We start from the raw sequence: 64,894 nt of genomic DNA on the forward strand, positions 1-64,894 counted from the left end.
TCTGGGGACAGGAGATGACAGACGACAAAAGGGAAATTAGGGAAGAGAAGGGAGCAGCTGTCGGCCTTGGAGGGATATGTGTGTGTGTGTGTGTGTGAGAGAGAGAGAGAAAGAAAGAGAGATCATGTGCGCTGAATGCCAGTCTGGACAGGGTGGAACCACGGAAGTTTCTGAGCCAGGGAAGGAAGGAATGCAGAGAAGTCTGGGTTTGAGGCACGTTAATCTGGAGCCCATACAGAAAGGACTGGGAAGGGAGAGCTGAGTAAGGAAGTAACCACTCTGGGACAATTAAAAACGTGGACTGTGACCTTCTGTGGTTGTCTCCAGCCTGGGATGGGGGCCTTCATGCAGAGGTCCGCAGAGAGAAGTGGGCCAAAAGCTTTAAGACTCCCTCTGCGTGTGTCTGGGAGGTTGGGCAGCTCCCATATAGGGATCCCAGTGGCTTCTGGCACTGCAGCTGTGAATTAGGTGGGGTTTGCTTCACTCCCCTTCTCTACTGTGGATTCCAGGGTGTGAGGGCTGAGCTGCAACCCCTGGGCTCCTGCAAAGCCAACACATTCCCAGCCCACTGCGATCCAATGTGTGGCTTTTGTAAGAATTTTAACATGTTATCCCCTCTGGGCAGATGCAGCCCCTTGGCAGATGGTACCTTTGTGCCAAGCAAGAGGTGCCCAGTGTGGGCTGCACTTCAACCACCAACTCCTCCTTGGCCAAGCCCCGGCACATAAACCACATGACCATTCCCAGCGGTCCTGCATAATTCCCAGCATTAAGGGAAACTACAAAGGTGACAAGTCAATCTTGAAAACCACAAGCAGCCAGAGATGAGTCTCCCTCCTGCATCCCCCTCCTCTTCTGGATCAGGGGCCCAGAGCTACCAGGGACTGGATGGTGAGGGGGAAGCATGGGGCGGGGGCAAGCTTGCTGGGCCCAGGGAGTCAGAGCAGCTGGCTCACGGGCCCAGGCACAAAGCCTGCTACATCTCGTCTCCTTGGAAGCCAGGTGAAAGCAACCCTAGGAGGGAGGCACAACAGAGAGTAGAATTCGTTTTCAAAAAAACTGAGGCCAAAAGAGGTTAAGTGACCTGCTCAAGATGACACAGCTAATAAGAAAATGGTGGATAGTGAGAGGCAATGTCACAGGGCAGTGAAGGTTCCAGGCAGACCTAGGGCGCATCCTGGCCCTGACCTTGGGCATTCATTTCACCCTTCTATCAGTTTGTTCATCCATAAAATAAATAATAGCTAGTGCTCCTCCTAGGATTAAAGTCGGCAGCCCATGTAAAGTACTTAGTAACAGTTCTAGAAACTGGGACTAAAACCCCCATTTCTTGCTCAGGGAGAGATGTGGACACACTGTGGAGCTCCTCAATAGATGAAAAAGTTCAGGATGTTAGAAAGTTGTCCAAGTACTGGGCCCGCAGACCTTAGGAAGAAGGCTCAGAGAGGTGTGCCTTCCACAGCTGTAGGAGCCCTGCAGGACCAGGGTGAGTATGGCCTGCAGGGCTCACAGTCCCTCCCCATGAGCTGCTCTCAGCCAAGGCCACATCCCCTGCCCAGGGCAGCTCCATCCAAGAACTGCTCAGCACGAGTCATGGGCCAGCTCTCTGCCTCACCTGGGGTGGCTCTGCAGGGCCACATGGAATCATCTGTGACTCCACAGCGGTTCAGCTGCCTGGTCTGCCCACGTCTGCTGCCTTCACTCCCTACAGGTGAGGGGCACTCCCCACTCAAATCCCTACACGCAAACCTTTATTGCTAAGTCTGCTTCCCCGGTGTATTCATTTCCTCTGGCTGCTGTAACAAATCACCACGAACTTGGTGGCTTAAAACGACATCCATTTATTCTCTTACAGCTCAGGAGGCCAGAGGTCCAAAATCAAGTCTCACTGGGCTAAAGTCAAGGCGTCAGCAGTGTTGGTTCCTCTTGGAGACTCCAGGGGAGAATCTGTTTCCTTGTCTTTTCTAGCTTCTGGAGGCTGCCTGAATTCCTTGGCTGGTGGCCCCTTTCGCACATCACTCCAACCTCTGTGTCCATTGTCATGTTTCCTACTTCCTCCTTTGACCTTCTTACCTCCCTCTCATAAGGACCCTTGGGATTACATTTGGGATCCATTTGATAATCCAGGGTAATCTCTCCATCTCAAGAGCCCTAACTTAATCACAGCTGCAAAGTCCCTTTTTTTTTTTTTTGCAGCACGTGGGCCTCTCACTGTTGTGGCCTCTCCCGTTGCGGAGCACAGGCTCCGGACGTGCAGGCTCGGCGGCCATGGCTCACGGGCCCAGCCGCTCCGCGGCATGTGGGATCTTCCCGGACGGGGGCACGAACCCGTGTCCCCTGCATCGGCAGGCGGACTCTCAACCACTGCGCCACCAGGGAAGCCCTGCAAAGTCCCTTTTGCCATGTAAGGTAACATTCACAGGTTCTGGGGATTAGGACATGGATATCTTTTTTGGGCACGGGGTGGCGGGTGCTGCTATTCAGCCTACGACACCAAGGAACCGAACCTAAGAAAGCAGCCTCTTCCCTTAAGCTGGAGGCCCAGTGTGACACTCCTCCTCTCCTTCCAATCATCCTCTGTGACACTCCCCAACAAGGGCAGTCTGATCCACCAAAGGATGCTGGCAGGGGTCTGGCTATGAAAGGATTGCTTCTGGCAGCAGTGGATCCCTAGTCTTGAGGGCGTGTGATATCCAGTTACCAGGAAGGCGTAAGCAGGCTAGGAAGGCTTTGAAGTCCAGGAATGCCTGCCCCCTCTTTCCTCTACCTCTAAATACCCCTCATCGTTCCAGGCTTGGCTGCCTCAGCCCAGGCACAACATCTGTCTCCTCTCTGACTCTACCATGCTTCCTGATGCCTCCACTGGTGCATGCCCCCAGCCTGCTCCCTGCATCTGTCATTGCACGGCTGCAACTTCCCTAGACTATGCGGACAGGTCCTCCTTTTCTCACCCCCTTGATGCCTATCATGGGGTCTGTTCCCCTGGAGAGCAGAGCCCTGTCTGCTTCCAATCAATCAAATAAATGCTTGCAGAACTGGTCATGGCGAGCCAATCCGTGATGCCCAAGGAGAAATATGGAAGCGCAAGATGTCAGCTAGGGCTCGGGCTGTTCAGTCTGAGTCGGTGCAGGCTGGGCGGGATGCTGCTGCTCCTGTAGACCCACCTGCTTGCTCTCCTGGGCTCTGAGCAACTCCGCAGTCTGCATGCAGCTCACCTTTTCCCCAGCCCCAGGGGCCTTGCAACAGTTCCCCTGTTGTCCCCGTACTTTTTGGAATCATTTATATTCTCTGTATCATCTCTCATTCTTCCCATAAGTCAGTCCTCTCTGGCTTCTGCCCCTTTATTCCTGTGAAACTGCCCTCCCCAGAGTCACCAACGACCCCCGTGCTGCCCAATGCAAAGGCAGCCGTCAAAAGGCACTGGCCACATGGGCTTCTCTTCCACTTGCCAGCCTGGGACCCAGGTCCTAGGCATATTGGTCTCTCTTCATAAGGGCATTTTCTGACCCTGGACTGAACTTGGCACCCACGTGGGTCAGATTGGAATTCCAGGGGCATTGACACCCCAAGAGCAACCCTCCATCAACAAGGAATGAACTGTAGTGGATGAATAACCCTGCTTCCCACCCTTGATTTGACAGTTCTGAGGCATGTTCCATACGTCAGTGGGGCCCCACCGGGCCGGGGCTGCAAATGCCCACAGCAGTAGCCTGATCATTAACACACGCTTTCTCCACTGTTCTCCATCCTGTCTACTTCCCTACTCCCTCGCCTGCTTCCTGGAATCACCTGGCAAACAAATGTCTTCACCCAAATCCTTGTCAAGAGGCCTGTTTTCACAGAAACCGAACTAAGGCAACAGATCACATTACTCTCCTCACTGCCTTCCAGAAAAGACCGGGCTCCTTCAAAGCCCTCCAGGACCCGGGCTCGTGTCTGCCTGTTCTGCATGATTCCCACCTTCCCCACCCTCAAACTTCACCCTCTGGTAACACTGAACTGCTCGTGGTCACCAGCACCACCCACAGCAGCTATGTCCCCACCGACCCCATCCCCACACGTGGTCTGGCTCCTGCCCTCTGCTGGGAATGCCCTTCCGCCCTCTCTTGTACCTCTGCCTTCTGCTCCATGCAGGTATTTCATCTTGGAAGGCTTCCTTAGTGACTCTGGAAGTCAATCCTCTGGCTCCCTGCCCCACCCTAAGGTGAGCGTACTGTGAAGCCAGCTTCGAGGAGGTAGTAGCCAGGATGGAGTGAGGTGTTGGCCCAGAGCCGAGCCCCATCAGGCCCAGTGAGGCCTTGTCCTGGGGAGGCTGCAGTGGGCTGCTCTGTGGTCAGCCCTGTCAGCAGCCCCCTCCTAGGTCCTGAAGGCAGGAAGGAAGCCCCTTCCACCCCCTTCCCTGGAGGTGTGCTGAAATCAGCGGGCACTGACTCAGAAGAACCAAACTTGTGTATCTCTTCCCAATTCTGCATTCAGTGACATTGTGCTGGTAGCTTGGAATCAGCCATGGTGAGAGTATTAACACCATGGAAATTGGAAATGCTACAAGGCAAGGATTTCGTTTACTTCAGAGAGCCACCACTGCCTTTGCCCCATCCCCACCCCCTGCTACCGGTGGCTCCCAGGTGTAATGGAATCCTGACTGTGTTTGTAGGTTTGTAGCACAGGTTCTGACTCTGATTTCCCTCAAGAGGCAGGGCAGAGTCAGCTAGAGGGAGGGAGGTCAACTGGGCAGCATGGTGCCAAGGAGCCAGGGACCAGCATACAGCTGGGAAAGCAGAGCAGGGAGGAACTGGGGCTGGAAGACAAGGCCAGGTGTGTGTGTGTGTGTGTGTGTGTGTGTGAGAGAGAGAGAGAGAGAGAGAGAGACTCCAAGAGAAACAGAGAGACAGCAAAGGAGAGAGAAGGAGGGGAGAGACATGGAGAGATAAAGCAAACACAGACAAAGCAAACAAAAAACACAAAAGAAGGGAAGAAGACAGAGTGGGACAAGGCGAATGGAGGCAGAGGCAGAAAGGCGAGGAAGACAAACCAAAATGGAGAAAGCCAAGGGCTGAAATCGAAGAATCTAGGGACAGAGGTGAAAATTGGGAAGTGATGAGCAAAGACAGCAGCACGAGAGGACCCAGGAGGGCAAGCAGGCCCAGGCCTAGCTGACGATGAAAACTGCTCCCACCGTGCTGAGCTCCTGGTGCACAGGGGGCAGCTTGCTACCGAGGCCCGGAGAACCAGGTTCCCACGCCGCCCACCCCAGCCAGGTATGAATACCTCCTCCGGTGTCAATCAGCTCCTCGATTCAAAGATGCAAATGTTTGATTGCTTCTTCAATTTAGGCACTAAATCCCTCAGTAATTCAAAAATACATTGCCCAATTACTCACAGGACGGGACGAGTGCTTTTTAAATTAGGTAAAAAAATATGTAGGCAATTAAATTGCTAAGTGATCTGATTCTTGCTGAAAGAAATTCCCTCAGAAATGCACCCTTGAGTTTTTTATTCTCCCCTGTTAAATTGACCTGTGGAAGGGGCGCACAGATTTAGGAGTCTGCTTGCCGGCTCTTCCCAGCTGAAGCCAGCACATCCTTGAGGTTAGGGTCCCTGGATTCATGCCCTTCCCCTTGCTGGTGGTGTGCTGAAGTCAGCTGGTGCTGGCTCAAAAAAACATATTTGCACACCTCTTCCCAATTCTGCATTCTATGCAGCATGTTGGGAGGGTGAAATTGGTCATGGGGCTGGGGGGGCGGTTGTACCATGGAAGTTGGTAGCTGCTACAGGCCAGGGCTTCCTTTTCTCCTCAGAAAGCCACCATTGCCTTCACCCACCTGCTCCACGCCCAGCAATCTATGGCTCCCAGGTGAGCTGAACTTCGAGCACTCCTGTGGATTTACATTTGCCTGGGGCATTTGCCCCAGGTCCTGGCTGTGAGCCCCCTCGGGGGCAGAGCAGAAGCCCTGTGGAGGTGGTCAAGCGAGCAGCTTGGTGTCTATGTGGACCTGCTGGGGCCTGTCCCAGGGCAGGCCTGTCCCTGAGCCTCCCCTCAAGGCATTGCGGTCTAGAGGGAAGAGAACTCAGACAAGGAAATCCAGGCCCAGCAGGGGAAGTAACTGGCCATGTGTCGCCTGCAATGTGGCTGGGTGTGGGTGGGGCACAGGCAGGTCTCCTGTGCTCCAGCTTTGGGGCCTCTCTTGCAGCCTCAGCTGCTCAGACTCAGAGTCCCAGAAGGTTTGTGGTGCTACTTCTACATAGAAAAGTATTGTGGTTATTTATATCAGGAAGGTGTGCCCTGGTGCCTGGTGGCCCTTTGTGCTGCCCACCTTGAAGGATGTGGTGGGTAGGTGAATGGGGGGACCTAAGTGGGGAGAAGGGTGGAGAGAAATGTCAGAAAAGCATCTCAAGTGTTGCACTGGGGTGAGAGACCCTCCCTCTTCTAGGTCTTTCCACCCAAATTGTCAATAAACTCCAACTTGTTCTTTGAGTGAGTGAAACCTGAGGGGAAGGGGCAGTTTGAAGAGAAGGATGAGGGACCAGCCGCTTCGGTTACACAAGGAGGGGACAAAGTGGTTGAGGAGGAGGGCAGATGGGGATAGAACCACGGACATGTGAGGAGAAGGCAGGAACTTCTCTCTCTATTCCTCTGGAAAGCAGATTGCTTGGGAAAACCAAGCCCAAGGCACATCCAGAGCAAGTGCCTCAATCTTCCCTTGTGAGAAAGAAGAGGAATGTCCGGGCCCATGAGGAGGGGCAACTGAGGTCACGTAACTCGAAGGGGCCTGACCCCAGCCATCCAGGAGGTGGCTGCAGTGCTTTGGATCTGAGCTTTGCCAAACGTTGGTCTACAGATCCCCCTCACCCTGAAGCTGGAATGGCTCATAGGCCAATATCATGTATGTGGAGAAGACAATCGGAAAGGCCTGGAAGATTCTCCTCTGCAAGCCCTGTTCTCCGTCCCACCAGCCGTGATATAGTAGGGACTCCCTTCATAAAGAGACCCCCAACCAGTCATGGTTCCATGCAAAGCTGGCCACAGAGACCCAACTCTGAGGGCGAGAAGCCAGGCCAGTCAGCTGGGCACCTCATTCCCATTCATTCATATTCTCTCTCTCTCTCTCCCTCCTCCCAGCCAATCTGGGTCCTCACTCTCTATCAGCTAACTAGCCCACAGCAAACAGCTAAATATAGTCCCTTATTCCTTGAATCCCAGAAACTGCCACTGTCCATCAACATTCATTTCTCAGTCATTCCAGCCACGAGCCAGCTGCTGCTCCTGGAACCTCACTGGCTGCTCTCAAGCCCATTTTCTTGGGGTGGGGGGGGAGTGTCTGCATGTAATGAAAACACAAGTTTGAGAGGGCAGCTTTAGAAGGTGTGAAACCGGCATGGACTTTGGAATCAGAGAGACAAGGGCTCGAATCTTACCTTCACCACTTCCTAGCTGTGTGACCTCAGGCAAGTTACTTAACCTCCCTGAGCTGCCTCGTCCTCATCTGTATAATGGGACTAATACTGCCTGGCTCACATGACTGTTGGGATTGGCCAACCAAGATAATAGGTGTCAAGCTTCTAGTCAGGACCTGGCACAGACAGAGAGCTGGATCACTGTTCATTCCCCTCCCTTCATGCAGTCATCCTTGGCCTGTCCCACAGTAGGACAGAAACTAGAATTATAGTGCCTGCCCAGAAAATGGTGTTACTGAGGTCTGTAAAATCAGTGGCTTTGTTACGGACAGAGTATCTCTCCCTATGCCCTGACCCGGGACTTCCTCTTTGACACTGGGAGAACCAGACACACACACACACACACACACACACACACACACACACACACACACACGAAGGCATGTGCACATTTATCGGCTCCGAGTACAGGCGCACAGAGGACGGGCTGACTGAGGCAAGAGGAATGGTCAGGGAGCATGCGGTACCCACCACCCTGCCAACCTGCCTCTCTGCTCTCCCCTCCAGGGCCGGGCCTGGGCCCTGGATGTATGAAGAAGCTTTGGCGCCCTCTGCTGACGACGGTGCTACCTGCAGCCCACATCTGATCTAGCTAGAGCCTGTGTTAACAGGCCCTGGGTGCCTGGGGGAACTCCGCCCCCCCTCTAGTGCAGGAAGAGGGAAAACCAGAAGGGAGGAGAAAGAAAGGTGATGCGGGACAAAAGGAGAAGGGAAGAGTGGAGCCTGGGCCCCTTTTGTCCCCAGAGCCATCAGGATGGAGGATCAAGCTATGCGGCCGCTCCAACAACCACAGCAGTTGCTCATAGCAGAGTCATCTCTTCAGATACTCATCACGACCTTCTGGAGACCTCATGGTGACACAAGAAGTCCCCAGGGAGTTTCTCAGGCTCTGTCTGTGATGTCTGAAAGTCCATAACAGGCCAGGAAGACTTTTCTACCTTCTCTGGAAATGCCAAGGCCCAGACCTTCAGTCTTAGAGGCAGGAGAGCTGAATGGTAAAAACTTGTGGACTTGGGAGTCAGACAGACCTGGGCAGAGGGCCAGTACTGGCCCTCACTAGCCACATGCCCTTGGATTCCTAATCTTTCCAACTTAACCTCTGCATCCTCATCCTCGAAATGGATGGAAATAATACAGTTGCTGTGATGATTCAATGAAAACTCATATAGAGCACAGCCCACGGCCTGGCACATAGTAAGTGGGCAATAAATGCCAGCTATTATGATTTCTGTGATTGTTTCCCTTGCCATGGGCTTCATGAGGGGTAAAGGCCACAGTGTCATCAGAACTTCTGCAGCTTGTGTGGCACCCTGGCAAGTGGAGGGGTGGTGGGGTCGTCAGAGCCCCATCCTTACAGAAGACCACAGTGTCAAAAGGTCAGATGCCTGCCAGGAACACCAGTTGTGAATGCCTGATGGCACCAATCCTCTTTTTCCTGGGATGGGCCTTCCCTGCTCCTCTGCGGAGCTGCCCTCCCAACCAGGCTGACTGTCCAGGGTGTGCATCTGGCCTGACCCGACCAGTGAAGCCGTCCTCTGGGATTTTTAGACTTGGGACCACTGAGAGTCAGTTCTCTCTTGGGACAGAACCTCCACGTTACAACACCTGGAAGCCATCAGTGGCCATATTTTCTGTCTTCTGGACAAAACCTGCGTACAGTGAGAGGAAAGAACGAGGCTGACCTGCAGCAGGAAGGAAAAACGAGGGCTGGGAGGGGGCTGGTTCCAGATGTCACTCGTGCCCACCTGCATCACCACCACTCCCCTGACTCGACTACTGAACTCTTACTTAGATTCTGTGAGATGCTCCGGGATCCCTTCAATAAGTCCCCACTTCTACATAAGCTAACAAGAGTTGGGCTCCTGTCCCTTGCAAGCAAAAGGACAAGACATGCTCCTTGACCCCCTCGGTCCCCGGCCGATGGCCTCCCCTCTCTGTTTTCACTCACAGAAGCTCCCATCCCCTTTTATACATTCCTTACCCCACAAATGTTCCAAAGCTAGTTTTTTCCCCTTTTGCTTTTAAGAAAGAGTTTTTCAAGCGTAACACGTTCATTGCAGAGTCTCAATTTGTTGGGGTATAAACATGAAATTGTTTTCTAACAACTAACCGCCCCTCACCCAGCTGTGTCCTGCTGAAAGCTCCTTTCCCGCTGGGTGGCAGGGCTCTTAATGACATCTTGGTTGCATCACACAACTCCCCTACCATTTTCATCTATTGGAACAGTCTCGTTTCAGCAATCAACACTCAGTCCTGTTTGTCTCCCCCGGCAGAGCTGAGACCTCAGAGTGAGGGGGAATCTGGCTCTAGAGCCTTCTTCCTCCTCTCTCTTCTAGGGATCTCTGGGACTGGGGGGCCAGGAGAGGGGTGTGGAAGCAAATCTCACAAGCCTGTCCTCTCCTGGCTGCATTGCCACTGCTTCTCTGGCTACTCCGACCCATCCTTTGTTCAAAAGCTGACTCTCTAGGAGGGCCTGTGCATTTCTTGAAGCCTTAGAGCAAGGCCCTCCTGGGTGAGGCACCAGCATGTCAGCTTGAGCCCAGCTACCTCCCACAGTGCTCTTTCTCCCCGCCCTGCCATCTGTCTCCTATTTCCCTTTCCCCTCCCCACGCAGCCCAGAGGTATATCACAGAGTCCACAGATGAAGCAGACATCCACCTGGGGATGACAGGCTTGTCTCGCCTTACAAGAAATTCCCTGTGGCTTCAGGGAGGAAAAGCACCCCGCCATCACCCCCCAAGAGGGGAGAGAGTAGCCTTGGCCACATGCACTGCACTCCCCACGTGGCAAATGACTCTCTCCAACCTGGCTCCTCTTCCAGTCACTGTTGGCCGTCGTGGTGCCAGGAGAGAAGAGCCAGTCCAGCCCCCTTGCGAGCCCTGCAGAAGAGAGATGGTGTGAGCTCCCGGAGCTCACTGGTAACTCTCTAAATGTAGGGACACAGGGTCCCTGGTGTCTTTTGTTCTCAGTCTGGGGTCTTAGCTGCATCCGGAATAAGACAAGTCCCACACAGCAGCAGGTCATGCTGTTGCAGGGCTCTCCTCCCTCCCAGAGCCCAGCTGAACTGATCAAAAGAATATAAAAGAAGGGAAAGCCCAAATAAATAAATATATAAATACATTATTTTAAATTGAATTTAAAAACAGAAGGGCAAGCCTGAGTCGGCTTGGAAGCCAGGGGAAGCACATTCCCATGGCAGGAATGCTGAGGATCTGTGGAAAATATGCACGATCCGGATTGAAGGGAGACCCCGAGGGTTGCTTCACACCTCCAGTTTCTGAGAAATCTAAACTTCCTTCATGAGAAATAAGTAGATGAGATCCTGGCAGCATTTGCCAACTGCCTCTGAATTTGGAGGGCAGGTGGTGGGATGTGGGGCTTGCAGAGAATATGTCATTCGGAAGCCCTTTCAGTGCTGCGGATCAACAGCGTTTTGGAGGAGCTGATTGGGAGGCCTTGGGGTGCATGTGGTTGCTAGGCCAAGTGGATAACTGGGGGGAAGCTCTGAATCAGTGTCTCCCTGATACCACGTTTCTCCTTCCCTGACGGGGTGGGCACAAGTCTTATCATGGCTGCATCAATTACCTAGAGTAGCCTAGCGTATAGCAGGCCCCTGGTGCAGAAGCAAGATTCCCCACTGGGTCTGCCCCCAGCCAACTCCCATTCTTCCCCCCAGCTAGATCCCTGAGCTGGTAATGGCCTTTGGAAGGCTCTGCTTGAGTGGAGAAAGAACAGGGGACACACACACACACACACACACACACACACACTACAGCCAGCAAGACCCACAGGTCAACTCTGGAGATGAGTGGGGGGACATATGACATGGGCAATTTGTGTTCACAGCCAGTTGGTGACATGAGTTTGCATTTACCAGTCCTTCAGCCTAAAAGGTAACCAGACAGCTGGAAAAACATCCAGGTGGATGGTGAGCTAAAGAGAATCCATTTCTTTCCCTCTTGTTTTGGGGAAAATAATAAGATTTTACAAAACATTCATTTTTTAAGGAGGAGTAAAAGCAAACACCCACCCACATGCGCACACATACACTTGCAAACACACAGAATCTTTGAAAAGATTCTGTATCATGAAGGGAAAAGAACGAGTCCCTCAAAGGGCAGAGAAAAATAATTCCTTTGAAAAAGATTTATCACAGACACATAAATAACTTTCAGGCCACATCTGCTTTGAGTGCGCTTCATTTAATTAAAATGTGAACTCTAAGAAAGGAGAGTGGAAAAACAAGACGGGAAGAATGAAATGAGAAGGCTGCTGGCTGAGTGGTAGGTGGAAATCAGAAGCAAACCATATAGGAGAAAGAAAGAAAGGCTGTAAAGAGACTACAAAGGCAGCAGCAGGATTTAAAATTGCATTACGATGGTAAAGAACAGAACTGAAACTACAGAAGATTGAATCTGTAAACGTGGAGACAGATATAAGTCCTCTGAGAAGGCAGAGGAAAAGCCCAAAGGGATAAAAACAAAGGGAGAGACCACAATAGACATCGAGACCAAAAGAAGAAACCAAACAAATGAAACAAAAGCAAGAATCGAAAAAGAAGAGGATACTCCTGAGCTGATGGGAAGCCTGAGCCTATACATTTAAATGGTTCCTTTTTATCTAAGTCAAATTAATTTAAAAAAACAAAACAAAACTTAGAAATACCATGCAGGATTTTGTCCGTTTTAAGGGTGAAGAAATAATCCTATAAGCACCCATGCAGAGGGGAAAATGGGAGGAACATCTACAACATTCCTGAATAATGTTTAATCGGAAGAGAGTTTCCATTCCATGGAATGTTGGGAAGTACTTATGTTGGAGAAAAAAGCTTCTGTCATAAAACAAACTTGGGAGATGCAGAGTGAAGCAAAACAAGACAAGATTCTATACTGAAGCTTTCTCGGGGCTTTTAAAGCATTTGTGAAATTAGTGATATTAGCAAGCACAGTTTTCCAAGCTTATTTAACGATAAAACCCGTTTCCATTGCCTCTGTGGAAAGACAGGTGCTCTATGGAACACACTTTGGGAACCACGCTTCTACAGAATTTTGAGAGATCACAATTTTGTAACCTAAAATTCCAACAATCTGCCAGGTGCACTCATGCATGAAGACAACAGAAAAAGACTTTCCTGCACTGCAGAGCTTAGGATACATGCCACGTGTTGTTCTACCTTTCACGGGAGAGAATCCTCAGGGATGGACTCTTAGCAAGCAGGAAAGAATCAAAATAAGCAAAATCATAGTAAACAAACAAACAGAAAATCAGTATGGGGAAGCTGTTGTATAAAGATGTGGAAGTGAATATTAAAAACTTGTCAGACGTATGATTATGTATGTATCCATCAGAGTCCAGTCACGAGACAGAAACCACAGCAGAAACCACATCCTTCCCTGTCTAGTCCCAGGCCCCAGGGGGCTGACTCCACAAACCACATTCATCCCCCAGGCTTCCTGATCCTCCAGCTTCTGATTGGATTCTGACAACAGGGTGCAGGGCAGGAGCCTGGAGGGCGGAAGACGAGAAGCATTGCTATATTCTTCCTGCTCCCTCCCCACTTTAGTGCCCTCTCTCTGGCAGTAGCAGTGTCCCCAGCCTCAGCTCTTGCCTGGACCTATTCTCCAAGGTGCCAGCTCTCTCTGGGTTCCTCCCTCGTCCCCACAGCCCTGGGGATAGTGGTGTCTCCCCACTAGTGCCAATTTCTGGGTGCCTCACTGTCCCTGGTTTGTTCCCTTCACCTTATCCACACTTTTATAGGGAGTCCCTTCATTAAAGTCTCTCTATTTAAACAATTTGGGGGGAATGTTTCTTGCCAGGACCCTGACTCACACACTTCTCAACTCTTTTGTAAACCTGGAATAACCCTAATACTAAAACCTGACAAATGGCACAAAACAGAATGAATGAATGAGTCATACACTAGCCTCTTTTATATAGATATAAAGTCCTAATAAAAATTTAATCAAAGTCCAAAGCAGTCCAAGAATGTATCAAAAGAGTGTGTCCAGTGCTTTCGCCATAAGCATCCTTGCCACAGAAATCTTTGCCGAAAGCATTTTTGCTGTATAACTAATGGGCCGTAAGGCGATTTTGCTGAGAAAGATCAGATAACTGGTTGACAGTTTTTGGTTTGACAGTTTGCTTTCCACTGGTTGAAATGTGTTAGCATTTCTTCCAGTTAGCTACGTTATTGACGGCTTTATGGAGCTGACAGATGACGATGATTTGTACCAAGAGTTGGTTTCTTATTCTGAAACACACTACACTGGAGGAGAAAGAGGGCTCGAGGGACTTGAAGGTGCAGAGTTGAGCCCACTTTTCCCACACAAGCCTGGAAGGATGATCAATGGACAGGGGACATTATGGCAAGAACTAACGACAGTGTAGAGGCTTTCACGGCTCAATACAGGGCTCAGGTACAAATACGACTTGGAAACGGATACCTCTCCTAGTGAAGGAAGAAATTTTAGCCAGAAGGAAAAAGAGCGATGCCAAACGAGAAGTCAACAAGTGAAAGTATAAAATACTATGAATGAAAGACCTGGAAAAACAAGTGCAGATAGGGACAATCCACAAAATATAATCAGTTATTTGTAGAGTATTGCCATGAATCTATGCACATTTTAAATGTATTCAAATATTTTGTAATAAAGTCTTTTAAATTTCATTGCTCATTTTTTCATGTTTCTGTCCTTCTTAATGTCCCTCTTTAACTTTTATGGCAAAATTGCCTTACAGCCAGTTAGTTATGTGATATAAACATTTGTGGCAAAGATGTCTTGGCAAAGATGCTTACAGTGAAAGTACAGAACCATGAAAAGAATACACTGTGAGCGAACATTCCTGGAATGCACGAATGATGCTATATCAAAACTGCAGGAAACTGATTAACCACAGCAGTAGGTCGAAGGAGAAAAAAGATCATTTTACGTGCTGAGTAGATGTTTGGTAAATTTCAACATCCATTCCTGATTTTCTTTTAAAAAGCTCTAGTGAACTGGAGATTGAAGTATAATTATTTCACATGGTAAAAAATATTAGCTCTCAAATTCACAGCCAACACCAAAACAGTGAAATACAAGAAGCATTCTCGTCAAATATGGGAACAAGACAAAGATTTCCACTGTCTTATTATTCAACATTACTCTAAAAATTCTAGCTAACGCAATTAGAAAAAATATAACCAGAGAACAAATTATAATTATTTGCAAATATGACTCTCTTAGAAAAACTAGGAAAAGAAACACAAAATTATCAGAATAGAAGAGTTTAGTAAAGTGGACAGTTATAAAATAACCACAGAAAGTTAGTATCTTTTCTACTTCCTGATAACTTGTTAGAAAACATTATGCAAAAATTAAATAAATAAAGATGCTGTATTGGTTATCCATTGCTGCATAACAAATTACCCCCAAAGCTTAGTGGTTTAAAACAACAGCATTTATTATCTCACAGTTTCTGTGGGTCAGGAATCTGGGTATGGCTGAGCTGAGTTCTCTGTCTCAGGGTCTGTCACAAAGCTATGATCAAGTAGTTAGCCAAGACTGTGGTCTCATCTGAAGGTTCAAATGGGTGAGCTCACTCACATGGCTGTTGGGCTGAGGGCCTCAGTTCCTTGTTGCACGGGCTTCCCATAAGGCAGCTCACAACATGGCAGCTGGTTTTATTAGAGCAGGCAAGTGAGAGAGCCCAAGAGAGAAAGAGAGCTCCAGCAGGACAGAAGTCACAGTCTTTCACAACCTAATCTCAGAATTAACATACCATCACATTTTTCCACATTCTATTCACTAGAAGCGAGTCATTAGGTCCAACCCACACATAAAGGGAGGGGATTATACAAGGGAGTGACTACCAGGGATCATTGGGAACCATTTCAGAAGCTGCCTACCACAGATGCCATTGCCACGTTTCATGAAAAGAAGCACCAAACACATATATTCATCTATAAAACTTGACTGAAGAACAACAATTAAGAAGACCTTAATAATAGAAACATACACCATGTTCCTGAATGGAAACACTCAGTGTTGTGAAGAAGTTAATTATCACTACATTAATCTATAAATTTAATCCAATTCCAATTCCCAGAGGGATATTTTGTTTTGTTTTTGTTTAACTTGGCAACAACAAAAAAAATCTAGAATTCATCTAAATGACAAGCACAAAAAGTAATTTTTGGCAGTCCAGTGGTTAAGATACCATGCTTCCATTGCAGGGGGCACGGGTTCAATCCCTGGTCTGGAAACTAAGATCCCACATGCTGCACAGTGAGGCCAATAAATAAATAAATAGGACTTGTACTCTCAGTTAATAACCCTTGTTTAAAAGTCACAATTACTAATATAGGGCATATCAGTGTAAAAATGATCTGATAAGCCAATGGAACGGAATAGAAAGCCCAGTCAAACAGAAGAATATTCAGTATGTGATAAAATGGACTTTCAGATCACTAGGAATTCATTTATGGATTAATTTATGATTCATGTTGGGACAGTGGCTTAATTTGTTTTAAAGTTGTGCTCTTACCTCTCACCACATATGAAGATAAAATAGATTAAAGAGTTAAATAAAAAAGTGAAATGAAATTATAAAATCTTGAAATTTAATTGAAAATGTATACATTCTTGATGAAGGCAAAGGTCATACAACGATAAAGTCTGAGATCATAAAGGAAAAATCAATAATTTGACAGCTTAAAAATGAAGCACTTCAGTATATCAGGAAAGTGTTAAAAATACTGATGCAAATGACAAACTTCAAAAATTACTTGCACAATATGTGACAAAGCGATATACAAAAAAATGCTAAATATACTCCATTTTATAAATCAATACTAAGCAGATGAACGTTACAACAGAAAAATAGTCAAAGAATATGAACAGGAAATTCACCATTTATTCATTTATTCAACAAATATTTATTGAGTGACTCAAAGGTCACAGAGTCAGCACAATGATTCACCTTTATTCAGGACAGTCACTCTGTTCTTGTCTGTTTACGTGTATCACTCTCACTAGACTGTGAGCTCTTTGGGGATCCCGCAGCCAGCACAGGGCCTGCATGCAGCAGGCACACAGGGAACATGCTGACTGAATGAGTGGACAAATGAAGGAATAATTGGGAGAAACAGATGAGGCGGAGTAAGAGAGTTGTGAAAGAACAGAAACGAATAGTAGAGACTGCAGGCCACTGAAACGGAGGGAGACAGAGAAAATGAATGAATGAAAGAATGAATGAGAAAATAGGGAGTATTGAAAAAAGAAACAAAAAAAGATAGAGTAACCCAGAAAGACCCAAATGGAAGTTAGAGATATAGAGGCAGGAAAACAAAAGCAGAGAGACAGAGAGAGAAAAGAGCCTCCCTTAACCTTGCCAGGCTGCTATTAGAAGCACTGGGTTCCTGCCTCAGTTTCTCTGCCAGTTCTCCAGAGTTTGCCACGCTGCAGCCCAAAGGACTGGCATCCTGCTTGGTCTCACCAGCTCTCTCCTTCGGGCTGGGGGCTCTGTTAGCTCCTCCCTACCGCATGCTGGCTGAGAGCTACCCACCCCCCAACGTTGACATAAGGGGCTCTCCTACCCAGCAGGCCACACCCAACACCTTCAGCAAAATCCCTCCCCGCAAGGAAGGCCCCTGGGATGGTATCCCCTCTCCTGTTCCTGTAATAATGATCTTCCCTGCCTCTGCCAGCTCTGGACCCTGGGATGGAGGGATGGGGGGCGGGGGTGGGGTGGACAGGGAATGTTACCATTCAGCAGGCCCCAGAGCCCCGCCTGCCTCTCCCGAGGGGGAGAAAGTCAGGAAGGGGAGAAGCTGGCTGGGCTGGTGGCCGAGGGGATCAGGGGATCAGGAGATCCAGGAGGCTTCCTGCCTCACAGAGCTTTGCCTTGATGCCCAGACGATTTTATCAACTCTGGTATTTCCAATTCCCCAGGGAACCTTGGAAGCTACAAGGAAGAACAGTAGGAGGTGGCCAGAGCCACTGAATCCCCCTGGGTCCTAGAGAAGGGTGGGTTCCTTCCCTCCCCCCTCTCTCCTCACCCCATTTGTCCCTCAAAAGACTCTGACCTCACCTCCCCCATTTCCGGGCTTCTTCAGAGTTCCAGCCCTGAAGAGAGGCTCTTCCAAACCAAAGGCCCCCAGCTCCTTCCGTGGGCCCTTCCACAGCTGCCTTCCTTGGTTCTGGGGACCAAAGCCCCCCTGCCTCCCCAACCATTGCACCAGATGTGGCTTCGGGGGAGGGGTGGGCACAGGGCCCAGCTGGCAGTGGTCACTTGGTGGTCCTCTCCCTGCAGAGTCAGCGTGTTCTGTGCCAGCTCGCCAGGCCTCCTCACTCAGCACTTCCTCCCGCCCAATTCCTAGAGGCAGCGGCTGGGGCCTGCACAGTCCAGTGCTGGCTGGGCTGGGGCTTCCATCCCCAGTTCAGCACAAATCCCATCAATGGCCTTTCCTGAGCTGCCCACCCAGGTGCCGGGTACTGGGCTCAGCAGCCAGGGATCAGGGTGGGTGGGGGAGACCCAGGCCTGTCCCATGTGGGGGACAGAGGGCAGGGGCTCCCGGAGGTTGTCTCATCATTTTCCCCCAACCATAGAAACATTCTGACCCACAGTGGGCCTCCTGGTCCTTTCCTCTGCAAAGCAGTAAGGCATCCCACTGCTCCTGTCCTTTCTCGGCTTCCCAAACCCTCTGCTGATTGGGTCTAAGGCCTCCTCATTCCCCCACAGATTTTCCAGAGCCTAGAGTTCTAGCACAGGGTCAAAGGACACTGGCTGTCCCATGGGAAGCCCAGCAGCAGAGCAGCCCGGTCCAGAACATATTAGATTCTTAATAAAGTCACACACTACCAACAAGCTCTTTCAGCCTTATACCCCAGCCCTCCAAGAACGCTTGAGCCTGGTTCCTAGTGCCAGGGACCGGCAACAAGCCTCAACCACATGGCTAGGTCTTAAAACTGTGGGTGTGAACACAGCCTGTAGGGACTGGGCCTAGTAAGGAGCCGCCCACCACCCCATCACCTCCAGACAACTCAGGCCCAGCCTAGCCTGGTGACTGGAAGCCCTCATTTGACCTTAGCTCTGCATCCTTTGCAGCCTGCCCAGGTCTCTCTCAGACCCCCACTCTGCAGCTTCCAACCAAAGGATGCCAGGACACCTCCAGCTACTTGGGCAAGGTCTTGCCCTGTGTGTGGAGAGGTGGAACCAGGCAGGCTCCCCTGGGCTCAGAGATCTGAGGGGGTGTTGCCAGCAACTTTGGGAGACCCAGACTGGAAGAGAGAAGGAGGACGAGGGAGGGAGTGGAGAGGAGGGAAGAGGACAAGGCCCCAGGGGTTCACCCTGAGCTGGTCACAATGAAGGATGCTGAAGACAGATAAAACATATGAAAGGGACAGAGAAAATGGGGAAGGGGGGAGCACCTTTGGGGATGAACACCCCCCTTCTCTCACCAGTCCAGAAGAAAGAAAAAATAGTGGCCACATGCCTGGTACTGTGCTGGGTACTTTTCATAAACCTCTTATTTCATCCTCCCAAATATACCACAAGAAAGGTATTATTACCCCCAAGTTATAGATGAAGACTGTAGCTCCGAGAGCCTAACGGGCTTCCCCGGGGAGCATCTGGAGGCCAGGCCAAGACCCCAGGTCTCCAGTCTCAGCAGAGATGGCTGGCAGGGCCGCAGCCCTGGCCCCAGGAGCCTGCGCAGAGGCCCAAGCTATGCTCAGAGCAGAGTTTATTCAAACAGAGCCTAACAGGAAACTTGGCTCCTCTGACTCACTCTGATTCGACCTTATTAAGAAACAAGAAAGAGCAGCAGGAGCCAGCATTGGGTAGGGTTTCACGCCAAGAGCTGGCTCCCAGGCAGAGGCCGGCTGAGCACAACAGCATGTGCCCTGATCTCCCCACAGCTCCAAAGCCCTGAGGCAGCCCCTGTCCCCTGCCTGGCTCAGGAAGAAGGGGTCTGCCTTCTCCACTCTGCCAGTGGGGCTCCCCTACCTCACAGCCATCCTGTATCCTTCCTCTGTTCCTCCTTTTCCCTTCCGCTCCCTGCCTGGGGGTACCCTGAGGCCTGTTTCCACTGCTCCTCCTCCTCTCCTGGCGCTGCTGCCCAAATGGCTGGCGGGAGGGCCCTACAGGACCCCAGGGATTCCAAGCAGCTGAGGCCAGCACTGCAGGGGGCAGGGGGGCGGGAGGGAAAGCTTAACCCTCCTGGTCCCGGCCCTCAGCATCTGGTTCAATGTCCTGAACCAAACCAGTTGCCCTTTGCAGGATTCCTGTCTGGAGTCTGAGATCAAACCCCATACCGGGGAGCTGAGGGGCTTGTGTTGAATGGTTGCTGGCTGGACTATGAGGGTAGACAGATGCACCGAGTCACCTGAACCGAGTCTCCTCCTGAAGCACAGTGGGATGGGGGAACAAATGCCGGCTGGCAAGGATGAGGAGGCAGGGGTCCAGGGTGTCTGAGGAATGTCCACTCTGGCTGTCCCCTCCCAAGGTGGTCTCCAGGCATTTCCAAAGTAGAAGGGGAATCTGGAGAGAGACCAAGTTAAGGGCAGGTTCTTCCTCCTTAGTGTATAAGCACAAGAGGGAAATTTCTGTCCTCCAGTTCCCATGACCAAGGTTGGAGAAAGCAGTCCAGGGGAGGCATTCAGAGTGCTTTCTTGGATGCCAAAGTGTTCAAACTTCTGAGGTCCCTCTTATTTCTGCTGAGAGAATAGAGAACCTGCCAAAGCACTCTTGGGGACCATCTGGTCTAATCCTCCACGGATCAGATGTGACTGGATCAGAATGGGGAAAGGACTTGCCCAAGATCACCCAGCAACCTAATCACAGCAACTGGACTAGTCCCATTCTCCTGACTCCCCCTTTCTGCTATGTGCTTACAGCACATAGTGCCTCCCAATGACGCCTACCCCATGTCAAAGACAGCCCCTGAGTTTCACTTTATCCATGTGCACACTCAGGTTATTTCTAGGTTATACAGGACAGAAACCACACAGGATGGGCAGGAAGTCGATCTCTCCCATGATTTCACAAATTCTGTTCAGCACAGGGGCATACTTCCGTTCTACAGACGGGGAGAGTTAAGGCCCAGGGATGTGTCAAGAGGGAAAATGCTGAAGCTCCATCTGCTTTGTGCTCAGGCCCAATGAACTAAGGTACACCCGAGGTCCAGTATTAGAGAATGGCTCAGCTGGGATTTAGCATCTTGCCCAAGAAGGCCCACCAACAAGGAGGGTGTCTGATCACTGGCTTTGGAGAACGGGAGCCCAGGAATCCTGGGGAGAGGCTGGAGTGGACACGAGTCAGGGGCTTATTCAAGCCCAAACAAGAAGCCAGTAAGGTGAGACCAAGGATGCTGGGTCCAAAGCAGAGAGAAATGGTCAGAGTGGTGCTGACACCTCAGCCCCGTTATGCCTGCCAGGGCCCCACTCGCCGGGCCTGAGTCCCCGGAGGCCCCCTCCTACTCCCTTCTTCATTCCCTTCCTCAGAGGCAGGTCTGGGGCTTGGCTGGGAGCTCCGGGGACTGAGGGAGCACAGCAGCTGTGGGACAGGCCACATAGCTAAAACCCGGCGGGCCATAGGGCCCCGCGGAGGAGGCCCCAGCAGGCGGACCAGGCTGCCCGAAACCTCCCTATGCTCCCAGCCTGTTGCTTATTCATTCAGAGTGGGAAAGCGCCAGCCCAGCGGCCAGCCAGTGCCGGGCTGGCCATGTAAGGCCCCCAGGCGGTCCTGCTTGCCCGGTGCCCTGCAGAGAGCCTCGTGCAGCCCTGGGCACAGCCCCTGCCCTGCCCTGACCCCTTGGCCTCGAAATGCTGTCATCGGAGGAGCCGTCCCGCTCGGGACAAGGCCAGGATGGACAAAGCTAGAGCTGGGGCAGGCAAGGAGCCGTCCTGTCCTCGAGGCCGTGGGAAGAGAAGCACGCACAGGGGGCCACTCCTGAGAGCCTCTCAGTCCACCAGGCCTCTGCAGAGGGGCCACCATGGCTCTGGCCCCAGCCGGTTGGCAGCTGGGGGCCCTGGTGTGGGGCGCCTGCGTCTGCGTCCTGGTGCACGGGCAGGGCTCGGACCAGGGACGCTGGCGGCAGCTGATCCAGTGGGAGAACAACGGGCAGGTGTACAGCCTGCTCAACTCGGGCTCAGAGTACGTGCCTGCGGGGACTCAGCGCTCCGAGAGTAACTCCCGGGTGCTGCTGGCGGGTGCCCCCCAGGCCCCGCATCGGCGCAGCCAGGGGGGCCTCCGGCGTCGGCAGGCCCCGTCGCTGCCCCTGCCCGGGCGCATCGGCTCGGACACCGTGCGCGGCCAAGCGCGGCACCCATTCGGCTTCGGCCAGGTGCCCGACAACTGGCGCGAGGTGGCCGTCGGGGACAGCACGGCCATGGCCCGGGCCCGCACCTCCGTCTCCCAGCAACGGCACGGGGGCTCCGCCTCCTCGGCCTCGGCCTCGGCCTTCGCCACCACCTACCGCCAGCCGTCCTCCTTTCCGCAGCAGTTCCCCTATCCGCAGGCGCCCTTCGTCAGCCAGTACGAGACATACGACCCCGCGTCGCGGACCTACGACCAGGGCTACGTGTACTACCGCGGCGGGGGCGGCGGTCTGGGCGCAGGGACGGCGGCCGTGGCCTCGGCGGGGGTCATCTACCCCTTCCAGCCCCGGGCGCGCTACGAGGAGTACGGCGGCGGCGAGGAGCAGGCCGAGTACCCGCCGCACGGTTTCTATCCGGCCCCGGAGAGGCCGTACGCGCCGCAGCCGCCGCAGCCGCAGCCAGCCGACGGCCTGGACCGCCGCTACTCGCACAGCCTGTACAACGAGGGCACCGCGGGCCTCGAGCAGGCCTACCCCGACCCGGCCCCCGACGCCGCGCAGTCCAACGGTGGCGCCTACGGCGGCGACCCCCGCCTCGGCTGGTACCCGCCCTACGGCAACATGCCACCCGAGGCCTATAGCCCGCCGCGGGCCGTGGAGCCGCAGCCCCCCTTCCGCGTGCTGGAGCCTCCCTACCTGCCGGTGCGCAGCTCCGACGCGCCCCCGCCGGGTTCGGAGCGCAATGGCGCGCAGCAGGGCCGTCTGAGTGTGGGCAGCGTGTACCGGCCCAGCCAAAACGGTAGAGGTGAGTACGTCCCGACGCCCAGGCCCTCCTCCATCCTTTACCGACGGCCTCCCCCAGCTGCTAAGTAAGGACCCCCACCCTCCTCCCCATAGGCAGCCCCAGTGCTTCCCACCTCCCGGCCTTCGCCCTGTCCACGCATCATCATCGGTGCCAGAATTTGGCCAGGCAGGCCGGGGCTCTGACTTGGGGGGTAGGGGGTGGCGGGACTGGACAGGCTTTGGAAAGAGACACCTTCCAGACCTGGCTTGGGTCATCTGAGGACAAAGTAAAGGAGCCCCTCCCCTCCTCTCCCTCATTCCCCTCAGGGCATGTCCTCCACTCTTGGAGGTGCCCCTCTGCCAGCCTCACAGGGTGAAGCAGGGAGCATCAGGGTCAGAAAGGCCTTAGGGGACGCCTCTGGAGGTGTGGCAAGTTCCAGGTCACTGGGCATATGTGAGCTTGGCCTGAATGAACAGGAGGTTAGAAGAGAGGTTCTGGGCTGACAGGAGTGCAGACTAGATAACCCAGAGTTCCTTCAGGGGCACACTGCAAGGCCCAGACTAGAGAGGCGAGTGGGGCACCAGCCTGGGCACCGAAAAACTTACTAATCGAGATAAGTAATATTTTAATGCATTTTTAAATCAAAAATAATGCAAAAAATGAACAAAATATCAAAATTTTAAATAGAATCAGTTATGGTGACATGCCAAATTGTATTCAAGCCTGAGGCACACTAAAAAATCAGCAATACTGATCGTCTTTATTTGAAATTTTGAGGTTTTGTTCATCACAGATTTTTTTTTTTGCGTTAATTTTGATTTTTAAAAATATTGCCTGAAATGTTACTTCTCTTAGCTACTGAGTTTTTAGGCACCCGCTTAAATTTTGCACCCCAGGCCAGGGCCTCAGTCACTTCACTCAGTTCACCCTAGTCCTGGCCCTGGGGGAGAGTCCCAGGAGGCAGCTGTGGACACAGGTGCAGGGGGTGTTGAAGATATGACCTAGTCTTGGGAAAGCCCAAGCCATTTACACACGAGGACTCAGTGGAAGGGGCAGCCTTCCTTCTTCAGATGAGCAACTCCACATATGCTGATAGCAGGCAGGCTACCTTGGCAAGGGCCCACTAGTGGTCTGGCCAGGGCTGAACGGCCATTGGTCCTGCTGTCCTAGAATTCCCCTTCCTGCTTCTGTCTCTGCAAGTCCAAAGTCAGCTTTGGTCAAGGTTTTCCATTCAGTCCCCAATGTATATGCGTTCCACCCCAGCCTTGCCTCTTTCAGGCTGCAATTAATACCCTGATTCTTTACTCCTGACTCTCTGCTCCACAACAATGTTTCTGTGCCAGGCGCACCAGGTGAGGGCTGAGCACTGCAGAGCTCAGGGGCACAGGTAGTGCACCCCCAGCCTTTGCTCCTCTGCCTCTGTCCGCACGGGGACGCTTCCTTGTCTCCAGCCATACTGACCTTGGGCGAGAGAGGCTGCTGCTGGGGTGCAGAGGTGGGGACTCCCGTCTCTCTAGGGGCTGCTGGAGCCCAAGGCTAGGGGAGAGGAGTGTCCACACTGGCAGTACTCACTCCCTCACATTCAAGGCGTAGCATTCAAGTTGGGTGCTGAATCGCACTTTGAGAACCTGCAGGAGCTCAGGACAGATGGAAGGCCCTTCTGTGATGTGATGAAGGATGCATCCTCCTGCCACCGTGGCCTCACCCTCATCTGATCCTCTCCAGGGCTTGCAGCATCCCTGCAGCAGGGTGTATTACAGCTCTGCATCAACTGCTCCCAGAGCTCCGTGGAGGAGAGCATGTTTTACCTATAGGCTAAACTTTTGTGGTAGCTTTTCTTAGAATGCAAGACCACAGAGTGGGGCTCAGCCAGAAGCACTCCACCTCTGGGCAGAGGAGAAAACCGAGGCCTCAAATAGCACTGCTGGCAGAGCCAGGCCTGGGACTTGACATCTACGCCCCAAGCCAGTGGGTTTTCTAAGGTCCTTCTTTAGCCTCTCAGTTCTTAAGGTTCAGAGGGGGACTGGCCAGAGCAAGGCTATGTTTGGAGAGGGGGGTGCTTGGTGCTTAGCAGGGCCTCTGGCCATTGCCCCTGAGCCCCAGTGTTCAATTGGGATGAAAGACATTTCTCCCTGGAATGCAGTATACTAGACGCCAAGCTGAATCCAGGCCCTGCCCTGAGGAAGGAATAGAAAAGGGGGCACCTCAGTTCTGTGATTGGGCAGGCAGTGAGGGGATGGGTTAGGGGACCCAGGGGAGGGGCCTCCCCAGTCGGGGGGCTCTAGGAACTCAGGAAGGACTTCCAAGAGGAGGAGGTGCCCAAGCATTGCCACAAGCTGTCAGCACCCTCCAAGTGCCCCTTCCCTCGTCATGGTGGGGAAGGTGTGTGTGTGGGGGGGCAGTGCAGGCTAAATCGGGGCTCACAGGGAGGCCAGAGAGGGAGCAGTACCTTCTCCCCCATCACTTGTTCCCCTTCCCACCCTGCTAGGCTGGGACCATGGAAAATCCCGGTTTGGGGAAGGCCAAGCCTTGTGCTTGAGATCAGACCCCCAGGCCTGGTGTGGGAGTCCAGAGCGGATTCTCCGAGACTGACCTCATTCCTCCTGGCCGCACACCCAGGGGTCTGAGGCTGGGCGCTGGCAGCCCGCATGCGGGTGGGCGTGGACGTGGACATGTCCTCACAACACCAAACACATGTGCGCACCACCCACATCCTCCACGTTTGGGCAGTTTCCAAGCGCCTGTCCAGAGCCTGGTTTCTTCCTTGGGTGCCTGCACCCCCTTCCCTCCCACCCCGGGGAGGGGGGCTGCCCAAGGCCTCCTGCAGTACCATTGTCTCTGAAATGTGTAACGGGAGGGAAGGCGAGGAAACAGAGGCCCAGGTCACATACCTGGTCTGCCTGTCACAGCAGATCCGTGCAGAGGCCTGGAGGGTGGCTGCCTGCTTCCCAGCCCCCTGCGCTGTGCCCCTCCCTCTCCCAAGCCGGGCCCCTTCTCCTAGCCTCCTTGTCCCTGTTCCTGCCTCCTCACAGCCTCAGCTTCTCTGAGCTGGTGGTACCGGTGCAGACTAAGATGACTTCTGGCCCTAGAAGACCACGGCTTTTCTCTCAGAGCCTCCCCCTTACACCCTCAGCCTGATTCACTGCCTCTGGCCACCCTATGAAAGTAACGTGGAGCAGCCACCCTGGCTGTCCTCCCAGGGCATCTCTGATGGCTATGCCCATCTTGCCTGGCGTGGGTCCTCCTTCCCTGTCCTCACACAACCAATCGGAGCTGTGACTGCCTCCTCCCTGGTCCCTTCCAGTCCATCCTACGCATGGGGCAGATACACCCTTGCATTGCTGACCATATTACTCTCCTGCTCAAGAAGGCTCTGTGGCTCCCAAGGCCTTCAGGACAAAATCTCAGTGCCTTAGCCTTTTGCACCAGTACCTGAGGCACCTCCTTCCTCTCCTCTCCTCTTTCTCCCTCTCTCAGGCCTCCACAGCCCCCACGAGGATCGTGCTGCTCCTAGGCCTAGGTGTTTCATGTCCCTGCACTCACACAGGGGTGTTTCTAGGGTACATCCCTCTCCATCCAGCCTCCTGCACCCAAGAGGCCAGACGGGGCCCCTTAGTCCCTGAGAGCAGCCCTGGCTCCCTGCTGCACCCCCCTACTTCCTGCCCCCCTGACTCAGGTCGCCCACCCACCTCCACAAGGCTTGGAGTAGATGCAGGGAAGGACAGAGCAGGCCTGGCCACCCAGAGCATCCAGAGTTAGAGCCCCCAGGCGAGGATGATGATGACAACTTCAGCCATTGCAGAGGAGTACTTGCTGAGCTTTGTGGCTTGAATGCGCAATTTCATTCACCCGCACAGCCTCCTAGAGAGGTGGGGATTATGGTCCTCTGGTACAGATGAGAAAACTGAGACCTGGGGAGGTCTCACAGCTGGATGCAGCCGAGCCAGAATTCAAACTGAGCCTGTCATCTCTGCATTGCACTGAGTTGACCCAGGAGGACCCTCACACCACCTGCAAGCCAGCTGGGGCAGGACTTGAGCCTGGACCTAGTTCCCCCAGCCACCTCCAGAGGGATAATTCTGTTAGCATACGCTGGACATTTTATACATCATCTCTTAATTCCCACAGCAACCCCACCAGCCAGATGCTGTTATCCATCCCGTTTCATAGATAAGGTGACAGGCTCACTTGCTGATTGTCACACGACCTCTTAGTAGTGAAACCAGAATTTGAGTCTGCATGACTCCCCATCCTGAGTTCTTAACCCCCATGCATTATTTTTTTTTCTAAATTTTCATGTATTAAGGCTTACCTTGCACATCCATTTGGTCATTCAGCAGATACTTGACTCCTACCATGCTCTGGGCACTGGTTGCGACAGAGTGAGATGAAACAGAGAGACTGCACAGCTTTGAGCACCTCCCCAGTGAGGTGTTAGCATGAAGCCTTGTCATTCCCACTCTATGGACTCCAGAACATTTGTTTAACAAGCACATCTACAGCACCTGACACTGTTCTTGGAGCTTTACAATTAGTCACTTAATTCTCATAACAACCCTCGGTATTGTTATTACCCCATTTTGCAGATGAGGAAACTGAGGCCCTCGGAGGTTAAGCCCAAGGTTGCATAACTGGTGACCGGTGGAGGCAGAATCACAGCTCAGCATCCCTCCTTTCTTCCCAGAAGTTGTCTCAAGTTGCTCCTTCAGAAAGAAATGGAGTCTTCAGGCCAAGGAAGTTGGGGTAAAGGGTCAGACAACTATGGAGATAGAAGGACCTGGGTCCTCTTGTTACTCCCCCGTTTGGCAATGGAAGGTCACTAGTGTCGGAACAAACAAGTCGTGTCCGAGGCAACCTCATCGCAGGCAGATTTCCCATCTCCTCTCGTATCGTTTAGTCGCAAGGCCACATCCTCTCTCCCCTGTACTCAAACTGGACCATCCCTGCAAGAAGAGACAGCTCCCATTTTAAATAATCATAATAGCAACTGCTATTATTGAACCCTTAATATGCACCAGACACTATGCCAAGCATTTTATTTTTATTTCCTCATTTAGTACCCCCAGCAAGCTTGTGAGGTAGATGATATTATACCCCCATTTTACAGAGGAGGCAACTGAGGCTAGAGAAGTTCAGTAACTCATCCAAGGTCTCAGAATTCAGCAGCCAAGCTCGGACCCAGGCTGACTCTCTCCCCCACTGAACCATCCCAGCCTTCCCTCTGCTTCTGCCCCTCAGGGAAGGGTATGCCTCTGCGATCATTGTTTCTCTCAGGTCTAAACCCCCTAGGACACAAAAAGTTGGATTTTTTTTGCCTTGAGTTCACAGGCTCCACAGAGTCTTTTGGGATGGTGGCTGAGCAGGGTGGGGTGTCCTTCGGGACTTACAGGCACCAGGCTACTGCCGCACTTGGCCCGGGAATTCTGGCCTTTCATCCTGGCCTTTCATCTCCTCTCCTCCCTCTCTCCCCACCCCAGGGACCCCCATCTCAATCTCCTCTCACCTCCAAAGGGGCACTTCTCCCTAGTAGTCCCAGCCCAAGTCCAGCCCACTCCTGTCCAAGCCAAGAGCACATGGAAAACTCCCCAGGGCAGCGGCTGGAATGGCAGGACAGGAAGGGCGGGGGTGGGGGGGGTGGGGGGGAGCGGGTGGTCCGCCCAGGCAGCCCACACCTGCTTCCAATTCTGTGCCCGGCATTCCTGTGGAGTAGCAATCCGCTTGGGAGGAGGCTGGAAGGAGAGGCTGGGTCTCGTGCCTCCCCTGCCCTGACCTAACAGCCTCCTCACCACAGGCGGCTGGACCCAGAGGGCCTTTTTGTCTGGATTCAGGATTACAGGGCCGAGGCTGCACCTGGGTCCCTCTCCCCGTTACTGATGGACACCCAGAAACTGGGCATTTAGGTATCACCTGAAAATGGGAAGAGGGTGTCAGAACACCAGAGCAGGAAGGTACACGAATGTGGAAGTCGAGGCCTGAGGGGCCTTTGCCACCAAAGTCTCAGGAGACAACCCACCCTTCCTCCCCATTGTGGGCCAACTGGAACCATGGGTTTTCCAACCCCAAAGCTAATCCTTTTTCAAAAGAAAGGGCTTTTGGAGTCTGTCCCAGCCTCTGCCTGATAATGAAGGCTGTGCTCACACAGGCAGTGCCAACAGACCCTTTGTGGGGTGCCAGTATTTGTGCTTGTGCTCGCTGAAGGTGTACAGGTGCCAGGCCCTGAGCTGGGTACAGGGAATTCAGGGGCTCCCTGGACCCATCCCTGTTCTCACAGAGGTCTCAGCCCAGCAGCAAGAGACCAGGGAGGCAGGATGCCGCGGCCCAGACCCACTTCCATCTCACCCAACTCGCCAGCTGTCAGAACACGCTGTGCACCAGAGACCTGGGCCAGCAGCTGGGCGGCAGAAAAGACAGTCCCACCCTCCCCTTCCCCCAGGGGCTCTCGCCTGGCTGAGGAGAGCAGATATCATCGCATGAGGAAATTCAGCCATTCAACAAATATTCACGGAGTGCCTTACTTTGTGCTGAGGCTGGTCTAGAGCTGGGTATTCATTAGTTTTAGGAAAGAGACAAAATCCTTGTCCTTGTGGATCTTGAATTTTCATGGGTAAACATAATAAGTAAATAATAGAAGGGGGTAAATGCTGTGGAAAAAATAGAGATAAGTCAGGGAGATCTGGAGTGTTGGGAGAGGTTGCAAAGGTAATCAGGGTGGGCCTCACAAAGGTGACATTTGAGCAAAGACTTGAAGGAGGCAAATGAGTGATCCATGCAGCTATCTGCAGGTGGAGCATTCCAGACAGAAGAAACAGCCAATGCAAAGGCCCCAAGGCAGGAATTCCCTGGGGCTTTCAAGTGTGTTCCAGTGTGGTTAAAGCAGCATGGCATGGGTGTGGGTGCATTACGGGAGACAGGCCAGAGAGGCAACTGGGTCCAGACCATGGAGAGCCTGTAGGCCACTGTGAGGACTTTGGCTTTTACTCACCATGCATTGGGGAGCTCCTGCAGTGACATTTAAACAGGGTCTCTGACTGCTATGCTGGGAATGGACAGTGCTGGGGGGAAGGCAGGGGGAGTCCGAGAGGAGGCCCGTACAGAGATGCAGGCGGAGATATTGGTGGCCGGGCCAGGGGTAACAACAGAGGTGGTGGGTAGTCAGTTTCGGGATATATTTTGGAGGTAGAGCTGATGGGATTTTCTGATGGATTGGATGTGGGGTGGAAGAGAAAGAGAGGGGTCAGGCATAACAGAAATGGTTATGTCCTGTGCAGCTGAAAGGATGAAGTTGCCATAAGCTGAGATGGGAAAGCCATGGGCCGAGTGGGTTTTGTGAGAAAGATAAAAAGTTCAGGTCACTGTGAAGGATGTGAGGGGCAGGGAGGGAACCCAGGAGACCGCACGATCCTCAGGGGCTTCTGGAGGTGGAGAGAGGGGCACTAAGCAGGGCTTGCAAGGGTGGGCTGGCAGGAAGGTAGGGGCTGTCTTCACACTGGGAAGAGTGTGAGTGAGTGAGGTGTGCAAGGAGGTGGCAGAAAGCTTGAACAGAGAGGAAGGTAGCTTACCTCCCCAAAGGTGAGCGGCAGCCTCCTCCCAGCCCAGCCCCGGCTACTTCCTGGGCAGTTTGCTCAATTGAACAAACACACATCCCGTCCTCTGAGTCTGGTCCTGCCACTCAGAGGAGCAAGGCCATCGCTGCCCGTGAACTGCCTCTCCCAGCCTAGTGGGGGCAGCAGGCCCGTGCTGGAAGAGGGAAGAGGGAAGAGGGAGGAGCACCGGGTGGTGGCAGAGGAGGGCCTACAAGGTAGCCTTCGGGGCCTAAAGGCTGTACCCGATAAGGGTGTGTGTGTGTGTGTCTGTGTGTAGCAAGGAATTCCAGGACAAGGGCACTAGGGGTCAGAGGCCAGGGGCAGAAAATGTCAGTTGTGTTAGGAGCTGCCTACTGATCCTTAGGGTTAAGAGATCTGGAAGGCCAGACCACAGAAGGCCTTAGCTGCCACTCTGAGAAGTCTGGGCTTGATTCCGTAGGTGATGGGGAGCCAATGAAGGTTCTGGGCCAGGCTTTATGACCATCCTAGCTCCTTTGCCTGGGCTGTATTGCCCTTCATGGTGGACCGCAGCAGATCCTGCAGGCACCTTGCCTGCCTGCTCGTTACTCAGGTGTGGCACTGCCAGGCTGATGCTGACAATTTAATGTCCTGATTATTAGATAATAATTTCTCAGGACCCAGAGCGCTGGCTCCCGCCCTGGAGGCCCTCCCAGCTCATCTTTATTCAGGCCATGTTCTGTGAGCTTTCCGCTTTCCCCACCTAGGGGCTCCTCTGGAGTCTGGCCGCTAGAGCTAAAATATCCCGCTCTGTGCATATTTCACAACCCACTGACCGGTTCCTGCTGGACATTGTTTATCCTCCAGCCCCAGGCTCAAGAGATTAGGGCTCTTTTGCATTCTATTTTCCTTCATCTGCTTCTTGTGAGCAGGAGGCCTGGTGAGGAAAGATTTCAAAGGAGACACGAGGTTTAAGGAACCCACAGAAAAAGGGAAGCCAAAAGGAAAACAGGTGAGGTGTGGGCAAGCAGCAGGAATGTAACCTCAGACCCTCCACTCCAGGCAGCTGCCAGGAACTGCTGAGCAGAAAGGAACAGATTCCTCCTAAAGCAGGAAGGATTTAGGTCAGACGGTGGGAGAATTTCCTGGCAGCTAAAGTATCGTCTGCAGAGGTTGTGAGAGGTCTTGGGCTCTTGCCCAAGGCTGGGGAATGGACTGAATAGCTCCTGAAAATATTTTAATCTCCAAGTGTTTATGGAGCCATCAAAACTGCACTCAAGGGGCAGTTAGTCTAATCTCTCCATCGTCCACATGGGAGACTGAGCCTAAGAAAGGGAAGGGACCTGGACAGTAGGGCGTTGGGCGAGATGGCAAAATTGCCTGCTGGAGTCTTTCCCACAAGAAGGCCTGGCTGAGTCCTGCCAGGGAAGGGGAGGACAGTCCTTGGCTTCCCACGGGCTGGCATGTGGGCCAGCTGGCAGCTCCAGGCCCAGCCTGGGTGAGGTAGGAGGACATCGGCCCCGCAAGAGGCCTTGTGAAGGGGCCCTGGATCCCCCACAGAGGAAGCTCCAGGGGCAGAGCAGGAATGCAGAGTGCTGGTGCTTGTCCCTCAACTCTGTGTCTTCACTGCCCTGGAGGGTCTGATGGGGCCCCCCAAGGCTGAAGGGCTTCCTCCAGACCAGAGGCTGCCCGCAGAATGGCCTTGGGACCCGATTCACTCACATCCAGCCCCTCCCCAGCCAAATAGCCTGGCTTTGGTCATCCCAGGGGTCTTTGCTACCCTCTGACTCAGTGTCCCTCCCATCCTGGTCCAGGCTCTGTGCAGCCTGAACCCCCATGGTCAGCACATTGCTTCTGGGGAAGAGTTCTCACAACGGGCCGGCCCCAGGGTCCTGGGCATGAGTGAGGTGGAGGACAATCAGTCTGCATAAATGGAAGCAGGGAGGCCTAGAGAGGGGCCAGGCCCACCCAGGTCCACGCAGAAGGTCTGTGACAGCAGGGTAAGAAGTCTGGCTCCTGTCTACCTCCTGGGCATGGAAGGCAGGATGCTGATGGTGAACAGGCCTCCCTGGGTAGCCTGAGCAAGACCATCCACCCAGCCTTTGAGTGGTCGGCCCCATCCGCAGGGGTCCATCCCTGGGAGACTGGCTAGATGGGCCATGGAGGTTGCATACTGTGGAATCCTACTACCAATGACAAGCAATGCACTTGACATATCTTAAAAGTTTACATTGGAAATCAAGAAACAGAATGAGACTATAAGACAATGTCATTTATATACTTCAAGGATACATACGCACTTCCAACACACTGCAGGTTTTACACAGAGACACAGATGTTCAAAGATATGTCTGAGGGTCAGGGTAAGGATAAAGGTTAAAAAAAATTAATTACAAGAGGGGCCTTGCATAGACCAGTTTAGTTTGTTAGTTTGCTCTGAAATGAGAATTATGATCAATTCAGTTCTCTGCATTTATGAAAACAGGAGTCTCTGGGAAAACTTCCCACTGGAACCTACTTTATAATGTCTCCAGTGCCAGGTCCAAGGGCTGGATGACTCCGTATATTCTGGATAAGAGATCCCAGGCCCCCAACACACAAAATTATATCCCATGACTGATGGTTCTCCCCGCCTTTGAGTAAGCTTTATCCTCTCTCCAGGATCTTCCTTTAAAATGCACACTTCTTGGGATGGTGGGGAGGGGAGGGGAGCACAGGTCTGGTTGTAACCGGACTTCACCCAACATTGGCCACCCTACCTGGAGGGCCTGGTTGTACCCCACAAGCCAGAGACAGCAAACTGGTACCCTACATCCACAAGCCCCCACTCAAGCCTTCCCTTATCCTCCTTCCAACATCACACAACCCACCCACACACCCAAGCCCCTATGGAGGGGCTGAAAGCCCAAGCCTGCAGGCCTGGCTGCTGATGGAATGCCTCCTGGGAGAGCAGTGGAGAAGGAGGCATTGTTCCTTCCTGGGAAAACATACCAGCTGAGGGAGGGGGTCTGCTGTTCCCAGGGACCTCTCCAGGGATCCTGAAGGGGTTGGGGGGGACCCAGCCTGAACTCCCAAGGCTGCTCTCTTTTCCGGCAGCTTACCCCAGGGCAGTGAGGGTGTGACAGGGGTGGAGGGCGGGCCAGGGGTAGCTGGTTAGGGGAGTCACAGGATCCCAGTGATGGTCAGAGATGCAGAACAAAGACCATAAAATAATGATCAGGGTGATTCCATTTAAGTTCTGGAAAAGGCATAACATCTAAAGTGATTTAAAAAAAGATCAGTGGTTACCTGGGGAGGAGAGAGGGGGGATTTACTGGGAAGGGGCTGGAGGGAACTTTCAGGGATGATGGAAACAATCCATAGCTTGATTGTGGTGGTAGCTACACCATGTATACATTTGTCAAAACTTATCAAACTGTATGCCTAAGATCTGTGCATTTGACTGTATGTAAATTATAACTAAAAGAAATCATTTTTATAAAAAGAAGAATAACAAGCAGAGTCTTGGAAGGAGGTTGGGATCTAAGAGCTCCTCCTGGGGCTTCCCTGACTTGCTGTGTGACTGTGGGCAAATTCATTGCCCTCTCTGAGCCTCCATTCCCTCCAGCACCTCTGTGTGCCCTGGTGTCCTGAGGGAGACAGGGTGAGGAGCACGCTCGTGGATGATTGGAACAGTAAAGTATGAAGCCACTAATCATTAAAGAAGCCTGCCTGACAGAGACTGACTGCCTAATGGTCAGTCAGCCCTGAAGCACGGTGGGTTGCCCCACTGAGGGGGTGAGTGGGGCCCAGGCCCTGCCCTCAGGGAGTGCATAGTCTGGAGGGGAGTAGACACAGGTAAATACGATAGAATCTAATTATAGATCAATACAGATCCAGTAGTGAGACAGAAGTGTGTGCAGCTTGGAATGTCACTGCCTATCAGGGAAGACTTCCTGGAGCAGGAGGCACCTGCCTGAACCTGAGATTCCTCCACAGTAAAAAGAAGATGGTCATCTTTGGCTCAGTATAGGACCAGAATCAGGACTCAGCATGTGATCATAGCCGGGGTGTAGTCAAAGGCCAGGAGTGGTACAAGCCCTTGCTGGCCCTGAATACCCCTGGCCTCTTAGCTGGCTCTTCCAGCTTCCTTGGACTGCATAGCCAACTCATGAAATGGCCTAGAGAGGAAGGGTCGGGCCAGAAAAGCTTTGTAGAGCCATCTGTGCTGTGTTTATTGAAACACCCCACAGGGGTGGGGGGTGGTAGGCCATCTGGTGCCAAATGCTGGGTCTCATGAAGCTTCAGGCCCAGCTGACCCACCACCACATGTTGCTGAGGGAAAAGCTCTCTGGTAATGGGAAAGGGGACCATTCCTGTCTTCTTCACCTCCCCCTCCCCCCCACACAAGCTTCTAGGGACCAGAGGGTGAGAAACAGCTTGATACGGAGGTGGCCCTTGCTTTCAAGTCCTGAGGATCCCTTGGGAAATGACTGCAGGCATTCCTGGGGGCTTGAGTAATGGGGCCTAGGCTGGCCAGGACAGCCCCCATCAGCCAGGAGCCACCTCATCCTCACCCACCCTTGTGTTCCAAGCTTCCTCTTCATTCCGAGTAGGTGAGATCACACCGGCTGCTCCTGCATGAGGCCGGGGCCCCAGGGCGAGCAGGGGTAGGTTCTGGGAACCGCAGGCATGTGTTTGTGAGGGGTGGCGTGTAGCAGACACCTCTGGGAAAGGCTTAGAAGCCAGAGTTCCCCTCCTCTGCCTCATCTTCTGGACGTATAAGCTGACAAGAGGGTTTTGGCAGCAAGAAGGGGCTAGAAGCCTGTCTGCATGACTCAAGCCCCTTCACTGTGCCTGCCCCCCAAGAACAGAGGGCTTGAAAGAAGCTAAGAGGAACTTACAGCTTCATTTTATCATTTATCTGCCAGAATCCCTGCAGCCTGAGAGGGGAGGGTACATGGAGGTCCAGGCCCATTCCCGTTTAAGCTGGTGGCTGAGCTGAGATGGAGCCCAGGGCTCTGGAGTCCCCCTGCCCACCTCCCACCCCACCACGTGCCCCACCCCTTCCACACACCCAACATCAAGATCTTTCCTTCTTTATTCCATGTGGATAGGGTCTGGACACCTGAGTTCGGTTTCTGCTTATTCCTAATCATTCTCACTGGGACTAAGTTATGTACGGGGACGGGGTCGGGGTGGGAGGCAGAATGGACAGACCCCTGGCTCTAGCATAACCTGGGGAACAAGTGATCCAGGGGCTGGAGCAGACTCCAGACTTCCCCTGGGTACTGGGCCCTAGGCCCTGCAGGGCAGGGAGCCAGGCCCTCCTCGGATTGGAGGCCTGAGGCTGCAGACAGGGGAAGGTGTGGTCAGGTCTGGGGGCCAATGACAGGATGAAAGGAATCCTGAGAAGGGCGGGCTGGGCGCCCAGGCTGAGAATCCTGCCCGGTCAGCAGCCTGCTCTGGGGACATGTTTTCCTGTGAGCCCCTCCCTTCCTCATCACCCCCACTTCTGCCAACCACCATTCACCTGGCTCTGCCCAGGAGCCTTCTGGGACCCACTTGGGGTCAGAAGCCCAGGGTTCTCTCTTGGCGGTTCACAAAGAATGCCAGCTGCAGGGGTGAGAGGGGCAGAGGGTGTCTGGAGTCTGGTGACCAGAGGCCTGGGAAATAAGGACACCAAGGGGAGTGTCTCTGTCAGGAAATTACTTGGTTCACTCAGTCCTCCCTCCAGGCCCTTGTTCATGCTACTCCCCCTGCCGAGAATACCCTTTTGTCTTCTCCTGCTCTCCAAATTCCACCCAGTCTCCCAGATCTGGCTCATGTCCCAGGAGACTCAGCGGTCCCAACAGCATGGAACTCCAGAGGTGAGCCCCTGCTCCCTGACCTCCCTGACCCCACACCTGAGCCTAGGGAGAATGGTTCAAATCACACACCTTGCTCACATTGGGAGGCTTCCAGGAGGAAGTGACAGCCTGTGTAGAGGAAGGAGAACAGCACAGGGTGTTTGGGGTTGGGGAGGTCTCTGGGCTTTAAACCTGACCAGCCTGACCCTCCTCAGTGCCAACTATTACTCCCTCCTCCCTCTCTCCCTCTCCCCACTCCAGGTCTCCCTGACTTGGTCCCGGACCCCAACTACGTGCAAGCGTCCACTTATGTCCAGAGAGCCCATCTGTACTCCCTGCGCTGTGCTGCAGAGGAGAAGTGTCTGGCCAGGTAAGGAGATGAGGATGAAGCGTGGACAGTCCCCAGGAGTCACCCAGAACCTGTGTTCATGGCGACCAGGCTGCCTGCAGGCTGCACAACCCTGGCCTCTTCATCGGTGGGCCTTGCCTGCCCCAAGGCAGTCAGGTGGGGAGGGGAATGAGAGTGATCCAGCATTTCTGTATACATCACTATATGAGGGACTTAATGGTATTTAATCTTCACACCAGACCCAAAGGTCTGTGTTGCCCTGTCAGTAACTGAGGAGCAGTGAGAGGAACTAAAACCTTCAGATCTGAGGTGTCTCATGAGAAGGTTCCTCGTGGGAACCCCAGGGAAGTCTTACAGACGCCTTCAGGATAGAGGGCAGGATTATGGAGCCATCTCCACAGAGGACAGGTGTGGGTTGTCCAGAAGGGGCTGTGGGCATGGGTAACAATGAGGCCTCAGTTATATGTTGCACTAGAGAGAAGGGAAGGACACCAGTTTACTTGAACCTGGGAGGTGAGCACAGCCAATCCTCCATTATTCCTGGGTTATTCTGCCTCTTGCAGAGCTTGCTTCTGAATTTATTGACAGTGAATGTTCTGTTCAAATATGTATGCTTTGGGGACATCTCCCTGTGCTAAAAGAACTAGTTAAAGATTATATTGACCTACTTCTTTTATTGACATCTGTCTATGTTGAAAGCTCCTATTTTTCTTAATTATTTGCTTTTTTTAAAAAACATTTGAACTCTATTTACTTTCACTTTTGAGTATCTGGGAAGCCCTTTAGAATCTCAACGTTTTCTCACTAATGAAATCTCGTTCACTGCCACTCAGAATAGCTGACCACAAATTGTTATCTATCTGTAACAAGATAAGGAGCTTGCACTGGAATGTAACTCAACTCACTGCTTCCTTCATCGAGAAAGTCTTGCTTCAAAAAAAAGAAAAAGAAGTATCAGCTGAACTAGACAGTGTGATTCGTGATGTAGTTGGTTTACATGCTGGTGCAAGTTCCTTATCTCACAACAGACTGGCAACAGACAGTGTGCGAACTGGCACCAGTCCAGGAACCACACGTGCGTTCCACTGAGTCGGTCTGCCCACTCAGGTCTCGTCTCTGGAAAGAGAGCATAATGTACTTACTGCTCCTGCTACAGTTCCTCCAGTGGGGAGGAGCTCAGCCTCCACGGCCGTCCATTGAGGCTGAGTTTTGAGGAGTTTGAGTCAAAACCAAACTGTTATTCTGCCTTCGTGGAATACCCCGTGTGCCCACAACTGAGCTCCCAGATGGGCTGGGGCAGAGGCACTGGGGCTCCATCCCAGGGCTGTCCTGGTCTAGCTGGAGAAAGTGGCCTCTTACCCAGAACCAAGTGACAGGGAGTGGAAGGAGAGCTAGAAGGAGCAGTTGGCAGGCTGGAACTGTGGGCGGCCAGAGGAGGGAGAGGTTGGCAAGGGCTGAGGCATCAGCGGAGGTTGGGTGTGGGATACAGACCTAGAAAATGCAGCAGAACTGAAGCCCTGGAGCAGCAGGGCCCTTGGAGATTATCGAAAGTGTGGGCTGCAGACCGGTGCCAGTTCACAGACAGCAGGCAGAACTCAGATGAGGGAAGGGACTTGCTCCAAGTCTCACCACGAGTTTGTGGCCAAGCTGGGCCTAGAACCCAGACCCTAATGGTTTCCCACGGTGTGCTGAGCCCAACAGAGGGGTAGGACTTAACTGAACAGAGGGAAGAGGATGTTTAGTTCCAACACAGACAAAGACAGATTCCAAGCCTCCCTCAGACAAGGCCAAGGGCCTTACGTCCTGGCAGACAGGAGCCTACACTGCCTGTTGTCCAGACATCCTCTCAGAGAGAGCTAATCCCCATGACTGGCCACCTTCTGCCTCTAGCCTTAGGGCCCAGACCTTAATGATTGCCAAGGAAGTGCCCCCTGAGTCTGGCCAAGACGGCTGTCCACAGTCAGCTGAAGAGGAAGGAGCCTTCATCTAGCCCTCGTTCCTACCTGTGGGACGTGGGATGTGTGTCCCCTCACTGCTGCCCGTTTTCTCTCTTTTCCCTTCTCTCCTCACAAGACCCATCTCAGCTGGCAATTGGGGGTCAGCAAGTGAATTGTGAACAGGCAATCTACACCAGACCAGTGCTTCCTGAGCAAAAAAGGGCAGGTCGCTGGCCCTGAAGCCACACAATCAGGGAGAGGTGGTCTACTCACACTGACCCAGCTCAGGAGGCGTATGGTATCAGGATGTGTTGTAGGCAGCACTGTTAGATCTCACAGGCAGTCACGATTCCTCGAAGTGGAGCAATCAAGGCAGACTTCCTGGAGGAGAGGACCTGAGTTGGGTCTAGGAGGCTGGGCGAGTTCTGGGTCAAGTGAACGGCACAGGCAAAAGTACAGATCAGTGAAAGAGTTAAGTCTGTTTGGGAGACAGTGTTTGAAGCTGGAACCCAGGTGTAGGGGGAGGGAGAAGGTCAGAATCTCCTGGATAGGGCTATTTTATAAAAGCCCTCCAAAGATTTTGATTTGCCCCCATCCTCAGGGGCTGTCCCCAGCTGAGAGTCACCTGCAGGTATCAGGGACCCTCAGAGGGTCATTATCAGGCCAAATGCTGCTTCAGAAAGACTCCTTTGGCAGCTGCCAGCCACATGGCAGAGGCCAGAAAGGAGGGGATGGCCTGCAGAGAGGAGCAGAGGCCTGAGCCTTGGCTGCAGGGCAGGGTTCAGATGTGAGAATCTTCAGGAACAAGCCGACCTACGCTGGGTGTTTGCGTCTGGTACCCAAACCCACTCTGGTCTCCCCTCCTGTCCCCACAGCACAGCCTACGCCCCTGAGGCCACCGACTACGACGTGCGGGTGCTGCTGCGTTTCCCCCAGCGCGTGAAGAACCAGGGCACCGCAGACTTCCTTCCGAACCGGCCGCGGCACACCTGGGAGTGGCACAGCTGCCACCAGTGAGTGGGCTGCCTGGCCCGCCCCCTCTTCTGGGCCAGGGCCCTGGGCCTGAGTGCCCCTCCCCAGGAGCACTCCAGAGGGGCAGTGCTGGTGGGAGGGCCCCGTGAGTTGTTTTCTGCCAAGGATCCGTCACTGGGGCAAGGATTTCTCAGAGGAGCCTTAGCAAAAGCTGCAATGGAAGAGGGGACACAGAAGGATCGGTCTTGATAGGGGATGGAAGTATCTAGAATACAGGGCATCACCCAAGGGAGCCCGTACAGGTGGGAGCCCAAGAGGAAGTGAGGGGTCCTGAGGAGGTACCCTCCTAGGGTGACTGGCTCGGTGAGGACACCAGAGATGCTGCCTGGGGGACACAGCGACCAAGGAGCCCCAGGAGCCCTCAGGAGGCGGTGCCACAACAGGGTCACCTGGGCCCATCTCAGGAGGGGAACAGGCTGGGAAGCCAGGGGTGACTAGGCCCTCTTCTCCCTCTTCTTCTCCTGCCCCCAGGCACTACCACAGCATGGACGAGTTCAGCCACTACGACCTGCTGGACGCAGGCACAGGCAAGAAGGTAGCCGAGGGCCACAAGGCCAGCTTCTGCCTGGAGGACAGCACATGCGACTTCGGCAACCTCAAGCGCTATGCGTGCACCTCTCACACGCAGGTTGGGCTGGAGGGGCAGGGCAGGGGCTCTGAAGGACGGGGGGAAGCCCGCCAGGGATGGGGAGGCTAAGCCAAGCTAAAGACAGGCTAGTGCCAAGGCTCCTGGCCGCTCAGCTCAGAGAGTGCAGGTCTTCTTGCCAGTCCTGAAGCCACCAGAGAGCCCCTCGGGGACTACCCTCCACCTCCATTCCCAGGGGTGTCTGCTCATGGAAGGAGAGGAACATTCCAACGAATTCTGGATGGCATGATATTCCATTTGCCTAGCTGTCCACCCGAATCCATCTTCTGTCCAAACATCCAGAGTGTCCATCTATCCTGCCTGTCTGTCTCTCTATCCATTCCTCCATCCATCCATCTCTCCCAGGCATCCCCCCACCTTCATTTCATCCCTCATCTCTCTGGTCCATCCACCCAGTGGGCTTAGGACGGGGCAGACCCACTCTGAGCAGCTACCCCGGGCCAGGGTCAGGATGAATCACAGAGGAAGGAGGGCCCCAGGCTGCTGACGTGGGCGTGGGTTGGCTCTGAGGAGTGCACAGCACCCCAACCTCTCTTCCTGTCCCTTTTCCTAGGGCCTGAGCCCAGGCTGCTATGACACGTACAATGCAGACATCGACTGCCAGTGGATTGACATAACCGACGTGCAGCCCGGGAACTACATCCTCAAGGTGGGGCCCCTGGTTGGAGGCACTCCTCCAACCTGATGCTCACCCTCGGTGTCCCCGCCTCTGACATAAGCTTCACCCTCTGGGCATATCAGCTGATGATGTCCCTGAGGTCTGCACTTCCCACCTGAAGGTTTTAGCCTCAGGCAGACACAGCCTCTTCCCATAAAAACACAGAGGAACCTTCGGCCCAAGTGTGGTGATCCTAGGGGAGATGGTGACTCTGTCTTCCCTAAGTGGCAGAGGACTTGGAGAGCCATGGGGTCCATTCCCCTGTCTGTGGGCAGGGCAGGCTCTGTGCCATCTGGGAGAGGACACTGCCCTCCCTGAGAGAGACCCTCAGCTCCTCATAGGACCCCTGCAAAGCCAAGGGCACTTGTGACCAATAGTTCCTTGTGGCCTGAACCCCTCCTCCACGTACACTCACTCCAGTGCCCCATCCCTTGCGGAGACAAGTAGAAGAGCACGTTAAGGACACACAGCCCAACATGGAACATCCATGCAGGCTGAGCGGGGTGCCGGGTCATCATGACCTCACCTGGGGAAGACAAATCTTAGCCTCCTCTTTGCAGGTGCAAAGCGAGGGTAGGGCTCACTCTAAGAGGCCCCCTGAGCCCACTGCTCTATGCTGGAGTAAAGGAAGAGCAGAGAAGGTAGGCCTGGGAGGCAGCTTTAACCTGCATGAGGACGGGCTGCTTGGTGGCTGCATTCAGAACACGGCAACCTGGAAGCAGTTGGTTGCGCCCCATCCTGAGCACCTCTCAGTGGGCTCGGTGAGGCCTCTGCTCAGCCTCACCCAAGGGCCAAGATTGTCAAGGGTATTCTTTTCCTTCCTTTATTCATCCACTCTCAACAAACTCGTACAAAGGCCTTTCTGAGTTCTAGGTTCTGAGGATTCAAGACACATAAGTAATGCACAGTTCCTGCCCCTAAGGAATGTAACTTAAATATAACATCATTTCCTCTCTGCTTAAATGTTCTGCAAATAAGGCTGAGTGTAGCCCACCCCAGCGAAGCCCTCCCCTATCAATCCAGCATTTAAAGGATTTCCTTGTGTCCAGACAGCTCCTCTTCAGACAGGTTATGCTTGCTTGGGTCATCATCTCAATGAATGTCAGGTGCCTTGGGCTCCAGGGCAGGAGATGCTACCTGGCATCAGACAGGCCTTCCACGGGTCACCTAGACAGGCATATGAGGTGAAAGGGTGCGAGCCTCGGAGTCAGGGAGACGAGGCATGGGATCCCTGCTCGGCCCCTCACTCACTGCTGGGTTCCCTGGGGCAGTGGCTCTGAATGCCCCATGTGGGGCCCCCTGGCCTGGGCTCTGACTCTGGGGAAACCTATCTTCCAAGAAGGATGATCCAGTGATGCTTCCTTTGACTATGAGCAGTCTCTCTCTTCATTCCTCTCTCTGTCTCTCTGCATCTTCCCCCGTCTCTCCATCCGTGTGTCTCTGTCTCTGTGTCTCTTGGTCTCTCATGGTCTTTCTCCATCTCTCTGTCTCCCTCTCTCTGGCTCCTCTGTGTCTGCCTCTCCACCTTCCCTGGTGACCAAGTAAAGCACAGCCTCATGACCAGATCCCTTTTCCTTCTGTTCCTTTCCTTCTTCAGGTGCACGTGAACCCAAAATACATTGTTTTGGAGTCTGACTTCACCAACAATGTGGTGAGATGCAACATCCACTATACAGGTCGCTATGTTTCTACAACAAACTGCAAAATTGTCCAGTAAGTGCTCTTCCCCCAACTCTCCGTACCCCAGCCCCTCTCCTACCTGAGGAGCAGGCAGGGCCACATGAAACACGTAGGATACCTGCCCTGTGGCTCACCTTGATGGCCGCACACAGCTGCGGCTGGACCAGCCACCCCAAGCGGAGTGCTCAGGCTGCAGGCATTGATCCGGGGCGTGGCTCCCGATCTCTCCTCAGGTGGAGACCTGCAGTAGGCAGCGTCGTTGGGTGGAGGTGCATGGGCTCTGCATTCCTACTTCTGTGACTCCCTCACTCTGTGACATCGGGCAGTTCACCTCACCTCTCTGAACTACTTTTCTCTTCAACACTTCCCACACAGACTTGTGAGGAGGATTTAAAGTCCTGACATCTGTGTGTGTTCCAGGACCCTTCACACTGGTGCTCAATGAATGGCAGCTGTGTGATCATTAGTGTCCGTATCAGGTGGAATGAATTAAGCAGTCTCAGATTAGAACTGATTCTGGTTGGAATCACTTCTAACAGTCATCAGTCCCTGGGCCCAGATGGGGAGGGAGCTGATAAACTCCCAGGCCTTTGGCACGTGGCACCTCAGCTGTTGCTGCCCCGGACTGGCTGTCCTCAGCCTCTCTCCTGATTCCTCACGTGAAGTACTTTGCAGAGGGACCCCTTGCTTACGAACTCATTAAAAACCCAATCCCACTCCATGTGAATTTTCAATGCTTGATCAGGTCAAAGCAACTCTTTTCCATTTAAAAAATAAAGAAAAAAAGGGTAGTCTCCTAGAGCTTTAGTCCATCAGCTGAGGAACAAATGGCAAGGAATCCAAGGCCCAGAGAACCATCTTTCCCCAAACACGTCTGCTTATTAATGGTTGATAGGTATGAGAGGTTTAGGCTGTCACCAGGGTCAGGGCTCAGTGTGTGACCAGGATTAGGGCTCAGTGTGTGACCAGGATTAAGGCTCAGCATGCGACCAGGGTCAGGGCTCAGCGTGTGACCAGGCTCAGAGCTTGGTGTGTGAAGGCTCAGTGTGTGTTTAGAGATAGCCCTTGCACCCTTGGCTGCTACCACTAAGCTAACGTTCACAGTCCTCCACCACACTGTGAGAACAGTAGCCTCTGGTTCAATTCAGAGATTAGATTCCTCATTCGCAGAATTAGATCAGAATTATACAGGTCACAGAGTGTGTTTGAAACAACTGACTCCCACCCCATCCCTGGCAACTTAGCCCCTTCGGCAGGCCTGGGTTTGCAGCACCTTCTCGCTCCTCAGGGCTTGTCTTGTTCAGCCATTAAAAATCCAGGAGTCACCTAAATGGTAGAGGTTTTCTGGGAAGCAGTTCTAGGGAAGGAGAAGGAGGGCAGGTACAAGGGAGGTGGGGAGCCTACATGCCCTCTTGTCCCCCCTGCTGCTGGGAAAGGTACATCCAAATAGCCTCCCACTTCCCCAGGTGGCACCATGAGCTGGGCCCCTCAGCAGGGCGGACAGAGAAGTTGCCCTGCGTCCCCCTCCAGCTACCCTGGGGCCTGTGGACGCAGGGCATGCCGAGGCCCTTCCTCCCGAGCCCTTTACATAAGTGCTTGGAGAGGCTCAGGTCTCATTAGTGCGTCTCCTCGACCCTGACCACAGGCGGGCAGCTGGGCCAGCGCGCAGGAAGCCGGACGGAGCATTTCCAGAAAGGCCACGGGACTGACGCCTGTGGGTTTCAATCATGTTTCTGAAGAGGAAAAAGGAGGCCTTTTTTTTTTTTTTCAAAAGTACTGAGTTAGAGAAAACAAGAAAGTATTTCCAGACAGTAGCAGCTCTGCTAATGGCCTAGAAAAGAATCTGGAACTCAGGGCATGGGGAGGGGTGATACCGAGACCATGCCCTGCATGGGAGTCCATGAAACCCCTCCTGAGCCCAGATTACTGACAGAAATGGAGGCCTGTGCCTGCCCTCCTACTTGGGATCCAGGCTGTGGAAGGGAAGTGCTCAGCTGGGGAGGTAGTGGTCGCCTTGCTGACAGTTGAGCGAGGGGCCCACGCCTCAGCCTGCCTTTGACCTGCTCTCTTTCTTTCCTTAGATCCTGATCTAGGAGAGAGTGTGCAGATGGCCAACCTCCCCACCTCCCAAAGCAGGCCCTGCTCCCCAGGCAGCCTCCTGCCAGGACAAGCCCGGCCCACGGGGCCCAGCCATCAACCACAGGCAGGGGCAGCTGGACGCTGGGAGCATCCTTCCCTGCCCGCCTCAGGGAGCGAACGTGGACCAAAACCACAGGGATTCCGGATGCCAGGCCCAATTGTGTACTTAACTTTCCCCTACAACGTGATTTTGTTGGTTGTTGGTTTTTATTTTTTATATTTTGGCCATACCACAGAGCAGGATTGCCCAGGCCTGGGCTGAATAAAACAAGGTTTTTCTACTCTGTGGTTCTGCACGTAGCCTGCTGGCTGGGTTGACCAAAGCTAGGTTGGGCTCAGAGGACATCCTTGGGCTTCGTCCTTCCCTAGCAGAATGTGGAAAGGGCAGCCACCACCGTCTGAGGACCACAGCTTGACCAAGAGGGCATCAAACCCACTGTGGAAACCCCACAAGGTTTATCTCAGGGCCCAGCCTGCTGTGTGGGAAGAAGCCCACATCCTGCTGGGGGAGGGGCCCTGGGTATCTTACCTTCCACCACCACCCACCCTGCAGCCTCCCACTCCCACCCCCCTGCTCACTCACACAGTCACCAGCTCCACCTGCCACTTGCTCCCTTACTCTCCTATTGAGCACCTACTGAATGCCAGGCCTGTGGCGGGACTGAGCACACACAGGAGAATCAGATGCATTTCCTGCTCACAGCGGGGCGGGTGCACCCACCAGTGTGAACCACTTACCTAGTGAGACAGCCCCTGGGGGCAACCGTGGAGCCTTCATCTGGGAGGCAGTGTCTCCCAGGAAGGGAAGGGAGAAAAGTTTACTTGGGAGAGGCTGATGGGGGCGGTGGCCCTCTAGCCCCTGTCCTGGCAGTGGTACCCCGAGCTCCTGGACACTGGATAGGGGCAGGGAGAAGCAGAAGGAAGGCACCTCCCCTGTTCCTTCCCCTCCCAGAAGCCCTCAGGACACCTTTGCACCCACCTGCCTCCTGCCAGCTCCCTTCCTTCCCAGGGGAGTAACACTAGTGTGAAAGGGAGAGAAACTTGGTCCAAGAACCAGGGCTCTGGGTTGCAGGCCCAGTTCTCCTGCTCACTGTGTGAGCTGTGTGAGTTTGGGCAAGGCATACTATACCTCTGGGCCTCAGTTTCCCCATCAGTAAAACAGGAATGCTCTCCTGCCTGGCCCACATGCTGACCTGGAGAGCCGGTAAGCTACTCCTGCAGAGGCAGGTACTGGGTGAGCTGCAGGGTATTGGACCCACCCCTCCATATCACTGTGGTCTCCCCAGCCTATTGCATTCAGCACTCAGAGTCCTCCAAGGAGAAGGGGGTCCCCCCTTTTGGCTCTCACACGATTCATGCCTCAGGGTCCCTGGCAGCAAGTAGGTACTCTGCCAGGGTGGAGAGGGAGGGCTTCTTGGAGCCATGCTGTACCTCCAGAAGGACCTGGCCCCAGCCTACTGGAGCCCCTGGGCCACTCACCAGCCCAGGCAGGGGATGGAGCGGAATGTGGCTGCAGCCCCTCTAGCCTTCCCTCACTGAGTCTGTCCTGGCATGGGGTGAGTGCTGCGGCTCCGCCCCTCTCCATCTGGGGCCAGGTAGCGGGACTGAGAAGGGGTGGGGGGCAGAGGCCTGTCATCCAGAGGTCACCGTTCTGCTGCACCCTGCACCCTGCACCCATGTGCGCCTCAGAGATGCTGTCCTGATTCCAGCCCCACCTCTCTCCTTTCTAGGTGCCCCCAGGAGGGAAGGGGAGGGCTGAGACAAGGTCACCAAATTCCAGACTGTCTACCTATGAGGTAGAGTCAAAAGTCCCCAGTTCCCAGGTCAGAAAGCTGAAGCCTAGAATGGGAGCCTATCCCACTGAGGCCACAGGCTTCAGCAGGTGCTCAAGGGAGGCTCCTGGGGAGGCACAGTGCTCTTGGTTCGGGGAGGAGGTGCTCTGGCTCTGGAAGGGCTAGAGGGTGGGGATGAGCAAGACCAGAGCAGGAGGAACAGGAGGGGAGGAGAAGCAGACCACCTTCGTGCCTGAACCAAAAAAGGTTGTTCCTTGGAAGCCGTATTCCAAGAAGACAGTATGGGGCTTGCCTGGGCGGCAGGGGGCTGGGTGCCAAAGAGGCTCTCTCTTGGTCCACAGCAGTGCCTGTGCGCCCAGCCCCTCCCCTCTGCACTGGAGGTCCCTCAGCCTGCTTCCACGGCACCTGCACGGGCCCCACACCTGATGCCTACCCCTTGGGCCAGTCTCCTGAGGAAGGTTCCTGCTTGCCCTGCTGATTCAGGCTGAGTGAGCTTAACAACATCCGCCCTTCCAGCTTGGGGCAGGGGGATCACTCCCCAGCTCCCACCGGGCATCTCTCCTCCATGGTCAAGATACCAAGGCCGTCCTCCAAAGCCTCTGAGCCCTGCTGGTCACGCCCAGGGATGGGGCCTCCCCAGCTGCTCCACACTGGGGCTGCATCAGGTACACACCCAATCACAGCATTTGTTGGGAAGCCCTACACGCCTCCCCACCAACCCCTGCCATCCCCCAGAGTTAGTCTTACAGGCAGTGTCTGTGGGCAGGGTTGGCACCAGCTGGCCAAGGAGAATGAGAGGCAGTGCCCACACCCTGGAAACCTCACTGAAGTCTGGGGATTTGCGTGAGGAGAGCAGCCAGAACCCGGGACTCAAGGGCGCATCTGACACACATCACCCTGGAAATAGCAGCAGAACTTTCTAAGAGTGAGAAAGTCCTGAAAAAGCTTTAACAAAGAAACTCAAGGTATGGAAGGCAGGGGAAGCAGGTATGGATTTTGGTTCCCATATGCCCTGGCTATGTGAAATCACTTATTTAAAAAAAAATTCTAAATAAAGTTTTATCCACTTTGAGCCTCTGGCTACCAGGTGGGAAATTCAATGTCCTGAGTAATTTTACTCCCACCCTGGAGGCCTCAAAAGGCCCAGAACATCAGAGAGGGGCCCTGCGGTCTTCGGTCCCATCTAGTCACTGCATGCAGGCTCGTTGACTGAACACCCGAGGGCGGGTGTCTCCACTTCCTGCAAAGCTTGGGCACAAGGACACCCAAGCAGTGTGTTCCTCAAGGTTCATACCTGCTCAGGGCACCACCAGGAGCAGGACACCCTCCTTGCTACTAGAAGAGCCATGGTCCCCATCTCCCAAGTCTGGGGGAAGCTGTCTCGACCTCTTTCCTCTGCCTGCTTCCACCACAACCTCCCTAACTCCTCACTCCTTTCCTCCTCCTAGTTGGTTGGGGCAACCTTCCATCAACCCACAGTGTGCCTTGGCTCACCAAAGCCACCTCAGATCTGGCCCTTGGTGTGGGAAAGCACAAGTACCTCCTGGGGGTGGAGGGAGAAAAAGAGCCAGCAGGAGAATACCACTATTGATGATGATGATGATGTTTTAACTTCTTGAACAGTTAGCCATGTGCCAGGCTCTTCCCTAAATGCTATACAAAGGTTATCCTACTTAATCCTCACAATGACCCTACGAGGAAGGCACTGTTATTATTCCCATTTTGCAGATGGGGAAGCTGAGGCATAGAGAGTCATGTAACTTGCCCCAGTTCCCTCAGCTAGTAAATAGGAGAGCCAGGGTTCAAACGCAGGCAAATTTCTGGAGACAGGGGCGTGGCTTCCACCAGATCCTCAAAGGCAACTGAAACCAGACAAAAAGCCACATGCCGGTGCTTTGAAGCACAGCCAGGTCACTGTTCAAACTTTCATATCCTTCCTCCTCAGCTCTCTGGATTCATGACTCCTGGAAACAGCAGCTCAAAAAGTGGCTGGGCAAGGAGAAGCATAATTCCTCCTAGAAGTAGTGGAATTCACATTTAGATTGTTCTTTATGGGAAGAAGCAAATTAAAATAGCCCATCAACTGGTCTAATCAAGAAAAATACTACAGAGACTTCCGGGTAAGATGGCGGAAGAGTAAGACGCGGAGATCACCCTCCTCCCCACGGATACACCAGAAATACAGCTACACGTGGAACAACTCCTACAGAACACCTACTGAACGCTGGCAGAAGACCCCAGACCTGCCAAAAGGCAAGAAACTCCCCACATACCTGGGTAGGGCAAAGCGGAGAGATTCCCGCACAGAGGATCGGTGCCGAGCGGCACTCACCAGCCCGAGAGGCTTGTCTGCTCGCCCGCCGGGGCGGGCGGCGCTGGAAGCTGAGGCTCGGGCTTCGGTCAGAGCGCAGGGAGAGGACTGGGGCTGGCGGCGAGAACTCAGCCTGAAGGGGGCTAATGTGCCACAGCTAGCCGGGAGGGAGTCCGGGAAAACTCTGGAGCTGCCGAAGAGGCAAGAGACTTTTTCTTCCCTTTTGGTTTCCTGGTGCGCGAGGAGAGGGGATTAAGAGCGCTGCTTAAAGGGGCTCCACAGACAGGCGCGAGTCGTGGCTGAAAGCGCGGAGCCCAGTGACGGGCGTGGGACGCTGGGGCTGCTGCTGCCGCCGCCAAGAAGCCTGTGTGCGAGCGCAGGTCACTGTCCACACCGCCCTTCCGGGAGCCTGTGCAGCCCGCCACTGCCGGGGTCCCGGGATCCAGGGGCGGCTTCCCTGGGAGAATGCACGGCGCGCCTCGGGCTGGTGCAACGTCACGCTGGCCTCTGCCGCTGCAGGCTCGCCCCGCACTCCGTGCCCCTCCCTCCCGCCCGGCCTGAGTGAGCCAGAGTCCCCGAAGAGGCTGCTCCTTTAACCCTGTCCTGTCTGAGCGAAGAACAGACGCCCTCCGGCGACCTACACGCAGAGGCGGGGCCAAATCCAAAGCTGAGACCCAGGAGCTGTGAGAACAAAGAAGAGAAAGGGAAACCTCTCCCAGCAGCCTCAGAAGCAGCGGATTAAAGCTCCACAATCAACTTGATGTACCCTGCATCTGTGGAATACATGAATAGACAACAAATCATCCCAAATTGAGGAGCCAGGAGTCAGTGCTGTGCCTCTGAGGTGGGAGAGCCAACTTCAGGACACTGGTCCACAAGAGACCTCCCAGCTCCACATAATATCAAACGGCGAAAATCTTCCAGAGATCTCCATCTCAACACCAGCACCCAGCTTCACTCAGCGACCAGCAAGCTACAGTGCTGGACACCCTATGCCAAACAACTAGCAAGACAGGAACACAACGCCACCCATTAGCAGAGAGGTGGCCTAAAATCATAAAAAGTCCGCAGACACCCCAAAACACACCACCAGACGTGGACCTGCCCACCAGAAAGACAAGATCCAGCCTCATCCACCAGAACACAGGCACTAGTCCCCTCCACCAGGAAGCCTACACAACCCACTAAACCAACCTTAGCCACTGGGGACAGACACCAAAAACAACGGGAACTACGAACCTGCAGCCTGCAAAAAGGAGACCCCAAACACAGTAACATAAGCAAAATGAGAAGACAGAAAAACACACAGCAGGAGAAGGAGCAAGATAAAAACCCACCAGACCTAACAAATGAAGAGGTAATAGGCAGTCTACCTGAAAAAGAATTCAGAATAATGATGGTAAAGATGATCCAAGATTCTATTTCCAAGATCCAAAATCTTGGAAATAGAATAGACAAAATGCAAGAAACAGTTAACAAGGACCTAGAAGAACTAAAGATGAATCAAGCATCGATTAAAAACACAATAAATGAAATAAAAAATACTCTAGATGGGATCAATAGCAGAATAACTGAGGCAGAAGAACGGATAAGTGAGGTGGAAGATAAAATAGTGGAAATAGCTGCTGCAGAGCAAAATAAAGAAAAAAGAATGAAAAGAACAGAGGACAGTCTCAGAGACCTCTGGGACAACATTAAACGCACCAACATTCGAATTATAGGGGTTCCAGAAGAAGAAGAGAAAAAGAAAGGGACTGAGAAAATATTTGAAGAGATTATAGTTGAAAACTTCCCTAATATGGGAAAGGAAATAGTTAATCAAGTCCAGGAGGCACAGAGAGTCCCATACAGAATAAATCCAAGGAGAAATATGCCAAGACACATAATAATCAAACTGTGAAAAATTAAACACAAAGAAATCATATTAAAAGCAGCAAGGCAAAAACAACAAATAACACACAAGGGAATCCCCATCAGGATAACAGCTGATCTCTCAGCAGAAACTCTACAAGCCAGAAGGGAGTGGCAGGACATAATTAAAGTGATGAAGGAGAAAAACCTGCAACCAAGATTACTCTACCCAGCAAGGATCTCATTCAGATTTGATGGAGAAATTAAAACGTTTACAGACAAGCAAAAGCTGAGAGAGTTCAGCACCACCAAACCAGCTTTACAACAAATGCTAAAGGAACTTCTCTAGGCAAGAAACACAACAGAAGGAAAAGACCTACAATAACGAACCCAAAGCAATTAAGAAAATGGGAATAGGAACATACATATCGATAATTACCTTAAATGTAAATGGACTAAATGCTCCCACCAAAAGACACAGATTGGCTGAATGGATACAAAAACAAGACCCATATATATGTTGTCTACAAGAGACCCACTTCAGACCTAGAGACACATACAGACTGAAAGTAAGGGGATGGCAAAAGATATTCCATGCAAATGGAAACCAAAAGAAAGCTGGAGTAGCAATTCTCATATCAGACAAAATAGACCTTAAAATAAAGACTACTAGAAGAGACAAAGAAGGACACTACATAATGATCAAGGGATCGATCCAAGAAGAAGATATAACAATTGTAAATATTTATGCACCCAACATAGGAGCACCTCAATACATAAGGCAAATACTAACAGCCATAAAAGGAGAAATCGACAGTAACACACTCTTAGTAGGGGACTTTAACACCCCACTTTCACCAATGGACAGATCATCCAAAATGAAAATAAATAAGGAAACACAAGCTTTAAATGATACATTAAACAAGATGGACTTAATTGATATTTATAGGACATTCCATCCAAAAACAACAGAATACACATTTTTCTCAAGTGCTCATGGAACATTCTCCAGGATAGATCATATCTTGGGTCACAAATCAAGCCTTGGTAAATATAAGAAAATTGAAATTGTATCAAGTATCTTTTCCGACCACAATGCTATGAGACTAGATATCAATTACAGGAAAAGAGCTGTAAAAAATACAAACACATGGAGGCTAAACAATACACTACTTAATAACGAAGTGATCACTGAAGAAATCAAAGAGGAAATTAAAAAATACCTAGAAACAAATGACAATGGAGACACGACGACCCAAAACCTATGGGAGGCAGCAAAAGCAGTTCTAAGAGGGAAGTTTATAGCAATACAATCCCACCTTAAGAAACAGGAAACATCTCGAATAAACAACCTAACCTTGCACCTAAAGCAATTAGAGAAAGAAGAACAAAAAACCCCAAAGCTAGCAGAAGGAAAGAAATCATAAAAATCAGATCAGAAATAAATGAAAAAGAAATGAAGGAAACGATAGCAAAGATCAATAAAACTAAAAGCTGGTTCTTTGAGAAGATAAACAAAATTGATAAAGCATTAGCCAGACCCATCAAGAAAAAAAGGGAGAAGACTCAAATCAATAGAATTAGAAATGAGAAAGGAGAAGTAACAACTGACACTGCAGAAATACAAAAGATCATGAGAAATTACTATAAGCAACTCTATGCCAATAAAATGGACAAACTGGAAGAAATGGACAAATTCTTAGAAATGCACAACCTGCCAAGACTGAATCAGGAAGAAATAGAAAATATGAACAGACCAATCATAAGCACTGAAATTGAAACTGTGATACATAATAAAGGCCATATATGACAAACCCACAGCCAGCATCGTCCTCAATGGTGAAAAACTGAAACCATTTCCACTAAAAAGAGGAACAAGACAAGGTTGCCCACTCTCACCACTCTTATTCAACATAGTTTTGGAAGTTCTAGCCACAGCAATCAGAGAAGAAAAGGAAATAAAAGGAATCCAAATTGGAAAAGAAGAAGTAAAGCTGTCACTGTTTGCAGATGACGTGATACTCTACATAGAGAATCCTAAAGATGCTACCAGAAAACTACTAGAGCTAATCAATGAATTTGGTAAAGTTGCAGGATACAAAATTAATGCACAGAAATCTCTGGCATTCCTATATACTAATGATGAAAAATCTGAAAGTGAAATAAAGGAAACACTCCCATTTACCATTGCAACAAAAAGGATAAAATATCTAGGAATAAACCTACCTAAGGAGACAAAAGACCTGTATGCAGAAAATTATAAGACACTGATGAAAGAAATTAAAGATGATACAAATAGATGGAGAGATGTACCATGTTCTTGGATTGGAAGAATCAACATTGTGAAAATGACTCTACTACCCAAAGCAATCTACAGATTCAATGCAATCCTTATCAAACTACCACTGGCATTTTTCACAGAACTAGAACAAAAAATTTCACAATTTGTATGGAAACACAAAAGACCCCGAATAGCCAAAGCAATCTTGAGAACGAAAAATGGAGCTGGAGGAATCAGGCTCCCTGACTTCAGACTATACTACAAAGCTACAGTAATCAAGACAGTATGGTACTGGCACAAAAACAGAAAGAGAGATCAATGGAACAGGAGAGAAAGCCCAGAGATAAACCCACGGACATATGGTCACCTTATCTTTGATAAAGGAGGCAGGAATGTACAGTGTAGAAAGGACAGTCTCTTCAATAAGTGGTGCTGGGAAAACTGGATAGGGACATGTAAAAGTATGAGATTAGATCACTCCCTAACACCATACACAAAAATAAGCTCAAAATGGATTAAAGACCTAAATGTAAGGCCAACACTATCAAACTCTTAGAGGAAAACATAGGCAGAACACTCTATGACATAAATCACAGCAAGATCCTTTTTGACCCACCTCCTAGAGAAATGGAAATAAAAACAAAGATAAACAAATGGGACCTAATGAAACTTAAAAGCTTTTGCACAGCAAAGGAAACCATAAACAAGACCAAAAGACAACCCTCAGAATGGGAGAAAATATTTGCAAATGAAGCAACTGACAAAGGATTAATCTCCAAAATTTATAAGCAGCTCAATAACAAAAAAACAAACAACCCAATCCAAAAATGGGCAGAAGACCTAAATAGACATTTCTCCACAGAAGATGTACAGACTGCCAACAAACACATGAAAGGATGCTCAACATCTTTACTCATTAGAGAAATGCAAATCAAAACTACAATGAGATATCATCTCACACCAGTCAGAATGGCCATCATCAAAAAATCTAGAAACAATAAATGCTGGAGAGGGTGTGGAAAAAAGGGAACACTCTTGCACTGCTGGTGGGAATGTGAATTGGTACAGCCACTATGGAGAATGGTATGGAGGTTCCTTAAAAAACTACAAATAGAACTACCATATGACCCAGCAATCCCCGTACTAGGCATATACCCTGAGAAAACCATAATTCAAAAAGAGACATGTACCAAAATGTTCATTGCAGCTCTATTCACAATAGCCCGGAGCTGGAAACAACCTAAGTGTCCATCATCGGATGAATGGATAAAGAAGATGTGGCACATATATACAATGGAATATTACTCAGCCATAAAAAGAAACGAAACTGAGCTATTTGTAATGAGGTGGATAGACCTAGAGTCTGTCATACAGAGTGAAGTAAGTCAGAAAGAGAAAGACAAATACCGTATGCTAACACATATATATGGAATTAAAAAAAAAATGTCATGAAGAACCTAGGGGTAAAACGGGAATAAAGACACAGACCTACTTGAGAATGGACTTGAGGATATGGGGAGGGGGAAGGGTAAGCTGTGACAAAGCGAAAGAGAGGCATGGACATATATACACTACCAAACGTAAGGTAGATAGATAGTGGGAAGCAGCCGCAGAGCACAGGGAGATCAGCTCGGTGCTTTGTGACTGCCTGGAGGGGTGGGATGGGGAGGGTGGGAGGGAGGGAGATGCATGAGGGAAGGGATGTGGGAACAGATGTATATGTATGACTGATTCACTTTGTTATAAAGCAGAAAGTAATAAAAAAAAAAAAAAGACGCAGACCTACTAGAGAATGGACTTGAGGATATGGGGAGGGGGAAGGGTAAGCTGTGACAAAGTGAAAGAGCGGCATGGACATATATACACTACCAAACGTAAGGCAGATAGCTAGTGGGAAGCAGCCGCATAGCACAGGGAGATCAGCTCGGTGCTTTGTGACTGCCTGGAGGGGTGGGATAGGGAGGGTGGGAGGGAGACGCAAAAGGGAGGGGATATGGGAACATATGTATATGTATAACTGATTAAATTTGTTATAAAGCAAAAAAAAATAATAATAAAATACAAAAAAAAGAAAAATACTACAAAATGTAAGGTTAGAAAGGAAATATTAACACAGCTATGGAGATGACTTTTGTTAATGTACTTTTTAAAAATATATTTATTTATTTGGCTGCGTCGGGTCTTAGTTGCGGCACGTGGGATCTTATTTGCCCCGCGGCATGTGGGATCTTAGTTCCCCGACCAGGGATCAAACCCATGTTCCCTGCATTGGAAGATGGATTCTCAACCACTGGATCACCAGGGAAGTCCCTGACTTTTGAAATTTAAGAGAATAGTACATACATTCTCCATGCTTATTAATTACTGTTTCAACATTAAATAAAAATATTCTAGGAATATATTTGTAAATTGCCAAAATTGACTCAATGAGTGAAACACCTATAACTACAGAAGAAATTTTACAGGTCATCTCTAAAATAGATCCGAGATGTAGAGAGTATTCGCATGAATTCTTTCAAACTGGAAAAACAGGTCATTTCTACTTCTCTATTTAAACTTTTCCCAAGCATATGGAGGAAGTGATAGATGAATTTTATGCTTCTGAATTGATTTTACGAAGCTCACGTAATCCTGACACTCAAATCTGACAAAGATAAGCATGCTACCCTACCCACCATCATGATGATAACCACAGACCAGTTTTACTTTGGCAATGGATACAAAACCCTGGATAAAAGGCCAGCAAATGGAACCCTGTATTATGGTGTTGCCTAATGCAGTCAGCGCTGCCCACAACTGTCCAGCACCCAGGGTCTGGCATGCTTTCCCGTGCCCCAGATCTGTGCCGGGGCAAAACTGGACCCGATATTTGGATCCAGGCAATTTGGACACAACATTCCCTTTTTATGGTCCAAAGTGCCCCTCTCAGGAAGCAGAGAAAATAAAATGGAGCAGGTGTGCAAAGCTTGCAAAAATACAAAAAGGCTACAGCTTGAATAATTGCCGCTTGTTGGAAACTTGCAGTCAGCTAGAATACTCTGTTAGGTTGACAATTTGTCATTTCTTTTCCTTTTTGAGAAGTTCTTAAGTGTTTGTTTGTTTTTAAATGTTACATTCTCTGCTTTCTCCCTGCTGGGCTTGGCAACGTCTGATTAAATAGTTAAGTCCTGGCAGAATTCCCTCTTTGCTGTATCAATATGCATACCCCCAAAATACTTGGGGACAGTGACTGTAGGGACCTGGGCAACAGAACCCTGGGCCCAAGGGGCTTGATCCAGCTGGCAGCGCACCCCTGGCAGACAAGAGAGGTGGGTCCTTCGCCTCTGTCTGGGGTCCCAGTAGCCTGGGAGTTTCTCAGCCAGCAATTAGGACTGTCACTGCCCCTGGAGGCCATCACATAGCGCAGGACTCTATTTCCAGAATATGTGACATCAAAGCCCATCTTATTTCTTTTTTTTTTAGAAATATGATTTCTTTAGGATAATTTTTTTAAATTACTTTATCCATTTATTTTTGGCTGTGTTGGGTCTTTGTTGCTGCACGCGGGCTTTCTAGTTGTGGCGAGTGAGGGCTACTCTTCGTTGCGCTGCGCGGGCTTCTCATTGCAGTGGCTTCTCTTCTCGTGGAGCACGGGCTCTAGGTGCATGGGCTTCAGCAGTTGTGGCTAGAGCACAGGCTCAGTAGTTGTGGCACAGGGGCTTAGTTGCTCCGCGGCATGTGGGATCTTCTCGGACCAGGGGTCGAACCCACGTCCCCTGCTTTGGCAGGCAGATTCTTAACCACTGCGCCACCAGGGAAGCCCCAGGCCATCTTATTTCTGATTCACAGCTATTGTCTCTCACTTTTGAAATATAATTCAGGCATTTTAAGGAATAATCCGCATCCAGTAAAATTCACCCATTTTAGGCATACATTTTGACGAGTTTTGACAAGTATGTGCAGTTGTAGAAACCCCCCACACACAATCAAGATGTAAAATATTCCATCACCTTAAGTTTTCTTACGCCTCTTTGTAGTCAATTTTCTACCCTCACCCACCATCCCCTGGCAATCATTAATCTGCTCTCTGTCCCTACAGTTTTATCTTTTCCAGAATCTCATATAAATGGAATCATTCAGTATGTGGCCTTTTGTATCTGTCTTCTTTCTCTTAACATAATGCTTTTGAAACTCCTCCATGTTGTTGTATGTATCAATAGTTTGTTCCTTTTTATTGCTAAGTAGTATTCCACTGTGTGGACCACAAATTGTTTTTCCATTTATCAGAAGATATGTCTTTGGGTTATTTCCAGTTTGGGGCCATTATGAAAAAAAACTGTCAATATTCACCTACAGGTCTTTGAGTGGGCATACATTTTCATTTTTCTTGGGTAAATACCTAGGAATTAGGTTCTTAGTCATATAAGTGTTATGTTTAACTGTACAAGAAACTGCTAAACTGTTTTCCAAAGTGGCTATTGCTCCACGAAGTGGCTATTGCCAGCACTTCATATCGTGTGTGTTTTTAAAACCATTCTAGTAAGTATGTAGTGGTATTTCATTGTGGTTTTAATTTTCATTTCCTTAGTGACTAATCATGTTAAGCATCTGTTCACATACATATTTTCCATCATATCTCATGCTTGATTTAGTTTCTGTTCAAATCCTTTGCCCATTTTTAATTGACTTGTCTGTCATTATGGAGTTGGAAGAGTTCTTTATCTATTCCGGATACAAATCCTTTATCAGTTATATGTTTTGCAAATATTTTTTCCCAATCTGTGGTTTGTATTTTCATTTTCTTACCAGTACTTTTGGAAGAGCAGAAGATTTTGATTTTGGTGAAAGCCAATATAATAATGTTTTTTATTTCTTTTATGGATTGTACTGTTTATCTTATCTAAGAAATCTCTACCTAAACAGTCATATTCTCTTCTATTTTCTAATATAAAGCATGTAACGCTATAATTTCCCTCTAAGTGCTGCTTTAAATTTTGATATGTTGTGTTTTCACTTTCATTTAATTAAAATGTTTCTAATTACTCTCATGGTTTTTTCTTCTTTGAATCATGAGTTATTTAAAAATGTGTTGTTTAATTTGCAACTGTTTGGGGTTTTTCCTGATATCTTTTGGTTATTGATTTATAGTTTAATTTTATTATGGTGAGAGAACAAACTTGCGTGATTTTAATTATTTTTAATTTGTTGAGACTTGTTTTATGGCTCAGCATATGGTCTAACTTGGTGCAGTTCCATATGCCTTGAAAAGAATGTGTATCCTGCTGTTGTTGGGTGGAGTCAATCCTATAAATGTCATTCGGATTAAGTTGGTTAATAGTGTTATTCAAGTTATCCATAGCCAGGCTGATCTTCTGTTTAGTCACTCATTCTATCAAATATTGAGAGACAAGTGGATTTGCCTATTTCTCCTTTCAGTTCTATCAGTCGTACTTGTATGTATCCTGATGGTCTGTTCTCCAGTGCATATACTTTGAAGTTGTTTTTCTTCTTGATGAACTTGACCTCTTTATCATTATGTATTGCCCCTCTTTATTCCTGGAAATATTCTCTGTTCCGTAGTCTACTTTGTCTTGTGTTAATGTGGACACTTGAGCTTTGGATCAGTGCACGTCTTTTTTTCTTTCTTTTACTTTTAACTAGATCTTTATATTTAAGATGGGTTTCTTGTAGACAGCCTTGGGTTCTGGAGGGTTTTTCCCCCTGCTGTTTGCCTTCAGAGGTCCCTGCCTCCACCTCGGAGCGGGTCCTTCTAGATGCTCTTCCTCGCCCCTTGGTGGTAGACTGCTGTTGCCATCTCTCGGTCCTCCTGGCCCAGCCTCACTGAGCCTGCACACCTGGGGCTCAGAGGGTGGGCCTTGGCAGTGTTCCTGACCGTCCTCTGTGGGTCTTGGACAGGAGAACCTTTCCTGCCCCTCCCACAGGGACAAGTGGGTGCGTCGACTTACCCTTCCCCCAGAAGCAGTGGATCTTAGTTTCTGCCTCTCTTTCAGCAGCCCTGAGAGCAAGTCTGCTGTGGCCTGCCCTCGCCACCCTCTCACACAGTGGCTTTGAGAGAACTTCCTTCAGGAAGAAGGTGAGGTTGTGAGCCTGCCCTCCAGCAGCAGCCAGTCACCTCTGGCACGTCTGTGCCACCAAGGGGGTCTCTTCCCTCTCCTACTACTGCTCTGCCTCCAGTCCTCCTCCTGGGAAAGAGCTGGGAGGTGGGGAAAACTCCCCACCCCCATACATGCTCTCCCCAAGGCAAAACCCCGGGGCTCTTTGGAATTCAGTTCTCTTGGTTGTCTAGGATGACCTCAGTTCTCTGATGGGTTTAAAAAATTAAAGTTTTGCAAATTACCTGGCTTCTTCTTCTTGTCAGAATGGGAGTAGCATTTTCTTGTGGCTTTCTACATCCTAAGAGGAAGCGAAACTCGTCTCTTTCACTTCTACATGCAAATAATCAAAGGGGTTTCTGTACACTAAGTGCCCTCTGAGTGATTCCTAACGCTTTCTCAGGCGACATTTGTGGCGTATATCTCACGAGTTTTTTAATTTCCCCACGGTTTGGGTTGTATTTGCTGTCACTTGTGTAGCTGACTGACATTTACTGAGCCCTTACTATGTTCCAGCACTAAGTGCATTAGCCCATTTCAAACCACCCCTCTCTTTTTCTCTCACAGCCACATCCAATCTATCAGGCGATCCTTTGGCTCTATCCTTAAAATATACCCAGTTCAAAACTAAAAACAGAATTAACAAGGGCCCAGCCATATGCCAGAGAAATGAAGACTTATTTTCATGGAGGAACTTGTACACAATTGTTCACAGCAGCTTTACTTGTAATAGCCCAAACCTGGAAATTACCCAGATGTCCTTCAGAGGGGCAAAGGTGAAACCAACTGTGGTGCATCCACACCACAGAATAGCACTCGGCAATAAAGGGGTGAACTGCTGACACAGGCAACACGTAGGATGCATCTCCAGGGAATTATGCTGAGTGAAAAAGCCAACCTCAAAAGAATACATACTGCATGATGCCATGTATGCAACAATCCTGAGTAACAATCACAGAGATAGAGTGCAGATTAGTGGCTGCCAGGGTTAGGAACAGGAAGGAGGGGTGTGGCTATAAAGGGGTGACACCAGGGATCTCATGGTGATGGTACCATCGAGCGTCTTGATTGCTGTGGTGGTTATTCCAGGCTACACACGTGACACAATTGTGTAGAGCTACACACACACACACACACACACACACACACACAAATAAGCGCACGTATAACCAGTGAAATCTAAGTAAACTCGATTGATTATGCCAATGTCAGTTCCTTGGTTTTGATGCAGTTCTGTGGTTATATGAGATGCTAGGATGGCTGGGAGAGGGGCACATGGGACTTCTCTGTGCATTTCTTTGCAACTGCTAGTGAATCTATAATTTCAAAATACAAATAATAAAATATGCATAACTATAATCCAACCCCTTCTGATCGCCTGCCCTACTACCAGCCTGGTCCAAGCCACTATCATCTCTTGCCTGGATTATTACAACGGCCTCTTAATGGGTCTCCCTATTTTACACACAGTCTGTTCTCAACAGAGCAGCTTGTATAATGTAAGGCAGTTTCCATCATTTGTGGAAATAAATGAAGACCAGCCAAATGAGAAAAGCAAAGGCTATTTTTTCAGAGCTTGCAAGGGAGTCAGCCACTATCGCTCTGTTTTGGCAGAGACTCAGACAGGCAGAGGAGTGGAAAGCTCTATAGTGGAAAACAGGGAAGGCTTCAGGTGTGTCCTGACCGGGGACTGCGAGCCCCAGGAGCTGGAGGCGGGCTGACCAGAAGGGGGCAGCCTATGGGATTGGTTAGGGATGCATATTTGGCTTTCTCTGGTTGGTCCCAAGTTGGAAGCAGGGACAAAAATTAGTGAAGCTGTGAGTTATTAATTGAGTCCTGACCATTGGCGGCTGATTGTTATGGAAGTTATTGTTTTGCTTCCTGGATTGTCACTCGAGATAGCAGGCTGGCTTCCTGCGAGTCTGACTTCTGGCAGGATGCCTTTCTGGGCTGACTGTTGCATATAAGGGGTTGGTTTCCTGGCAGGTTGAGGATCAGAGTTGTTTTTATATGTGGTCTGGCCCTTGTCTGTTTGTACAGTCAGTCCCCCACGTTCCCCTCCTAGAACTCTCCAGCAGCATTCCACTGCAAGAGTCCTTAAAATGGCTACAAGGCTCCACATGAACTGGCCCCATTTTCACCTGTAGCCTCATCTTCCACTCTCCCCCCGCTCTCCACTCCAGGCACACTGGCCTCCGTGCTGTTCCAAAACATGCCAGGCCCTCTCCCAAGGCACCAGTGGCCTTCTAACATACTGTATGACTTTTTTAAAAAAAATAATGTATATTTAGGCGAAGGGGCAGTGATCAGGGGAGCTGGTATCAACATAAGCTGCCCTCTGGAACCTTCATCCTCTGTGCCTGAGTCGCAGACTCGGTTTTTAAGGTGCCAAAGCTGAGTTTGGTTAATCGAGGCTGTTTGCAGTTCTTCCCAGCCCAGTATCCCGATCAGCAAGGGTGTCAAAATCAGTTCCGGATGAGCAGGCCCTCATGCGGTACCCATGTCCTTTCTTATTCTTAATGCTTGTTGTTTATGTCTGGCTCTCCAAACTAGAATGTAAATTCCACAAGGATAGGCATCTTGGTTTATTCATTCACTACTATTCCAACACCTATGACATTGCCTTGTCTAGCACAGAGTGAGTGCCCAATGCAATTTTTTAGAATGAATGATCAAAAGAATAGGGGGTTATGCGTGTGTGCAGATATATTTAATGACATCTACTAATTCTTATTGGGTGCTTGGAGTTTACTGGGCATTGTGCTTAATGCTTTCATATATTATCCCATTTTTATTCTTTATAGCTCTCCTATAGGGTAGGTGTTATCAGGGCCACTTAATTGTTCAGGTAAGGTAGTCCCAAGGGTCACAGTGCCCAGAGTTCCAGAGCTTCTCAGGAACCTACATAAATGATTAAAACCTGAGAAAAGTCTGACTCCAAAATGCAAAAACTACAGAATAACACAAATTAATAAATGTTTAATCAAATGTCTACAAACTGTCATCAATTGTTAATTTATGTCATTAATTCTGTGTCAATTTCTTTAATTACTAAATGTAGTGTTCATAAGAATTTCATTCTATTTGAAAATAATTTGTAGATTAGATTTTTTTTAACTCTGCAAGTACTTCCAGAATGCAAACGAATGCCCACAGAGTGCTGAGAACTTGCAGATAATTATACTGTGAATGAATTACTCTTAGCCAAATAATTTCCAAGGCAAACTTATGAAAATCACTTCATATTATTTTACAGTAATATATTTAATGTAGCAATTCTGTGCCTTTTAATAATTGATTTGGGGGAGGAACCTCCAAAACTAATAGCACCTTATCCTAGGAAGGCCTTAAAATGGCCTTTGATATAATTAGCCCCATTTTGCAGATTTAGCTCCATGATCTGCAGTTTCCTGGTTGCTCTGGTCAACCTCCCCCAATTCTCCTTGCCAAATTCTCGCACCTTCCCGTCCCTCACTTCCCTCCCTAACCCCATCACCGCTCAGCCCGCCCTGGGCCTGGGTGCACACAGGGATGTGTGTATGTGTGAACATGTATGGGAACGGTCAGGCAAGGTGAGCATCTCCTAGGCCTGAACCTCAGGCTCTGGTTCTGCTCTGCGCTTTTTCTCCACAGTGGCAACTCCTCTGTCCCCAAGATCCTTCCCAGCCCTTGAAAGCACATCTGGAAAGAGAAAACCAGCCGTCTCCCAAACTGCCACAAGATGGTGCCACAAGCTCATGACTGGGCTTCTGTGGGCTCCCTTCAAGGAGAGGAAACTCAGACCAGGAGGACAAGCCGCCCAGGAGACCACTTGAGTGCCCTCCTCACAAGCATCTTCTGCTCCTCAGGGGTGACTCTGGCCCCTCCAGGGTGACTCTGAGGGCCCTGTTCTGGGCCCTGGCTCCTACTTCCTCTTGCTGTCCCTGTCTCCCTGTTGTTTTGTCTCTCCTTGTTCATCTTCCAGCCTCCCTGTCTGTCTCTATCTTTCCCTCTCTCTCAGTCTCTCCCTCCGTCTCTCCCTCCATCTCTCCTCTCTCCCTATCCCCACCTGTCTCCCTCTGTCCTCTGTCTGTCTCTCTCTACCTCCATCTTCCTCAGTAAATCTAATGCTGCTTCATCTTATTCAACAAGTCCATTTTAAAAACCAGCCGCTGGGACTTCCCTGGTCATCCAGTGGTTAAGAATCCGCCTTCCAATGCAGGAGACGCGGGTTCAATCCCCGGTGGGGGAACTAAGATCTCACATGCCGCGGGGCAACTAAGCCAGTGCGCCGCAACTACTGAGCCCGCAGGCCACAATCTACAGCGCCCTGGAGCCTGCGTGCCACAACTGGAGAGAGAAAACCCATGCGCCACAACTAGAGAGTAGCCCATGCGCCACAACGAAGAGCCCGAGCCACAACGAAAGATCCCACATGCCTCAACTAAGACCTGATGCAGCCAAAAAAATAAAAAATAAAGGAAAAAAGGAGAAATAACTATAAAAAAATAAAAATAAAAACCAGTTGCTGGTGCCCATTATATGGCGGACACTGTGCCAGGCTCTGGAAAGTCAATGACAGCATACTGGACTCACAGTCTAGGGGAAGAGGCTCCCAGCACAGGACTGTGGTGGGCAAGTCTCTTTTATCCTCAGCCTTCTCCCTCTCCTCGCCCCTCCCTTTCCTCTCTGTTCTTTTCCCGTCTTCTCTCCTTTCCTCTCTCTCTTTCCAGCCTCTCTCCTGGCTGAGTGGCAGAGAATCTGGGGCAGCAGATGGGGAATGCGCCCCTCTCTGTCTACCCCTACACAGTCCACACCCATCCCCATACAGTGGAGTCGGGCTTAGCAGAGCAACACAAAGCCCCAGGATCTTGAGACCCCCTTTATTCTAAGCCATTCCCACTGCCCCATGGCCCCCACTGATGTAGAGGAAGAGTCATGGGCTAGGAGCTATGAGACATAGGTTCTGGGCCCAGCCATGCCACAATCCCTCTGGGAAGGCTTTCTCTGGGCCTTGGTCTTCCCATCTGTGGACCAATCATCTCCTGCTCCCTTCCAGCTCTGCACCCTAGTTCTCCAGGACTGTCCCTACCTGGCCACCTTCTAGGCTCACCTCACACTCCCAGCTTCTCTTTGTCAGTCTTGAAGACATTGGCCTGTGGCCATCACTAAACGACTTGCTGTCCTGGCTGGGGAGCTGGACTCCACTTGGCCTAGGATGGAAATCAAGAACCACTCACCAGGATGAGCCAGAAAACTTCTCCTTCCAGCTACCCCTCCAACACACAAATCTCCCCAAGTCCCCACCCCCTCAACACTCTCATTTCATGGTTTTTGGCTTGGAGGCCCCACCGAAAGGCTAACCCTGCGAAGCCTGTGTGAACGACCCAATGACTAAGATTTTACCCAATGACTAAGATTTTACCACTAGCACTTCTTTCCCTTGAAATTGTTACAGTTAATAAACATCCCAGAGCCGCACCCCTACTCCACCCCGTCCCCATGTGCTCTAGGCTGTGTGGGGGGGAGGGGTGGGGTTTGCCCCCATCCTTATTTCCTCCCTTCTTTTTTTTTTTTTAATATATATATATATTTATTTATTTATGGCTGTGTTGGGTCTTCACTGCTGTGCACAGGCTTTCTTCATTGTGGTGCGCAGGCTCCTCGTTGTGGTGGCTTCTCTTGTTGCAGAGCACAGGCTCTAGGCACACGGGCTTCAGTAGTTGCAGCACGCAGGCTCAGTAGTTGTGTCTCATGGGCTCTAGAGCGCAGGCTCCGTAGTTGTGGCACGCGGGGTTAGTTTCTCCACGGCATGTGGGATCTTCCCGGACCAGGGCTTGAACCCGTGTTCCCTGCATTGGCAGGCGGATTCTTAACCACTGCGCCACCAGGGAAGTCCTCCTCCCTTCTTTCTCCAGGGTTGAAGGAGGTGTCAGTCTTCATCCACAGCTAATCCCTCCATCAGGGCTCAGGATACCATATTCCCTTCTCTTCCTCTAGAGTCTCCCTTTCTCTCTCCCTACTGGATCTTTCCCCTCAGCATAATACCCTCTCACTTCCACCTTAAAAATACCCACCTCTATGCTAACCAATGCAATTACACGAGAAAGCATTTTAAAGCACTGAAATGAGGTGACGTTTGCAGGTGACTGTATATTGAAGATGAAGTACTATGAATAAAAATACAGTTAGTAAGGTAAGAATTATGTTAGTAATGTACAGAATTCCTACAGAGCAGT

The 64,894-nt window shown here is 51.0% G+C and overlaps 1 protein-coding gene across 1 annotated transcript; it reads left to right on the forward strand.

Annotated features, from left to right (window-relative positions):
- Positions 1-21,430: 21,430 nt before the first annotated feature.
- Positions 21,431-42,246, forward strand: LOXL1 (lysyl oxidase like 1; the record flags this gene model as incomplete). The annotated part of the gene is made up of 6 exons (XM_079700871.1): positions 21,431-22,559; positions 36,169-36,277; positions 39,069-39,206; positions 39,697-39,853; positions 40,425-40,520; positions 42,127-42,246. 6 exons carry the CDS (start codon positions 21,431-21,433, stop codon positions 42,244-42,246), a joined length of 1,749 nt encoding a protein of 582 aa, XP_079556997.1.
- Positions 42,247-64,894: the final 22,648 nt, after the last annotated feature.

Source organism: Hyperoodon ampullatus, assembly GCF_949752795.1.
Source record: "Hyperoodon ampullatus genome assembly, chromosome: 3".
Taxonomy (NCBI): domain Eukaryota; kingdom Metazoa; phylum Chordata; class Mammalia; order Artiodactyla; family Ziphiidae; genus Hyperoodon; species Hyperoodon ampullatus.